We start from the raw sequence: 65,844 nt of genomic DNA on the forward strand, positions 1-65,844 counted from the left end.
AAGCCAAAAATTGAAGAATTAGGGCTTGGAAACTTAGACCTTTGATTGAGGATTTGAAGGAACATCTGAGGTCGGATTTCAGAACTTTTGATATGTATGAACTCATGGGGAGATGAGAAATCTATTGATGTAAAAATTATCGAATTCCGAGACATGGGCCCGGGGTCGGGTTTTGGTAATTTCGGGATTTATGTTGTAAATTGATTATTTTCGCTTGGGCTTTGTTCCTTTAACATATTTTGACGTGCTCGTTCTGATTTTGGATAGATTCGACGCGAGTAGAGGCCGATTCCAGGGGCAAAGGTGTCGCGAGCTAGATAATTATTGTAAATGATGGTCTAAGGGTATAAAACCCTGGATTGCACATCGTTGTGCTATACTGAAGTGACGCACACGCTAAATGATGAGCGTGGGGTCGTGCACTATTGGGGATGGTGACTTAGTCCATCCTGAATGACTATTTTACCGCGTATTTGGCTGAAACCTATTTGCTATCATCATTATTTGGGCTGAATGCCAACTATTTGAACCTTTTGGGGACTTTTTTATATATATATTTCCTCATTGTTTTGACTTTATACTTTAACTCAGTCATGTATATTTCACTATGTTTCGTACTCAGCCATGTTTACTCTGTTTTAACACTTAAATGATCTTTTAAATGATATTTTGGACAAAGAATCATGTTTTACTATTGCCCGAGTGGCTTGTGAGGATTTTGACTGAGTAAGGCCGAGGGCCTATGTTGTGAGGAAACATTTGATATTGATTATGAGGCCGAGGGCCTGAGGTATGTACGCCATGAGGTGGGTTGATTGATATAAGGCCGAGAGCCTAGTGATGATGCCACGAGATGGCTTGATATTGCGCTTGGGCTATAAGGGGCCCCTCCAGGAGTCTGCACACCCCCAGTGAGCACGGGTACCCATTGTGATGTGAGATTGAGCCCGAGAGACTGGTATTATTCTGAGATGTTGCCCGAGGGGCGGATTTGTTGATACAGTGCCCGAGGGGCGAACCTTTATGTGTTTATCTTTTCTTAATTGCCTGCCAAATTACCTGCTTAATTGTTGAAAAAGGCTTTTCATGAAGTTAAATTTGAGTTAAAGGATTTTTACCTATCTTTCACTGGTTTACTGTTTTTTAGGGTTTTACTGCTTCATTATAGCATGTTGTGTGTCTTACGTGATTTCCTGCTTTCAGTCTTTATTTATGATTATTACTCACTGAGTTGGAGTACTCACTTTACTCCCTGCACCTTGTGTGCAGATTCAGGCATATCTGGTCCCGCTCCCAAGTACTGATCATTTCCAGCTCAGGCGGATCCGAGGAGTCTCTAGGTAGCTGTCGGCGTTCACAGCCCGGAGCACTTCCCTATATTATTTCTTCATGTTCTTAGTTTTTGTATTAAACTCTGTAATTTGATTTGGAGTATTCCGGATTGTTTAGATGCTCATGACTAGTGACACTCTGGTATCGGGCTGTGTTGAGTTATTTTTCGCGAATTATGTTATTAACAGCTTAAACCTTGGTTTATTTGATCATGCTTAGACTATTTCTTAATCCTTAACTGTTAAATACTAAAATGGGTAGTGTCAGCTGGCCTTGTCTTCACGAGAGGTGTCATCACGACCGAGTCCGGGTTTAGGGTCGTGACATAAATACTTCACCCCTTTTCTGTTATCGTTCACCTTTCCCTTAGAATATATTTGACCCTTCTTTTTATTAGGGTTTCCTATTCGCGGTGTAAGTGCCGATACAATCGTGGCTTCCAGGGTTTCTTTGGCAAGAGCTCAAGATATAATTTGAGTTCTTCATCGAAAAGGAAGGCTGATGTGACCCATGGTTCTGAAGAGGAAGAAGAACAGGATGGAAGCTCTTTGATTAGAAGGCCGCAGGCCAGAAGACGTGTCTTTTCAAATGACAAGGCTACTCCTCCTCATTATGTTCCCATAACCGAGCCTGTTGAAGCCACCTTAGTAAGCTCTGACGATGATACACATGTGGCATCTCGTAGCTCTGATGAACAACTCTTTTCTCGTGGGTTTGATAGTGAAAATTTGGATTTGGTGTCTGATGAAGTACCTCTTGCCTCTTATACCGTGTCTGCCCCTGTGGAACGTTTTTTGCCAGTTTTTACTACTATCGTTTCTGCTCTGCCCCAAGTTTTTATGACTTCCTCTACAATCCCCACTACTACTATTTCTCATACTGAGATTGGCTCTTCAAGTGGGAGTAGAGCGATGAAGCAGATTACCATTGAGGTCCCTGCTGACGGTAATCTTTTGAAAAAGTCAGGTCGGGCTGATGTATGGTTGAAACCTTTGATTGGACCGGTTGAAAAGTCCAAGCTAGAAAGTCATAGCTCTTTGACCTGGATGAATGATATAGTACAATCGTCTTTGAAGGTATTGATTTCTTTTTACATTTTATTTCATTCTTCTTTTATTAAAACTCTTACCCTTTTCTTTTTATTTAGATTAATCTTATTGGTACAGAGATGATGAAAAGGGTTTTCCATACGGAGCAGTTGATGCATGATTACCAAGTTGAAGCAGACAATTGGAAAGAACAATATGAAAGTCTTCAGCTTGATATGGAAGTTTTAGAAGAAAATAAGTGTACCTTAGAGCAATAGTTGAAGGTCTTGATTTCAGAGTTAGCAGTTGAAAAAGATTCTTCCAATCAAGCAGGCAAGGATAAAAATCTCCTTGAATCATCATTTTTCGAACAACTCTCCAAAGCCAGTGAAGAGATCAGAAGATTGAAGGTCTTACTGGATGAGAAAGAAGTTTATGCAGGTAAACTTGTTCAGACTCTCACCCAGACCCAAGAAGATCTTCGTGTGTCTTCTGATAAGGACAGATTTTTAGAGAGTTTACTCGCCACTTTGCAATCTTCTTATGATGCTGCTTTGGCTGGGAGCGAGGAGCTCAAGAATGAAATTGATCAATGGGAAAGAGATTACGAGGTCCTTGAGGACAAAGCTACTGTTGAAGTGAGTTGGGCTATTTTGAACACACGCCATGATACCCTTGTAGAGGCTAGCCAAGAGGGTTTTAACTTGGATGTTGAGTTAGCTAAAATAAAAGAAACCATTGAAAAAACTCAGCAAGGCCAAAGTTTTCCTTTTCCCATGGTTGATATTCCCGAGTACGTTGAAGCTAATCCAAGTGCGGTGGATGCCCCAGCTCCTTCAGACCAAATCGAGCCTTCTGTTGCTAATGATTCCATTTTAGACTCTTCTTCTGTTCCTCAATGAAAGTTTATGAAGTTTGACTCCCTTTTTTCTGTTTGGTGGAATTGGTGTATTACCCCTGGTCCCATTTGGGGATTATGTTTTTGGTGATAACAAATCCCCAGGTCTTTTCGGGGCACTTTGTAAAAATGATAACCAGTTTAAGACTAAGTTCATACTTAGTTTAAACTTAATATTATAAAGTTTTTGTTTCAACTCAACTCTCTTGAGTTTCTGTTTTACTCTTTTTGCCTTGTTTTTTTTATAAGTCCAAGGTCTTAATTCGTGGGTTTCTGTCTTACCCTTTTTGCATTTTCTTTTTAAAAGAGAAAAAAAAATACTTTATTACCTTCATGGATCTTTGAATCAAACATGAATTTATAAAAGAGGGTCATTTTATATAGGACACTTAATGAAGAAGATGTCTCAACTTCATAATGGTGTAAACATACGGAAGGAGAAATAGGAACACACATGTTTCTTGAAATAACTTTGATAAAGTTTTCATTCGAACTTTGTCAAGTTTAGATAACATCTTACATGTATTTGACTATGTTTTATTACTCTTCCGTAACTGTTTTCTTTACAATAGATTTACAAAAAATAAAAATCCAAGGGTTTCTTTATGACCCATGGCTAAATACTGTCTTTAACCTAAACATTGGTAAGATTTTGAAATCTGTATCCACGAGTGTTTTCTTCAAAGGTTTTGGATTAGACTCGTGTTTTAGGCTCGTGATTTTGCTCTGAACTTGAATAAACTTTAGGCTTGACTTGAAATTTAATCGTTTCAGCCTTCTTTGCCTTCCTTGTGCATACATCATATGCATATTATATAGTCCTCCAAGTGTTTGAGCTTTGAAGTATGAAATCTCGAGCACTTGATTATTCCTTCCATGTGGTCCTTTTCCTGAAAAGGAAAAACATACGGGACTCGAAGGTACAATTTTAGATGAAAACTGCTTAACCCATTAAATTTTCATCAGAATAATTGTAACCCTAGATCGGGAATTATGTCATTTTCACGTGTCTTTCAAGTCGTAATTCATCATTTAGTATGAGTTAGCTTTCTGCCTATCATCTAAAATCGTTAGTAAAATTTTAATAATTCAAAAATAATAATCGTTAATGAGGATACCTACCCGGTGGTGTTTTCTTTCCTTAGAAGTAGTATCTCTTCATGTGAACAACATTCCAGTTTGAAGGTAGAATCTTGCCATCCAACGTTTCGAGCTCGTATGCTCCTTTTCCTGCGATACCATGAACCTTATAAGGCCCTTCCCAAGTTGGACTTAACTTTCCTGCATTGGCAGCCCTTGCGGATTGGAAAACTTTTTTTGAGTACGTAGTCCCCAATCTTGAAGTATCGGAGACGAGCTTTACGATTGTAATACCGCTCAATGACTTGTTTTTGTGTTGTCATCCTTATTAGTGCATTTTCCCTTCTTTTTTCAAGTAAATGCAGGTTTACCCGCATCTCTTCTTCGTTCAATTCTTCAGTAGCTTGAGTATATCTCGTACTTGGTTCCCCTATCTTGCCTGGAATTAAGGCTTCAGCTCCGTACACAAGTGAAAACGATGTTTCCCCCGTACTCATTTTTGTTGTTGTTCGGTAAGCCCATAATACTCCAGGTAGTACCTCCGGCCAATTGCCTCTAGATTCTTCCAATCTTTTCTTCAAGTTATTGATAATGACTTTATTTGTTGATTCAGCTTGTCCCTTACCCACCGGATGGTAAGGAGTTGAAGTAATCCTTTTAATTCACCAACTTTGAAAAATTATGTGATTTGTGCACCTATAAATTGCGGGCCGTTATCGCATACGATTTCCTTTGATACCCCAAATCGGCATATGATGTTCCGCCATATGAAGTCTCTGACCTCTTTTTCTTGTACCTGTTTGAAAGCTCCCGCTTCTACCCACTTAGTAAAATAGTCAGCGAGAACTAATAAAAATCTTACCTTGCCTTTAGCTTGTAGTAATGGACCTACAATATCCATCCCCCACTTCATAAAATCCCATGGTGCAACGACCGGATGTAATAATTCAGCTGGTCGATGCATGTTGTTACCATATCTTTGACACTTGTTGCATTTTGCCACAAAATTTTCCGCGTCTTCTTCCATTTTTGGCCAATAATATCCGGCTCTAATCATGGTTTTTACCAAAGATCTTCCTCCAGCATGATTTTCACAATGTCCCTCGTGTATTTCTCTCATCACGTACTCTGTTTGAGAAGGCCCGAGGCATCTTGCTAGAGGACCGCCGAATAATTTTCGATAGAGATTTCCTTGCTTTAAACAGTAGCGGACAGCTATTTTTGTGAAGTGCTTGAGCTTTTTTCTTATCCTCAGGTAAAATCCCATGCTGCAAAAACTTGACAATTTCGTTCCTCCAATCCCAAGATAGATTATTGTAATTTACCTCATTTTTGTCTTGATCGAGTACTGAATGAAACAAATGAATTACAGAAGCATTCTATTCATTTGTTACATCCACGGCAGATGCAAGATTTGCTAGGGCGTCTGCCTTGGCATTTTCTTCCCTTGGTATTTGCATGACTTTCCAAGTTTGAAATTGTCTGACCAAATCTCGTGCCTTTTCCAGGTATTGCTGCATCCTCACCTCTCTAGTTGTATAAGTCCCCTGCATTTGGTTAACAACAAGCTGCGAGTCACTTTTGATTATTACCTGCTCTATTCCAAGCTCTCGTGCCAACTCTAAACCTGCAATCACAACTTCATATTTTGCATCATTATTAGTAATTGATTGGCACTTTATTTCTTATCTTATGGTTTCACCCGTAGGTGGAACCAGGACAATGCCCAGACCTGCTCCTTTTACATTTGATGAACCGTTAGTAAATAAGGTCCAGGTACCTGGATTAGATTCGTTAAATACCTGCAATTCTTTTTCTGCTTCTAACTGTATCCCTTGGCTAAAGTCTGCCACAAAATCTGCTAAAACTTGTGATTTTATTGCAGTTCTAGGTTGATATAAAATGTCAAATTCACTTAATTCTATAGCCCACTTGGCTAATCTACCAGATAACTCTTGTTTATGCAATATATTACGTAAGGGGTAGGCGGTTACCACAGAAATAAGATGACATTGGAAGTAAGGTCTTAATTTCCTAGATGCCATAATTAAAGCTAATGCAAGTTTCTCTAAATGAGGATATCGAGTCTCAGCATCTAGCAGAGATTTGCCAACATAATAAATTGGTGATTGTTTACCTTGATCTTCTTGAACTAATACTGCACTTCCCGCCACTTCTGAAACTACAAGGTAGACAAGCAATTTCTCCCTATCTTTTGGTTTGGCTAACAGTGGTGGATTTGACAGGTATGACTTTAAATTCTTAAGTGCTTGTTGACATTCTTCAGACCATTCAAATTGGTTCTGCTTTTTTAAAGCTGAAAAGAATTTGAAGCATTTTTTTGATGAATTGGAAATAAACCTGCCCAAGGTTGCTATTCTTCCTATCAGCCTTTGAACTTCTTTTTTGCTCGTGAGTATGTCCGAAATTTCTTCGATGACTTTAATCTGCGCAGGATTTACTTCAATGCTATGGTTAGAAATAAGAAATCCCAAGAACTTACCTGATGAGACGTCAAATGCACATTTCTCAGGATTTAATTTCATGTTGAATTTGCGAAAAATCTGAAATGTATCAGTCAAGTGTTGAATATGGTCTCCTGTTTGTTGTGGTTTGACCAACATATCATCTATATACACCTCCATGGTTTTTCCTAAATTCTCTTGAAACATTTTGGTCGTTAGCCTTTGGTATGTGGCCCCAACATTTTTTAAACCGAATGACATGACTTTGTAATAGTAAGTCTCCCTGTTTGTGATGAAAGAAGTTTTCTCTTCATCTAGAGGATTCATTTTAATCTGATTATACCCTGAATAGGCATCTAAAAAACTTAACAATTTGTGCCCTGCAGTAGCATCAATTAATTGATCTATATGTGGTAATGGAAAAGAATCTTTAGGGCAAGCTTTATTCAGATCAGTATAATCTACACAAACTCGCCACTTACCGTTCTTTTTAGGTACTACCACAATATTTAGCTAACCAATCTGGATACTTTACCTCGCGGATAGACCTAATTTTTAAAAGTTTCTGCACTGCATCTTGAATCACATGGTTTTTGAAGGAGCTTTGCTTCCTTTTCTTTTGCTTGACAGGTGGGTACGATGGGTCTTCATTTAATTTGCGAGTTATCACCTCCGTTAGTACACCTGTCATGTCTGAATGGGACCAAGCAAAACAATCTGCATTGGTTTTAAAAATTCAATTATCTTACGTTTCATTTCCGGGCGGAGGTTGGTTCTAATATAGACTTTTCTGTCTGACCAATGTACAAACAGTACCACAGCTTCCAGTTCCTTGATCGTTGTTTTGATATTTTCATTTTCTTCTGGTTCCTAAATAGTGTCGAGCCTCAAATCTACATCTGTTTGCCCCTCTCCAATTGAGGTTGGTCTCACCTGTATTCTGTGATTGCTATTTTTCATCACTCTTTGTGCTTGAATCTGCCACGGAATTAATACTTCGCGAAGCTTGTTGGTCACCACGAATTTGACGTATCCCCCATTGTGATGGAAACTTGATAACTTGATGTATGGTAGATGGAACAACATCCATTTCGTGAATCCATGGTCTACCAAGAATCATATTGTAAGTCATATCCATCTCTACCACCTGAAATTTCGTGTCTTTGACAACTCCTTCTGCGAATGTGGTGAGTATTATCTCCCCTTTTGTTACGACGCTCGAGTTGTCAAAACCAAATAAGGTGTGTGTCTTGGGTATCAGCTTATTATTAGCTTGCATTTCGTTTACCACTCTTAACAGAATGATATTCACGGAGCTACATGGATCAATCAAAACTCATTTTACATTAGTGTCATATACAAGTAAAGATATTACCAATGCATCATTGTGTGGGGTTAGCACGCCATCTGCATCTGCATCATCAAATGTAATACTTTCTTCTTCCAAAACCTGTCGAACTCGCTTTTCGTGTGTGACTGTATTTTTGAAACCTTCTTGGCTGCCGTATATGTTACGTCATTAATTTCTTCTCCTCCACTTATGACATTAACCGTCCTTTTTGGTGAAGGGGGTTTAGGGGACTCCTGCATGTTCTTCATATACGTTTGCTTACCTTTTTCACTAAACAATTCGATTAGATATCCTTGCTTTAATAAATGTTCAACTTCGTCTTGCAGCAATCTACAATCCGCCGTTTTGTGACCGTGATCGTTATGAAACTCGCACCAAAAATCAGGATTTCGCCTACTCGGGTTTGATCTCATTTCCTTTGGCCATCGTACCTTATCTCCCATGCTTCTTAATATTGCTACTAACTCTAATGTGCTAACATTAAAGTTGTAACCGCCGATCTTTGCCTTCGAGCTTCTGTTATCATCTCGCATCTCTCGTGTGTTTCGCTCTTTTCCGAACCTTGATGATGAACCTGACTCTCGATCTTTTGATCTATGATCATACCATGAGTTATCCTGTTTTGAACGCGAGTCTCTTCCTTCTGGTCCCATATAGGGCTCGTACCTATTTTTACTGGAACTTTTTTCAGTTTCAGCGCATCTTGAACTTACCCTTTCCTCTTTTCGAGACTGAGTGATGGTATCATCTTCTATCCGCAGCTTCGTGTTGTATCTGTTGTAAACATCATTCAAAGTTGTTGCTGGAAACTCTCATAGACTTTACTTAAGTCATCTCATGGCTTATGAACTTTTCTCATTTAGATTACTAGCAAACGCCATAGCCGCCCAGTTATCAGGTACACGTGGCAACATTTTCCTCTCACGCTGGAATCTGTCTACGAATTCTCTGAGCAGCTCCATATCTCCTTGCTTTATTTTGAAAATGTCCTCCATTCTTTTTTCAACCTTTTGAGCTCCCGAGTGTGCTCTGATAAATGAATCTATAGAATTTTTTGGTAAAAGATAGTACCATGTTAATGTTCTCTTAGTGAGTATTTCTCCAAATTTTTTGACCAATACTGATTCAATTTCTTGCTTGGTCAAGTCGTTTCCCTTTACACTGGTTGTGAATGCAACTACGTGATCTCGCGGATCAGTTGTTCCATCGTATTTTGGAATATCGGGCATCTTGAATTTCTTCGAAATTGGTAGAGGAGCGGCACTTGGCTTCCAAGATTGTTGTGAATATTTGTCCATATCTATCATCTCATTACAGGTGGCACTCCAAGTATTTGATCTATGCGGTCGCTCTACTCCTTGAGATGTTTCTGCAAAGTTAATATAAATTTTATAAATCAAAATTAACTGTGTTACCTGGTTCTCCATCTCGAGATTCGTTGGGAGTCCCGCCACAGCCTGAATTAACGAGTCCGGAGTGAGGATTTTCCAGGGTGTTGTTTTTTGTAGTTGGTGTTAGCGGTGCAACCGGCAACTGGTTGGTAAAAGCCTGAAGAGCATTGCTTACCTGTTGAGCAATTAATTTTTTAAGAGCTTCATCGATAGCTTGATCATTTGCAAGTCTGTCATTTTCATTCGATTCAGATCTGTTAGGAGTCCCCTCTCGTGATTGTCGCTGAGAATATTGTGGCGAAGGAGGTGGAGTTCTGTCATCTTGTTTGTTCAACTGATGTTGTGGGTCTTCTTGGAGTGGTCAATTTTGTTGATTATTGTCGTTGACATTCAACATGATTGTTTTTGATAAAAGAATCGATTTAGAAAGCAGATGATTATCAGATTTCCGGTAATGGAACCAATTTATTTAACCAAAAATAGAAATTTCGGTCAAAGCTTATTTGTAGAAGAACTCGGGTTACTGATAATCGAAATATAAAATAAATAAGAGAAATTGACTTTAACAATAGTAGAATAAGTAAAAGAAAGCAGAGTAAATCGTTGTATTCCAATAATATTCTATGTCCTTACAAATGTTATTTCTCTACTTTTATAGCTATTTCTAAGTAATACGTTTCTTTCCTCTCATAAAAGAGTCATTATGAGCAATTAATGACATTTACTATAACATTATAATTGGCAATTGTAACTATTTCGTGAAGATTCTATAACAGTTTCCATCGTTGATGCTCATTAATTATGGATAATACGTATCTATACTTTTTGCTATCTAGGTTCATTCTTACAATGTCTCTTCAAATCACCAAAAGGCCCGAGTAACCACTCCTTCATGTTTTCTTGAATCTTTGCCTATGCCTGTTAAGGTTCATGCCTCTTCGACTATTCTTTTGTCAGCTGCCTTTCTGTTATTGATCTGCATGCCTTGACATATCAGCACTTATTTAATTCCAAATTTTAACTTAATTTTTCCCAATACAAGTATTGGAACTATTCTTGTATTTTCATATTTCTAGTTGTTACACGCCGTGGCATTTGTTTCTGTTGTCCTATTACCTTGTTGTTGCTATTGTTTGTTTATTGCTTCCTTTTCACCTATTCTTGAATAGAAGGTCTATCGGAAACAACCTTTCTAATTTATAATATAAGGTAGATCTGCGTACACATCACCCTTCAGATTCCACTCGTGGATTTTTACTGAATTTATTATTGTTGATGTTAATATTCTGCATTTAGAATATTTACCTTAACAGAAATAAGACATGCGAGGAGATAAAAGCATAATATGCATATTACCTTGCTTACAATGATAAACTATTCAATATGATTTTGAATAATTTTATAAGTGCTTTCTTTAGAAAAAGAAAAAAAATGTTAAGTCAAATTTCAAGTCAGGGTAGCAAAAGGAAGTACATCATACCAAAAAATACGATTTGGAAAGTAGATGATTATCAGATTCTCGGTAACGGAACCAATTTGTTTAACTAAAAAATAGGAATTTCGGTCAACGCTTATTTGTAGAAGAACTCGGGTTACTGATAATCAAAATATAAAATAAATAAGAGAAATTGACTTTACAATAGTAGAATAAGTAAAAGAAAGCAGTGTAAATCATTGTATTTCAATAATATTTTGTATCCTTACAAATGTTATTTCTCTCTTTTTATAGCTATTTCTAAGTAATACGTTTCTTTCCTCTCATAACAGAGCCATTATGAGCAATTAATGACATTTACTGTAATGTTATAATTAGCAATCGTAACTGTTTCGTGACGATTCTATAACGGTTTCCATCATTGATGCTCATTAATTATGGATAATATGTATCTATACTTTTTGCTATCTGAGTTCATTCTTCCAATGTCTCTTCAAATCACCAAAAGGCCCGAGTTTCCTTTCTGTTTTCTTGAATCTTTGCCCGTGCATGTTAAGGTTCGTGCCTCTTCGACTATTCTTTTGCAGCTGCCTTTCTGTTATTGATCCGCGTGCCTTGACATGTCAGCACTTATTTAATTCCAAATGTTAACTTGATTTTTCCCAATACAAGTATTGGACCTATTCTTGTATTTTCATATTTCTAGATCTTTGTTGTTACATGTCGTGGCATTTGTTTCTGTTGTCCTATTACCTTGTTGTTGCTATTGTTTGTTTATTGCTTAATTTTCACCTATTCTTGAACAGAAGGTCTATCGGAAACAATCTTTCTAATTTATAATATAGGGTAGATCTGCGTACACATCACCCTTTATATTCCACTCGTTGATTTTTATTGAATTTATTATTGTTGATGTTAATATTCCGCATTTATAATATTTACCTTATCAGAAAGAAGACATGCGAGGAGATAAAAGCATAGTATGCATATTACCTTGCTTACAATGATAAACCATTCAATATGATTTTGAATAATTTTATAAGTGCTTTCTTTAGAAAAAGAAGAAAAAACGTTAAGTCAAATTTCAAGTTAGGGTAGCAAAGGGAAGTACATCATACCAAAAAAATATATATTTTTCTATGTCAAATTCTTCATCCTCGTTTGTGTTCATGCCCCCCACCCCCCACCCCTTTCTCATGTTGGCTCTTTTATAAATACTAGTAGGAATAGCCCCGGCTTTGCCCGGGCCCAACGTGAATAAAGCTATATTGGTTTTGACAAGGAATGAGTTTGTATCTAGAAGAGAAATAGAAGATTACACATCTGCTACAAAAATGTTACTCATTCTCAATTCATATGTTACTAAAAGAGTATGGCCTTCCCGTAGCACTGTGAAATGGAGTTGTGTAAGATGACACCAATTAGAATTATTATCAACAAAGATGATAAATTATTATATCAAATAAACTTTAGCAACACTGAATAAATTTGGCAATTAAATAATTAGGAAATATATCTTTACGGATAAGTTTCAAGCCTAAGCATTTGTGTATCATGTCGATAATTTAGAACCAGTAAAAAATGTAACACGGTTGGTGTAGACATGCTTGTCAAGAAGGCATCAGCAGGAAATAACTGTCAGTGATATAGATACTTGATATCATACAAATGATTTTACTATTAACCACTTGCGAAAGAAATATGCGTGTCAGTCATGTCAATGTTTAATTTAAAATTACAAAATGAACTAAAGCTTTCTTCTAAACATTCAAATCAGTAGGAGTTCCGAAAAGCACCGTTACTCAAAATAACAAAACGCTACAAATTAAAATAATTAGTCGTGTAATCATATTAGCTATGAATAGTCAAACAGAATGCAATAAGTTAACACATGCTTCATAACAAACTATTCATCATCTACTATCTAATGTATAATATGGAAGAATTAACATTCAGGTCTCAAGTTCTCATGAACAAAAAGTTTATTATTTAGCGTTTATGATTCCCAACATAGGATCAAACTACAACCAAGGAAAAGTAAGCAGATAATAACAGACGACCAAAGCGTACAAGTTAAAAAAGAACACCAGAGATGAAGAAACTAAAATAGGTATGCACAACACTCACCAAAAATTAAAATCATATTAATTTCTTGAAATGCTCCATGATTTTCAACAACAATGTGGTAGGTCATTTGCTGCCGAAATTGAAAAAAATTAAAGAATGCTTATAAAGCAGTATACATATTCATCGCGTGATAAAATTAAAATTAAGTCCTTTAATAAAGAACCGTGCTTGATTTTTCTACTTCTCTATAATTTCAGTCTGCACGAAAAATTCAAAAGTGAAAGTTACAACAAACAATACTTATCAATAACATTTTGTGATTCTCGACCATTTGAAACATACCTGTTTCTTTTGCAACTCTTCATTGGTTTCTTTAGGCTTTGCCATTTCAACTTCCAACTCTAATTATAGCCTATCAAATCCCAAGTAGAGGTACATTAATAAATTTATTCACAGTACAAACATTTAACAAATTCAAGTTGTTATTCATAGGATACCAAAACTTACAAACGTAATACAACAAACTACTCCCTCTTTCACTCTCAAATTTTCCCACTTGTAATAAAGATCCAAATATCTAAAGTTGCAATTGAGTGTCTAAAAGCTAACAACACTTAATATATTATTTCCTTGATCAAGTAATTTATTAATCCATGAGTACTCCCTATCTTTTTTTCAGGGGTGGTTATTAAGATTATCAGCTTGATAAAACATAAGAAACCTTTTTTTTTCTATGAGTAAATAAAACATAACTTGAAGAAGTATCAGACATTGTTAGGTATAAAGAAATTATAGAAGATTGTCATAAGGAGTTCTAAAGATGTTAATGCTACCAAAAGCTTCAATTCTGTAATACCATAGTAAAAGATTCAACAAGATAGATCAGTAAACTAATTTTTTGAACCATGATGTGACGACCCGGCCAGTCATCTCATGAGTTACCGCTCCGTTTTCCCCATTTCAGCTTCTTTATGATTCGTTATTTGTGTTTTTGTGGTATCGGGTTGGTCGAATCGAGTCCAGAATGAGTTTGGTGAAGTTTGAGATACTTAGTCTCTTTTAAGAAGGCATAAGTTGAAAAAGTCAACCGGATGTTGAATTATGTATTATAAGGCTTGGAAGTGAGTTCTGATGGTTTGGTTAGCTTCGGGAGGTGATTTGTGACTTAGGAGCGCGATCGGAATGGGTTTTGGAGTTGTAGAGAAGATTTAGGCTTAAATTGGCGAAGTTGATATTTTAGCAGTTCCGGTTGATAGGCGAGATTTTGATATAGGGGTTGGAATGGAATTCCAAGAGTGGCAGTAGTTTTGTTGTGTCATTTGGGATGTGTGTGCAAAATTTTAGGTTATTCGGACGAGATTTGATAGACTTTTTGATCGAAAGCATAATTTAAAAGTTCTTGGAGTTCTTAGGCTTGAATCCTATCTTAAATTGGTGATTGATGCTGTTGTGAGCGTTCCGAAGTTTTGAACAAGTTTGAACAATGTCGTGGGATGTGTTGGTACAATTGGTTTGATGTTCCGGGAGTTTCGGGTAGGTTCCGGGATGTTTTAGGCCGAAAATCATACTTGTAGCAGGTCCAGAAGGGTTGCAGGCCTCGGAACCCACCCGTGCGGTCCGCACAAAAAGAAGTGCAGCCGCGGTATGTGCTGTGCAGACCGCACAAAATGAAGTGCGGCCGCGGTAGATGTTGTGCGGACCGCACAAAATGCAATGCGGCCGCGGTGGGGAACATTTCACCGGTCCTACTTCATAAGCTCATATCTTTTGATCTACGAGGAATTTTGAGATGATTCTAAAAAAAAGTTGTAGACGTTTGTGTTTAGTTTTCAGAAAGGTAAGGATATTGCAATTTGGACATATGTAGCGAAAGTTATTTCCAAAATACTAAAGTCTGTCACTGTAGAGGAAAGCCTGTGCGGTCGCGGTCGTTTTTGTGCGGACTGCGGTCGATTTTGTGCGGTCCGCGGAGGTGAAAATCTGTGGGGTACTCTATAAATACAAAGTTTTGGATTTTATTTGATATTTTGACCTAGAGAGCTCGGATTTTGGCAATTTTTCGAAGCTTTTTCAAGAAATTCATCGGGGTAAGTGATTCTAACTCAGATTTGGCTAGAGTACATGAATCTATCATTGAATTCATAATTTAATTAGTAATTTGGGATGGAATTTGGGAAGAAAATTGTGAAATCTTTCAAAAATGTAAAATGATAATTTGAAGGACCAAATGGTATCGGAATTGGATAATTTTTGTATGGTTAGACTCGTGAGAGTATAAGGATTCTAGTTTTGTGAATTTTGTCAAATTCCGAGATGTGGGCTCGGGGGTCAGGTTTGACCAATTTCTGAAATTTTGTGGTAATTCAATTATTTTCGCTTGGGCTTTGTTCCCTTAGCATATTGTGAAGTATTCGTTCTGATTTTGGATAGATTCGACGCGCGTGGAGGCCGATTCACGGGGAAAAGGCGTCGTGAGTTAGAAATTTAGTCAGTTCGAGGTGAGTAATGATTGTAAATGATGCTCTGAGGGTTTGAAACCTCGGATCGCACATCGTAGTGCTATATTGAGGTGAGGCACACGCTTGATGATGAGCGTGAGGTCGTACACTATTAGGGATCGTGACTTGGTCCGTTTCGATTAATGATTTTACCGCGTATTTGACTGAAACTTAATTGCTATCATCATGATTTAGGCTGATTGCCATATTTGGGCTTTGTGCCAACCATTTGAATCCTTCGGGAATTTTTATTACTATTTTCTCACTGTTTTGACTTACTACTTAAACTTAGTCATGTTATTTTCCACTGTTTTACTACTCAGTCATCTTTACTCAGTTTTGAGACTTAAATGATATTTTTAAATGATGTTTTGGGCTGGGAAATACTGTTTTACTATTGCCCGAGGGGCTTGTGATAATTTTTGGACTGAGTAAGGCCGAGGGCCTAGTTGTGAGGATACATTGATACTGATATGAGACCGAGGGCCTGAGATACATAAATATACCACGAGATGGCTTGATTGATATGAGGCCGAGGGCCTAGATTTGATGTCACGAGATGGCTTGATATTGCGCTTGGGCCATAAGGGACCCCTCCCAGAGTCTGCACACCCCCAGTGAGCGCGGGTACCCATTGTGATGTGAGATTGAGCCCGAGGGGTGGAAATTGTTGATGTTGTGCCTGAGGGGAGAACTTCTATGTGTTTGCTTTATCATAATTGTCTATCAATTACCTGTTTATTTGTTGTAGAAGTACTTTATTTTGCTTTTCATTGGTTTACTGCTTACAAATTACCTATTTAATTGCTTCATTATAGAATACCCAGTGTATACGTATTTTCTTACTTTCAGTCATTATTTATCTTTTTTACTCACTGAGTTGGAGTACTCATTTTATTCCCTGCACCCTGTGTGCAGATTCATGCATAGCTGGTACCGCTCCTGAGTGTTGATTCCTCCAGTTCCAAGCGGTTTTTCGGAGACTACGAGGTAGCTATTGACGTCCGCAGCCCCGTGGCTCTACTTCTCTATCATTTCTGTTTCCTTTCAAACACTTGTAGTAGTTCATGACTTTAGCAGACTAGTATTATGGTTTAGAGATGCTCATGACATGTGACACTCCGGTTAGGGCTGTGTCGGGTTGGACTTTCTTCATTGTTATCGATATTTCCGCTATTTAGTATTGTTTAAATCATGTTTAGACTATTTTTATGTTGATTAACTGCTTTAAAAGTTGAGTTGGGTTGAACTGGCTAGCCTTGTCTTCACGAGAGGCGTTATCACGACCGAGTTCGGGGTTAGGATCGTGACACCTAGGCTTCGCTGACGAAGATCAACAAATCTTTCTGATTTTAATGCTCTAAACTTCAGAGAAATCCAGCGATAAAATATAATAGTTCAATCTTATTCGTAAGTAGATATCTCTATCTACCTTTTTCCACTTTTGCCTAATGGCATTACCAGAGAAGTATATATGAGCAATTTCATTTGACATGTAATTCAGATTCCATCCTGCCAGAGGTAGAGTTTAAGTAAATGGTGGAATGCCACTAAAAGAACTATAACAGTGAAAAGATTTGACCTGATATAAATTGTGTCTATGTAAAATGGTATTTTTTAATTTGGGAACATACAAGAAAAAAGTATTCGGAAAAAGACTATCTTCAGAACTGACATTAAGCAATCCAAGTATCTACTGTGCCTAAATGAACCCTACAGGTATTACCAGATAGCAAAGACACTTATATGCTAAATTGGAACAAGGAATAATCAAGCAACATATATTATTGCAACCATAGGATGATAAGAAGGGAAGAAAAATACAGCCATCTGATGTAACAGTCATAGACAGGTTTTTTGTAGTTTAAAGCACATTCAGTTGTCATTAAATACAAGTGAATCTAGCACATAGGACATGTGGTTAACGATCAACATGTCATAATAACCAAAAATCACATAACAACAAGGCTGTAGGAAACAATAACACAACAAAAGTGTAGCAGAGAGAATAATAGTAGGATTCTACAAAGTTGAGAACTTCAAGTATTGAAATATAAACAGGTTATAGAAGTTCACAAATTGTAACATATTTAGTGTACATAAAAATAAAATAGGTAGATATGCTGACCAAGGTGGTACCAAGGAACAAGTTCGAGCTATGCAAAGAACTTGTCGGCATGCATTCAAACTAGAAGACAGTGCTACCTCCTCTGGATGAATGAGACTGGAGGGGGAGATTGATGATGTCCATCTCATTGAAGAAGTATTAGGCATGTGCCTAATAAGAGTTTTCTTTGGTTTGGTAGCCAACCTTGTTGACTTGGTTTGGTTGGTAGCCAACCTTGTTGAATTTCTTTGGTTTGGTAGCCAACTTTGTTGAATTGTGAAAAGTGTGTGTAAATTGTCAAATATTGTAGGCTTTAGAGGGTGAAGCTTTGGCTATAAAAGGAGAGCTTCAACTCTCATTTCTACACACCAACAAAGAGAGAAAGAAAGAGTAAGGTTTCACAGACAAGGTATAAGAAAATAGTCTGTGAGGAAAATAGAGAGAGAGCGATATTGTAGTGAGGTGGGAATATCAAAAGAGGGTTATTTCTTTTGAGTGTTGTAGTGGTCTTTGGAGTATTTACCTCCGACCTACAAAGTTGTAAAATTCCTTACTATAGTGATATCAGTTGCTCCTCTCGGGGTCGTGGTTTTTTCCCTTATTCAGAAGGGTTTTCCACGTAAAAATTTTGGTGTCATTGTTACTCTTTTATTCTTGTTAATTACCGTATCTCGGTGCTACATTATTATTCCGCTTTATTACCGTGAATATTATTTTGGTAAGGGGTTTATTCCCAACAACTGGTATCAGAGCACGGGTTCTGCTCGTTCACTGAAATACTATTCACTGTCGGTAGTACTATACTTGGTGAAAAAATAAAAATGTCCGGAGTAAAGTACGAGGTAGCAAAATTCAACGGAGATAACGGTTTCTCAACATGGCAAAGAAGGATGAGAGATCTGCTCATCCAACAAGGATTACACAAGGTTCTAGATGTTGATTCCAAAAAGCCTGATACCATGAAAGCTGAGGATTGGGCTGACTTGGATGAAAGAGCTGCTAGTGCAATTAGGTTGCACTTATCAGATGATGTGGTAAATAACATCATTGATGAAGACACTGCACGAGGAATTTGGACAAGGTTGGAAAGCCTATACATGTCCAAAACGCTGACAAATAAATTGTACCTGAAGAAGCAGTTATACGCCCTACACATGAGTGAAGGTACGAATTTTTTGTCACATTTAAATGTGTTTAACGGACTAATCACACAGCTTGCCAACCTCGGAGTGAAAATCGAGGAAGAAGATAAAGCCATCTTGCTATTGAACTCGTTGCCATCTTCGTACGATAACTTGGCAACAACCATCCTGCACGGTAAGACTACTATTGAGTTGAAAGATGTCACATCGGCTCTTCTACTCAATGAGAAGATGAGAAAGAAGCCTGAAAATCAAGGACAGGCTCTCATCACAGAAGGTAGAGGCAGGAGTTATCAAAGGAGTTCGAACAACTATGGTAGATCCGGAGCTCGTGGGAAGTCAAAGAACCGATCCAAATCAAGAGTCAGAAATTGCTACAACTGTAATCAACCAGGTCACTTCAAAAGAGATTGCCCAAATCCAAGGAAGGGCAAAGGTGAAACCAGTGGCCAGAAGAATGACGACAACACAGCCGCCATGGTGCAAAATAATGATAATGTTGTCCTCTTTATAAATGAGGAAGAGGAATGCATGCACCTGTCAGGTTCAGAGTCGGAATGGGTGGTTGACACAGCGGCATCTCACCATGCCACACCGGTAAGAGATCTTTTTTGCAGATATGTAGCAGGTGATTTCGGCACAGTGAAAATGGGTAACACAAGTTACTCAAAGATTGCGGGGATTGGTGACATTTGTATCAAGACAAATGTCGGATGCACATTGGTTCTAAAGGATGTGCGGCATGTACCTGATTTACGGATGAACTTGATCTCGGGAATTGCTTTAGACCGAGATGGATACGAGAGCTATTTTGCAAATCAAAAGTGGAGACTCACTAAGGGATCATTGGTGATTGCAAAGGGAGTTGCTCGTGGCACGTTGTACAGGACAAATGCAGAAATATGCCAAGGTGAATTGAACGCGACACAAGATGAGATTTCTGTAGATTTGTGGCACAAAAGAATGGGTCATATGAGCGAGAAGGGATTGCAGATTCTTGCCAAGAAATCACTCATTTCTTATGCCAAAGGTACAACGGTAAAACCTTGTGACTACTGTTTATTTGGTAAGCAGCATAGAGTCTCATTTCAGACATCGTCTGAAAGAAAATTGAATATACTTGATTTAGTATATTCTGATGTTTGCGGCCCAATGGAAATTGAATCAATGGGCGGTAACAAATATTTTGTTACTTTTATTGATGATGCTTCACGAAAATTATGGGTTTATATTTTGAAAACCAAAGATCAGGTGTTTCAAGTTTTCCAGAAGTTTCATGCTCTAGTAGAAAGGGAGACGGGTCGAAAGCTAAAGCGTCTCCGAAGTGACAATGGAGGTGAGTACACTTCAAGGGAATTTGAAGAGTATTGTTCAAGTCATGGGATCAGACATGAAAAGACAGTTCCTGGAACCCCACAGCACAATGGCGTAGCCGAGAGGATGAACCGCACCATTGTGGAGAAGGTGAGAAGCATGCTCAGAATGGCTAAACTGCCTAAGTCATTCTGGGGTGAAGCAGTTCAGACAGCCTGTTACCTGATCAATAGGAGTCCATCAGTTCCGTTGGCGTTTGAAATCCCAGAGAGAGTCTGGACCAACAAGGAGGTGTCCTACTCGCATCTGAAGGTGTTCGGTTGCAGAGCTTTTGCACATGTACCAAAAGAGCAGAGAACAAAGCTGGATGATAAATCTATTCCCTGCATATTTATCGGATATGGAGATGAAGAGTTCGGGTACAGACTGTGGGATCCTGTAAAGAAGAAGGTCATCAGAAGTAGAGATGTAGTCTTCCGAGAAAGTGAAGTTGGAACTGCTGCTGATATGTCAGAAAAGGCGAAGAATGGTATAATTCCTAACTTTGTTACTATTCCTTCTACTTCTAACAATCCCACAAGTGCAGAAAGTACGACCGACGAGGTTGCCGAGCAGGGGGAGCAACCTGGTGAGGTTATTGAGCAGGGGGAGCAACTTGATGAAGGTGTCGAGGAAGTGGAGCACCCCACTCAGGGAGAAGAACAACCTCAACCTCTGAGGAGATCAGAGAGGCCAAGGGTAGAGTCACGCAGGTACCCTTCCACAGAGTATGTCCTCATCAGTGATGAGGGGGAGCCAGAAAGTCTTAAGGAGGTGTTGTCCCATCCAGAAAAGAACCAGTGGATGAAAGCTATGCAAGAAGAGATGGAATCTCTCCAGAAAAATGGCACATACAAGCTGGTTGAACTTCCAAAGGGTAAAAGACCACTCAAATGCAAATGGGTCTTTAAACTCAAGAAAGATGGAGATGGCAAGCTGGTCAGATACAAAGCTCGATTGGTGGTTAAAGGCTTCGAACAGAAGAAAGGTATTGATTTTGACGAAATTTTCTCCCCCGTTGTTAAAATGACTTCTATTCGAACAATTTTGAGCTTAGCAGCTAGCCTAGATCTTGAAGTGGAGCAGTTGGATGTGAAAACTGCATTTCTTCATGGAGATTTGGAAGAGGAGATTTATATGGAGCAACCAGAAGGATTTGAAGTAGCTGGAAAGAAACACATGGTGTGCAAATTGAATAAGAGTCTTTATGGATTGAAGCAGGCACCAAGGCAGTGGTACATGAAGTTTGATTCATTCATGAAAAGTCAAACATACCTAAAGACCTATTCTGATCCATGTGTATACTTCAAAAGATTTTCTGAGAATAACTTTATTATATTGTTGTTGTATGTGGATGACATGTTAATTGTAGGAAAAGACAAGGGGTTGATAGCAAAGTTGAAAGGAGATCTGTCCAAGTCATTTGATATGAAGGACTTGGGCCCAGCACAACAAATTCTAGGGATGAAGATAGTTCGAGAGAGAACAAGTAGAAAGTTGTGGCTATCTCAGGAGAAGTACATTGAACGTGTACTAGAACGCTTCAACATGAAGAATGCTAAGCCAGTCAGCACACCTCTTGCTGGTCATCTAAAGTTGAGTAAGAAGATGTGTCCTACAACAGTGGAGGAGAAAGGGAACATGGCTAAAGTTCCTTATGCTTCAGCAGTCGGAAGCTTGATGTATGCAATGGTATGTACTAGACCTGATATTGCTCACGCAGTTGGTGTTGTCAGCAGGTTTCTTGAAAATCCTGGAAAGGAACATTGGGAAGCAGTCAAGTGGATACTCAGGTACCTGAGAGGTACCACGGGAGATTGTTTGTGCTTTGGAGGATCTGATCCAATCTTGAAGGGCTATACAGATGCTGATATGGCAGGTGACATTGACAACAGAAAATCTACTACTGGATATTTATTTACATTTTCAGGGGGAGCTATATCATGGCAGTCTAAGTTGCAGAAGTGCGTTGCACTTTCAACAACTGAAGCAGAGTACATTGCCGCTACAGAAACTGGCAAGGAGATGATATGGCTCAAGCGATTCCTTCAAGAGCTTGGATTGCATCAGAAGGAGTATGTCGTCTATTGTGACAGTCAAAGTGCAATAGACCTTAGCAAGAACTCTATGTACCATGCAAGGACCAAACACATTGATGTGAGATATCATTGGATTCGAGAAATGGTAGATGATGAATCTCTAAAAGTCTTGAAGATTTCTACAAGTGAGAATCCCGCAGATATGCTGACCAAGGTGGTACCAAGGAACAAGTTCGAGCTATGCAAAGAACTTGTCGGCATGCACTCAAACTAGAAGACAGTGCTACCTCCTCTAGATGAATGAGACTGGAGGGGGAGATTGATGATGTCCATCTCATTGAAGAAGTATTAGGCATGTGCCTAATAAGAGTTTTCTTTGGTTTGGTAGCCAACCTTGTTGACTTGGTTTGGTTGGTAGCCAACCTTGTTGAATTTCTTTGGTTTGGTAGCCAACTTTGTTGAATTGTGAAAAGTGTGTGTAAATTGTCAAATATTGTAGGCTTTAGAGGGTGAAGCTTTGGCTATAAAAGGAGAGCTTCAACTCTCATTTCTACACACCAACAAAGAGAGAAAGAAAGAGTAAGGTTTCACAGACAAGGTATAAGAAAATAGTCTGTGAGGAAAATAGAGAGAGAGCGATATTGTAGTGAGGTGGGAATATCAAAAGAGGGTTATTTCTTTTGAGTGTTGTAGTGGTCTTTGGAGTATTTACCTCCGACCTACAAAGTTGTAAAATTCCTTACTATAGTGATATCAGTTGCTCCTCTCGGGGTCGTGGTTTTTTCCCTTATTCAGAAGGGTTTTCCACGTAAAAATTTTGGTGTCATTGTTACTCTTTTATTCTTGTTAATTACCGTATCTCGGTGCTACATTATTATTCCGCTTTATTACCGTGAATATTATTTTGGTAAGAGGTTTATTCCCAACAGAAAGAAGATACACCTAACGCGAGAAAACAGTTCGTAGTTGCCTATAGACTTCCAGAGGCTAAAGTTTGCCATTCTAGTGACCTCATAATCAGATAGAAAGATTTTTGATTAGTAAGTTTCTCATTTGACTGTACAATAACATAATAGATAGATGCTTACAAAAAACAAGTTTACATCTAAGCCATTAGATTATTTAAGCACGCTTATTTTTTCTACTTTTGCTTTGGGGACAGGAGTTCATGGTCACGCAATCATCTGGTATTTTATCATCACCTTGGATGAAGCTACATATAGAGAACTATTATGTACTCTATCATATGCAATTCAATATGCCTTAAATTCTTGATCGTATTAGGGGGTTATACCCTCAAAATTCCAGGATACAATAGCAGTACAACACAAATGCAAAATGAAAGATGTGAGCTAATGTGCATTGCTCTAAGAGAAATCACTTGTGGTAATTCATCTTGTTACTCATACCATACCAATCAAGAGAATAAATGAGAAAATCTAAACAAACAGAAATGGCTAAAGAAAAGTTTTGCTACTTCACAAAAGAGAATCACATCTTATATCATATGTGCATAAAGTAGAGTTTCATTATGGTAACCCGTAATTTATTTCAAAAAATATGGATTGAAGAGCCAATTTTTCACTATTTTCATAGCCTTTGGATAATCGAAATGTTGGGTAATTCATCAAGAACATCTTTGCTGTCAAACCTGCCAAGATTTTGAAATTATAATATAACTATTTTACTTCCCTTTGAACTTTTCTTTTGTATTCAAACAAACACGTACAATAAAAATCGTTATTTTTCTTGTGTTTCCTTTATTTTATCTTTCTTAAAACTCAACTGCTCATTGCTCTGTTGGTATTCAAAAGGATATATAAGAAGATATGGCAGTAAAGGGTGAGCGAGTCACTGAGCAATTGCTTGTATGGTAGGAATAAAAAAGGAAAATACACTGATTCGATTACATTTTTTCCCTTTTTTGTGTGACAAAGTTCATTTTTGCTTTCTTGTATACTAATCAAGCAATCAACTATTCAATTCTGAACTGATTGGATCAGAAATTATTTCATTCTAATAGTGAGTTCATATAAATACCTCTTTGAATATGATTATCCCAAGCCCAGAGGAAATATAATCTGTTAACATGCTTCTAGGTTAACATCCTACCGATTGTACTATAGACAATTCCCAGCACAATGCATAGCTAAGTTTTTTTTTCGCGAAGGTTCTTAAGTTGATTTTTCAGTGTCAATAAATCCGAAAGTTGGTTTTAATTAACCACCAAGTTGATAGTTTACGAAGGCAAAAATCAGTTATAAAAATATGAGTCTATGAATTATGGGAATGGCAGAAGAATCCGTCTCAAATATACATAGGCTATCAGCCTCAGAAAAATATGTCAAAGCCCCAAATACCCCAGTTATCGCCAAATAAACTGACAGAAAACAATTGAAATGTCACGACCCTAAACTCAACCCGGTCATGATGGCGCCTCTCATGAAGACAAGGCCAACCGACACATTCTCATTCCAATCTTAAGCAATAAAATAATAAGTATTAAGTCGTAAACATGATAAAATCTCAAAAATAAGCAGTTAATAGTATAGTTTGCGGAAAAATAAATCCAACACAGCCTGATACCGGGGTGTAATTAGTCATGAGCATCTATTAAGGTCCGAATACAACTAAAGTCAAAAATGTACTAAATACAGTCTAATGAAATCGAGAGGGAGAAAAGCAGTGCTGCGAACGCCGGGCAACTACCTTGCTAAACTCCGATGACTCTGCCTCTAAGCAACCAATACCTGCTACCGGGTTCAAAAATACTTGAATCTGCACACAAGGTGCAGGGAGTAAAGTGAGTACTTCCAACTGAGTGAGTAATAAAAATAAATAAAGACTGAGTGATAGGAAATCACGAAGAGTACATCAACATGTTGTATAGAAGCAGTACAAAACCAGTAAGAAAGCAATGAAGCTGTGAAATCTCTTAAGCACCTTAACTCAGTTTAAACTTCTTAAAAATGGTCTTTCAATAGTTAAGCAATTGAATGCAAGCAATTAGAACAGATAAGCGTAGAAGATCCACCCCTCGGGCACAATTACACAATTAAACAGGTACAGGATAGGTAAATAAGAAAGATAAGTACATAAAGGTTCGCCCCTCGGGCACAATATCAACAAATCCGCCCCTCGGGCAATATCTCAAAAAATACCAGCCCCTCGGGCTATATGCCACATTACAATGGGTACCCGCGCTCACTGGGGGTGTGCAGACTCCTGGAGGGGCCCCTTACGGCCCAAGCGCAATATCAAGCCATCTCGTGACATCATAAACAGGCTCTCGGCCTCATATCAATATCAAGTCACCTCGTGGCGCACAATCTCAAGCCCTAGGCTTTATTATCATAATCAGTATATCACTGTTGTGGCGTGCAACCCGACCCAAAAGTATCCTCACAATACAGGCCCTCGGCCTTACTCAGTCAGAATCTCATAAGCCCCTCGAGCATCAGTAAAATATGAAGCTCAACTCAAATATTTTTGAAAATATCAATTAATGTGTTTAAAACAGAATAACACAACTGAGTTTTTAAAATAGTGAAAATATAGCATGACTGAACAACAACAACAACAACAACAACAACATACCCAGTAAAATCCCACTAGTGGGGTCTGGCGAGGGTAGGATGTACACAGACCTTACCCCTACCTCGGAAGGGTAGAGAGGCTATTTTCGGGAGACCCTCGGCTCAACAGGAGATATAATAATTTCAAAAAGACACGAAAGGAGAGATAGGTAACAACAAAAAAGCAAGAGAAGTGATAATAATATCTTAAAATAGACCAAATAGGTGAAAGAGAGTGCAATAATATAATCATATGAAAAATAACAAAATATTGTGAACATAACATATACCGCTAGCAGACCTAGGCATAACTATATCAGACTACCTAGTATAAAGAGGGAACAACTATGAACTACCCCTAGCCTACAACCTTAATGCTCGACCTCCACGCTTTCATACTGAGCATAAGTATGAAATCAAGCTATGAGAAAAATATCATTAACAATCTCCTAAGGGTTCAAACAGTTGGCACGAACCCCAAATATGGCATTTAGCCCAAAGTATAATAATATTAAACAATTAGTTACCCATTATACAGAAAAATAGTCATTCGGGATGAACTAAGTCACAATTCCCAATGGTGCACAGCCCCACGCTCGTTATCTAGCTTGTGTTTCACCTCAATATAGCACGACGTTGTGCAATCCGGGGTTTCATACCCTCAGAACAACATTTAAAATCATTACTCACCTCGAACTAGCCCGAAAAGCTATTCTGCAACACGCTTGCCTCTCGACCCAACTTCCGAGTTCTCTAAATCTACCAAGTTCAGATTTTTATCATCAAATTATGCTAAACGAATGAATTCCAATTGAAAAATATCAATTTTAAGTACAAAGCCCGAAATCAGTCAAAACCCGACCCTCAGGCTCACGTCTCGGAACGGGAAAAATTTTATAACAAAATATTTTTCATCATCTCACGAGTTCGTACATATAAAGAACTCAAAAATCAGAGTTCGTTTGACCCTTCAAATCATCCCTAGAAGGTCTAGTAATCTCAAGCCCTAACTTCACCTTTTTCTACTGATTTTCATGTCTAAATCCATGTAAGATCACATATTTAACTCAAAAATAGGATGAATTCACTTACCTAGTGTTGCTTGGTGAAAATCCCTCCTTGAGCTCTCCAAAATCGTCTAAGCCAAATGAAAGAAATGGGCTAAAACTTGTGTTTAAAACAATCTGCCCAGGCTTCATCGAGTTGCACCTTGCGATGTGCACGTTGTACATCCTATTACCATTTTCTCCTGTTGTACACCTTCTGTTAAAACACCTATAACTCCTTGTGGAAATATCCAAATGACAAACGGTTTGAATATTTAGAAACTAGACTCGAAGATCTTTCATTTGATAGGTTGTACACCGTATACCTATCTATATATTCCGAGATATGAGCTTCTAAAGTCGGCTCCATGCATCAAAAAATTCTGTCGAAACTGCTCCACCAGCCATCTTCAATCGATCATAACATCCTGATAAAATGTCCAAATCATGAATGATTTAACTTTATGGAAATTAGAATGCAAGGGTTACAACTTTTCTGTTTTGCAAATTTTCTGATCCTTATAGATTGCAAGATATGAGCTTCCAAACTTGACTCTTCGCATCAGAAATTTTCTGGTGAACAGCTGAAGCTCAAAAATCTGCAACTTTTCCAAAGCATGAAATAGTCCGTTTAACCACCCGAAACTCACCCGAGGTCACCGGGGCCTCAACCAAACATGCCAATATATCCCATAACATCATTCAAACTTGTTCCAACCTTCGGAACGCTCAAAACAACATCACAACACCAAATTCGCATCGGATTCAAGCCTAAGAATTTCAAAATCTTCTAAATTATGTTTTTATCAAAAACCCAACCAAACCACGTCCGAATGACATGAAAGTTTTCACACATATCCCAAATGACGCAACAAAACTACTGCAACTCTTGGAATTCCATTTCGACCCCTATATCAAAATCTCACCTATCAACCGGAAAACGCCAAAAACTCAATTTCGCCAATTCAGGCCTAAAATCTACTCCGGACCTCCAAAACACACTCCTATCATGCTCCTAAGTCCCAAATCACCTAATGGAGCTAATCAAATCATAAAAATTCTAATTTGAGATCATAGTTTAACAAGTCAAATCTTGGTTAAACCTTTCAAATTTCAAGCTTCAAACTAAGAACTGTTCTTCCAAATTCATTATGATCACCCTGAAAACCAAAACCAACGATTTACATAAGTCATAATACACTAAACGGGGCAAATCATGCTCGAGAAATGGCGAGCAAAGTGCAAAAACTCAAAACGACCGATCGGGTCATTACATCCTCCCCTACTTAAACATACGTTCGTCCTCGAACGTGCCCAAAGTTGTTCCAAAAGCCAACCAATCGCCGAATAACCTTACCACGCATATACCCGGGGGTGATCCCATGTCACCCTATCTCATATAGGTCCAATAACACATTGTAACTGAAATTTCACAATCCAATCTAGCCCATAAACCATAGAATCGCATTTCCACTTTTGAAATCATCAATACGATCAGAATCTCACATTTATACTGTGAATAAGTCCGAACAAGTTGTAACAAACCATATCTATAACCTCAGGTGCAATTACATGATATACCACATAACTCAAACACTGATAGCGATAACTTCTAATCATATCAGTTGCACACAACAACGGAATATCGATAGAAAACCTCTTATCAACTAAAGTCTCATTCCGTCACTTTCATATACTGCCAATGATAAATGAAACACGCAATAAGCCATAACCATTTCTCATATCAACCATTCATGAAGCCACTTCTCCGTTGGCAAAAACCATAGCAAATTTTTGAGCCAAAACTCAACATTATCCTTCCAACATGCTGAAATCGAATCAGTTTGTACTCATTTCAGATCCCGACGAACTCATCTAATCCAACACCACTACTCTGGTGACATGACACATCAATACAATCTAAAGCCACAACTCGTGCAATCCGTGCACCAATAAATAACAATCTGAATGTACTCCAATCATGAAGACGACTCGAACGAAAGGGTTGTACCACCAACTCACTAGTACCACCACAAAAAAATGCTGAGAACTCATCACACGTCGTAGAAACAGAATCGCGAATCTAATCTGAAGGGTCATACTCCACATAACTTCTCTGCAATGCACGATCCTATCCAAACACTGGTCCACATGAAACACCTCAAGTCACTATGCTCGAAATTGACAACCACATGCAATTTGATGTCTGGAACCAAAGCAAATCATCATACCCACGGTGAAGCAAATAACATACATCACACAAACTCGAAAGGACATAACTGATACGTCATTCACCGAGCAACACCCAATAGAACCGCAATAGAACCGTACTATATGTGCCTATAACCAACAAATCATAACGCCTCGCAACACATAAAGGTAACTCATAGATCTCCCAAGATTACTGATAAGCTCAATAACAATCGAATCAACACATCCCTCAACATTACAACTCGGAGACAACCAAGCTGACTCATGTTAGAACACACATACACATTGGCCTGCCCACGAACCCCTTATCAAGGAAACCCTGAAGCTGATCCTTCAACTCCTTTAACTCTGCTAGTGCCATACGATACGATGCTCGGAACCAAATCAATACCAAAATCAACAACCCGGTCCGGCGACATGCCCGGCAGCAGGAAACACATCCGGAAGAATCCCTCATCACTAAAACTGAATCAATGGTAGGAGTCTCTACACTAACATCCATCCTGAAAACCCAAGTAAGAAAAATAGTCCTTCCTAGCCATCCACTGAATCTTCGAAATATAAAACCACCATACTAGACCATAATCCGTCGAACTTCGCCACTCAGTCCGTGGCATTCTCGGCATAGCCAATATCGTCGCCTTAGCGCAATAGTCTTGAATAATACGACACGGAGACAACCAGTCTATACCCAATCTTCCTCAAATCCTAACTTACCAAGCAGCAAAAGATCCACGCGGGTCTCCAAACCCCGATAGTCACTACATAGTGCCAATACACGCGACCCACAACCGCAACATAACCTATTTATGAGAACTCCCAGTCTCCAACTCCATATAGCACACGAAAAGCCATATCCAATCCCATCTATCCGAGTTCCTCTGATTTCACCTTCAACTTGATACTCCTTCTTGCTATAGCATCACAATTCCTCAACCCAGACTCACCACATGAGACCCAAGCATAATACCATACAGTCTAAGGCCTACAACCCGTTGAATACTCTTTTAAATGTTCCCAAAAGCACCACATTCAAAATACCTACCCTGAAAAGACTTCCTGCGAATCTGAAGCTATTACCTTCCTAATACTGATGTATAGAATCCCATAATTGATATAGAAATGACACAAGTCTTGACACCCTCCAACGCAAACCTCAATTCCTAGCCAAATCATACACTTGAAAATTTTCTAATTATTACATATACGATTGAACACATTAGAACCATTCTCGAGAGTCATTCACTTTACTCAAACTGCAATTATCCTGATCAAACGGACCGAACAATCCTCATTAGCACTCCGACACCGCAGAATGTAACCTCATTCCAAAACAACCAAGAAACTTCATGCTCTATGCACCAAACATCCTTTACCAACAACAACTCAAGACATTCCGTGATTCTGACACACCTATGAAGCATACTATAACCTTTGTCAAGAATTTTCCTTTACTCGAGCCATCCTCGGTCTCAATCTCCGTAGGCTATAACTGATTCACCCGTACACCTCAACTGGAACCAATATAGCACATAACCATGCAGTCAACTAATCAATAGCAGACTCCCCCACTTGGCTCGAAGCCATAGATCAAAACACACACAATAACTCATAATGCTTATATTCTACTACTGTCATAATACCATAGTGAGATTAAACTAGATCCTTCATAAACTTGTGAAACACCGACCATCTAGTACTTTAAATCTTCTTTAAATCTTGCATCCACCCTCATAATAGTTAAATCCACTCTCTTGAGCAACCCAAAATTTAAATTTCAACACGTATATTTCACTTGTAAATGAGATCTCCTCACAGACAACATAAGGATCACACAACTTCAGAACACTTCGCATAAGATAACCCACCTGTTTTTCCTCAAACTAACATTTCTGTATACCTTCCACCGTCATAAACATTATGCAGTCGTTTGATCTTCCTGAGTCTGAACTCATGCCGCAACATGAAATTTACTTCACTCCCAACTAGGAAACATGAAAAGGTTCTTCACACACCCATAACTCGGGGCTATACCTCGAATCAAGATAGAAATCAAGCACCTAATAGTTCTTCTATCCTCCAGCAGACCCTTCTCGTCGCTTTTAAATCATATGAATACATCTCGTAGTCACATCACATTCATCACATAACTATCCAGCCAACACTTCTACTAATAGGGGCACCACCGAATATATAAGTTCAAAAACACGGCTCACATAATCAACACCTCGGTACTCAAGATATAAGTAAAAATCCGGCCTCAAGTCCTCTAGGCTGGCTCAACGTCAAACACGCAGAGATCACATCTCGCCCCTAGATCAGGGAATCACAAGCCAACGATGCACATCTGATACTGAGCGCTCATGCGCGCATACGAACACGTGGAAGGAATTTCAAGAGTTACTTTTCAAGCTGGATCAAGGACGCACAATAAGAATTCAAGAATGTAAAGTTTTTCCTAAAGGTTCTGCAGCCTCTCGAGGATAAATATAGACGTCCCTCTACCGATCCGCAAGACTCTACTAAACTTGCTCATGGCTCGTGAGACTTATGTAACCTAGGCTCTAATACCAACTTGTCACGACCTTAAACCCAACCTGATCGTGATGGCGTCTCTCCTGAAGACAAGGCCAACCAACACATTATCATTCCAATCTTAAGCAATAAAATAATAAGTATTAAGTCGTAAACATGATAAAATCCCAAAAACAAGCAGTTAACAATATAATTTGCGGAAAAACAAACCCAACACAGACCGATACCGGGGTGTCACTAGTCATGAGTATCTACTAAGGTCCGAATACAACTAGAGTCAAAAATGTACTAAATATAGTCTAATGAAATTTAGAGGGAGAAAAGCAGTGCTGCGAATGTCGGGTAGCTACCTTGCTAAACTCCGATGACTCTGCCTCTGAGCAACCAATACCCGCTACCGGGTTCAGAAATACCTGAATCTGCACACAAGGTGCAGGAAGTAAAGTGAGTACTTCCAACTCAGTGAGTAATAAAAATAAATGAAGACTAAGTGATAGGAAATCACGAAGAGTATAACAACATGTTGTATAGAAGCAGTACAAAACCAGTAAGAAAGCAATGAAGTTGTGAAATCTCTTAAGCACCTTAGCTCAGTTTAAACTTCTTCAAAAATGGCCTTTCAACAGTTAAGCAATTGAATGCAAGCAATTAGAAAAGATAAGCATAGAAGATCCGCCCCTCGGGCACAATTACACAATTAAACAGGTACATGATAGGTAAATAAGAAAGATAAGTACATAAAGGTTCGCCCCTCGGGCACAATGTCAACAAATCCACCCCTCGGGCAATATCTCAAAACAATACCAGTCCCTCGGGCTATATCTCACAGCACAATAGGTACCCGCGCTCACTGGGGGTGTGCAGACTCCTAGAGGGGCCTCTTACAGCCCAAGCGCAATATCAAGCCATCTCATGGCATCATAAACAGGCTTTCGGCCTCATATCAATATCAAGCCGCCTTATGGCGCACAATCTCAGGCCCTCGACCTCATTATCATAATCAGTATATCACTACTGCAGAGGGCAGCCCGACCCAAAAGAGTATCCTCACAACAGAGGCCCTCGGCTTTACTCAGTCAGAATCTCATAAGCTCCTCGGGCATCAGTAAATAATGAAGCTCAGCTCAAATATCTTTGAAAATATCAATTAATGTGTTTAAAACAGAATAACATAGATGAGTTTTTAAAATAGTGAAAATATAACATGATTGAACATAAGTATGAAATCAAACTGTGAGAAAAATATCATTAACAATCCCCTAAGGGTTCAAACAGTTGGCACGAAGCCCAAATATGGCATTTAGCCCAAAGTATAATAATATTAAGGAATTTTTACCTCCTGTAGCAAAGGTTAACACCTTATTTATTTTAAATAAATACTATTTAAAAAAATTATATTCTATAGATACCTTTTAATATTTATAGCAAAATATCTAATTTTGGTTACCTCCTACCCCTAAGCCACTAAATACGCTATTCAGTTACACTATTTTCTTTCTCTCTCTACTTTGATACATGCCATTATCTTCCCTCATCCTATTAAAATTTCCGCTCTCCTCCTTCTAACGGCATCTTCTCTTGGATTCACTCTAATCAATGCTTCAAAATCCAACGACCCAATTCCTACACCATGGCCAAAACAATTCCACTCGATTCTCTTCATGAATAACACCAAAGGAAATCTTCAGGTTGTTGATTTGTGGTACGATTATCTCAATGGCAGGAACTTCAACATTATCCAAAACCAATTGGGAAAGCTTCTTTACGATTTGGAATGGGATAATGCCACTTCTTATTACTACACTTTGGACGCTAACAAGGAATGTAGGGTTATGCATTTTCCAGTGGGAATTCTTCGGCCTAATTGGCTACAAGGCAGAAATTAGGGTTTGTTCTTGAACAAAGACGACGGAGTTTGGGGCTGAGCAACTTGATTTTCTATTAATATATTTCAATGTATTCTTAACGTATCACGCTGTATTTTCATATATTTCATTGTATTCATTGTCTCTTTTTTTCATTGTAATTCAATGTATCCCGCTGTATTTCATGTAGTTCATTGTATTCACTGTCTTTTTTTAATTGCATTTCAATGTATCCCGCTGTATTCTATGTATTTCATTGTATTCACTGTCTCGCTATATGCCATATGAATGTATTCATATGTTTTTTAATTAATATAATTTATGTATTCATATGTATTATGTAATTTCTCTGAAGATTGCTATTTTTGGGGGTATTTTTCGGTTGAGAATCTTTTTTATAACCGGAAATACAAATTTTGTGTGTTATAATCGAGTTTGTTGAGTTATATTAGGAGTCTATTATGTTAATTGATACACTTTCCGTTTAAAAATAATGTAATCCCATGTTTCACGCCATGAATACAGTCGAATACACTCGAATACAATAACTGATTAGCTGGACTTCCCTGATTCACGCCTATTTTTGCTATTGTATTCATGAATACAATAGCTTAAATACATCTAATACATCTTATAACAACAGAAAACATATCTACAATCCGTAATATAGCAAATGGTATCTATAAATAGCTAATTACCACTAAAAGATAGTGTTTTATGAAAATTTCTCTAATATCAAACAATTAGCTGCCCATTGTACGTTACGAATTCAGATTAGCTACTGCCAAAGAGGCCAGGAACGAGCTTCCGCTTTATCTAAAGAAAAAACCTCTTCCTTTCTCTCTTCCTGATCAGCGGATTCAGAGTGATCAGGTGAAGCCCCCCTTCTCGTTGGACGTGACAGTCAGTTACAGTGGGTAAACTAACGAAGGGAAGAATTTGATTTAATCACCTCAATATAGCACGACATTATGCAATCCGGGGTTTCATACCCTCAGAATAACATTTAAAATCATTACTCACCTCGAACTAGCCCGAAAAGCTATTCTGCAACACGCTTGCCTCTCGACCCAACTTCCGAGTGCTCCAAATCTACCAAGTTCAGATTTTTATCATCAAATTATTCTAAACGAATGAATTCCAATTGAAAAATATCGATTTTAAGCACAAAACCCGAAATCAGTCAAAACCCGACCGCCCGGGCCCGCATCCCGGAACTGGACAAACTTTATACCAAAATATTCTTCATCATATCACGAGCCCGTACATATAAAGAACTCGAAAATCAGAGTTCATTTGACCCCTCAAATCATCCCTAGAAAGTCTCATAATCTCAAGCCCTAACTTCACCTTTTTCTACTGATTTTCATGCCTAAATCCATGTAAGATCACATATTTAACTCAAAAATAGGAAGAAATCACTTACCTAGTGTTGCTTGGTGAAAATCCTTCCTTGAGCTCTCCAAAATCGTCCAAGTCAAATGAAAGAAATGAAAGAAAACTCGTGTTTAAAACAATCTGCCCAGGCTTCATCGAGTTGTACTTTACGCTGTGCAGGTTGTACATCCTATTACCATTTTTCTCTGTTGTACACCTTCTGTTAAAACGCCCATAACTCCTTGTGAAATATCCAAATGACAAACGGTTTGAAGATTTAGAAACTAGACTTAAAGATCTTTCATTTGAAAGGTTGTACACCATATAACTTCCTATATATTCCGAGATATGAGCTTCTAAAGTCGGCTCCATGCATCAGAAAATTCTATCGAAACTGCTCCACCAGCCTTCTTCAATCGATCATAACATTTTGATAAAATGTCCAAATCATGAATGGTTTAACTTTATGGAAACTAGAATGCAAGAGCTACAACTTTTATGTTTTGCAAATTTTCTGATTCCTTATAGATTGCAAGATATGAGCTTCCAAACTCGACTCCTCGCATCAGAAATTTTCTGGTGAACAGCAGAGCCTAAAAAATGTGCAACTTTTCCAAAGCATGAAATAGTCCGTTTTGTCACACCTCCTTTTTCCGCCCCCGCGAGGGTACAAGGAGTTTTTTCCAATTAAAGGACAGTCGAAACGGGATTTGTTTATTTATTTCAGAGTCGCCACTTGGGAGATTTAGGGTGTCCCAAGTCACCAGTTTAATCCCGAATCGAGGAAAAGAATGACTCCATATTACAGTCCGCGAACCAGAAATCCGGATAAGGAATTCTGTTAACCCGGGAGAAGGTGTTAGGCATTCCCGAGTTCCGTGGTTCTAGCACGGTCGCTCAACTGTTATATTTGGCTTGATTATCTGATTTTATACAAATATGGACTCATGTGCAAGTTTTATCTTTTTACCGCTTTCATTATTATATTTTTTAAAGAATGTGAACATCGTTAAAAAAAACATGTCTTTGGATTGGGTCACATAAAATGCATCCACGATCCGGAACGTATTTTTATTCAATGTTTTGGGATTTGGATTTGGGTCGCATAAATACATACCCGTGTTTAAGAATGTATTATTATTATATCGCGCCTAAAGCAATTAGCGATTTATTACTTTGGGGTAGGGCCGTGAAATTTGCTAAAACGACTCCTCCTTAATTCTAAGCAATTAAATGTACATTTATTGAGGGCCCCGCAATCTATACATTTTATTAAGCGAGGCTCATCTCATTTATTTTCCTAAATGAATAAATCTTAAAGCGACTACATTTTGCTATTTAAAATTAGTCTCTAAAATGAATAAAGAAAATCCTAATTAATTAGATTTTTTATTATTATTATTTAAGAAAACATGACACGCTAATTGCTTGATTCATACAAATATTGATGAAAAAGGGATTTTATTTTTAATTTCGAAAATTATAAATTAAATAAAAATTCAACAACTAATATTCAAAATAAACAAATATAGCTAGATTAAAACTTAGCATTGTTATTTTTTTTAAAAAAAATATTATTGAGATTAATTATTCACAATCATTTGAAACTAAATTTAACCAAAATTACTAAAGCTTATTAGAAAGTTTATTAGACTTAAACGTTCTTCTAATCTTGCTTAAGCTCAAGTCATGCCTTAATGCCTAATTTACGATGTTTAATTTAAATTCGTGTCTTAGCTAAATTTAGCTACTTGTTCATGATCAACCTATAATCTTGAAGCCTTCATAACTAGTGAATTAACCTATTTTGCCGAACTGATTTATTACAGAATAACTTATGATATTATTTTCTTATTCCAGTTATTATTTAGTAATTCATGAAATAGCTTAAATACAGTCAACAAAAGGAACAAATAAATAAAAAACGAAATTAAAACTTCAAATTTTCATTCTTCATATGTATTCACGCTTCATATTTCGGATTACAATAAACAGCTTTTCAGTTGTGTACCTGATATTGGAAGCAAAAGAAAATGAATATGAGAATCAGCAACAGCAGTAAAATCAGTACAACACAGCAACAATAGCCCAGCAACAATAACAACCCAGTAACAGACCGGTGGAGTAGTAATCCAAAAAAAACAAAAGCTTCAGCTTTTATGAAACAACAATCAATTCTGATTTCAAACAACAAAAGAAAACAGAATTTTTTTTTAGTTTTTTTTTATTTGAAAACTTAAATATTTTTCGGAATTTTCTATCTCTTAAATGTTCAGCCCTTTTCTCTCTCTTATTTTCAGATTTGTTTCTCTCTCCCGTTTTTTTTTTTTTTGTCCGTGTATTTCTTTTTCTTCTTATGTTCAAGACTTCACATATATATATCCCATCCCATAAATCAATTCAAATCAATCCCTTTCTCTACCAAACCCATTATCTTCCCACTCATCCCCATTACATTAAATAAATATATCACACCACCCCATTATATTTTGTCCCCCATGCTTTATTTAAAATAATGCAAGATTCCCCTTTAATTTAAATCTTGTCCCCCCTTTATATTAAATAATCATATCACAACCCACCCCATTTCATTTTGTCCCCCATGCTTCAAATAAACAATTTCAAAATGTACAATTCCTAAACTACCCCTTCCAACCTTACTGAAATTACCAAACTACCCCTGATCGTATTACAAATTTACCAAACTACCCATCAGCTATAACACATCATTTAATCAAACATAACCAAAATATAGTCAATATGATCAATTTCTAACAATGTTCAAACAACAATATGAACATGGATGAACATCATAACAACAATATCACATGAACATGATTTTAACAACATTTCAACAACAAATCATATGAACATAAATTGAACAACCAAGAACAACCAAAATTTGATTGAACAATATTTTTGGCAACAACAAACCTATTTTTCGGATTTAAACAACAACAACAAACAAAGTATGAAGATTTCTAAATTCAATCATATTGAACTTAAAATCAACTCTAACAACACTACAACAAACAATTCTTATATTAAACTTTAAACAAGATTATGAGAACAATTCAAGCAATAATCATAAATGGTAAACAAGAAATCAAACTATCCAAAAATTCGGATTCAAGATCCTTCAAACAAAGTATGAACATGAATGAATCTATTTTAAGACAACAAACATGACGGATTAAACGATTAAAACAATATATTCCTTTAATACAACTAAATTCTTTAAACAAATAACAAGATCGACGAAGAAACAATTATGAACTTAAACTTGAACTTAACAATATTAACAATTTCTAACAATACATAAACACATGAAACAAATTGAAGAAATAGTTAATTAAATTTCAATTTGAATCTAACAAACATCAAACTAACAAATATTCATTTAAACAATAATACAAACATGAAATGAATATGAAAACAACTAATTAAACTTCTATTTAAAAATCTGAAAATTAATTTAACAAATAACACATGAACATGAACTAAAAATTAATTCAAACGATAAACAAAACAAACATTGAATCATTTATCGATTTTGAATCCGAAAAACAACGAACAACAAAAAAAATATGGACGAAATTTGAAAACATAAACCAACTAACCGATTCGAAACAACGACGAATAAACGAAGAAGATGGAGAGGAAGGAGCAGCAGTCCGCAGCTGGCCATGGCAGCATCAAAGCTTGCTCGTCCATGGCGGAAACGTGAGCAGCAACAGTTGGGGTGCGTTTGGGAGGGTTTTCGCGAAGAATATGAAGTGACGATGCAGCCACAGCTGAGTGAACAGTAGAAGCCATGGCTAGACGCGAGAAGGAAGGCAGCAGCGATGGAATAGCAGCAACACAGTAACAAAAACGTGAACAGCAGTGCTGGTCATGGCGAAGAGGCAGCAGCGCACGTCGAGCAGCAGAAATGGTTGCGTCAATGGCGGACACGGGCAGCAGCTGCGACGAAGAAGCAGCAACGTGGTCTTCTTGGTTGACGACAAAACAGTGGCGACGGAGTGGCTTCGAACCAACTGCTCGACGTGCAGCAGCAGCAGAAGAAGCAGACGATGCAACAGAAACGACAATGGAGGAATCGAACATGGATGGTCGTTCATGTTGGTGAAGCCGCGGATTGTGTGTGTGCTACGTCGTCGTGGTTGTGTGTGAGTGTGTGTTGTCGACGTGGTTGTGTGTGTGGTGTGGGGAGGAACAGCCATGGCTGCTTGAGGTTGGGGGTTGGAGGTTGGAGAAGATGAAGCAAAGGGAGGGGAGGGGCGGATGTGTTTCTTAGGTTTTTTAGGGTTTTTGGTTTTTTCTTTTGTTTTGTTTTGTAAAAAATGAAAAATGAAAATGAAGAGGGGGAGTTGGGTTATGGACTGGGTCGACCCAGTTCGCAATGGACTGGGTCGTAGGGAAGATTGGGCCATTTTTTGGGCCTATGTCTTGAAATTGAAGAAGAGGCCTAATTCCGACTTTCTTTATATTTTCGCTCTCTTTTCTTCTTTTATTTTTTCTAAAACTAAATTATAAAAATACTTAAACTATTATTAAGAACTAAATTAAGTTATAAAAGCGCAAATTAACTCCCAATAACAATTAACGCACAATTAAGTATTAATTAAGCATAAAATTGTATATTTGGACATTAAATGCTAAAAATGCAAACGATGCCTATTTTTGTAATTTTTAATTTTTGTAAAACAATTTTAATTACTAACAATTGTAGAATTAAATACTACATGCAAAATGCGACATATTTTTGTATTTTTTATTAATTTAGCGAATAAACACGCACAGACAAATACAAATAATTCTTCAAAATATCACAAAATATCACAAAATTATACACCAAAGAAAAAATCATTTTATTTTTGAATTTTTTGGGAGTAATTCTCATATAGGGCAAAAATCACGTGCTTACAGCTGCCCCTCTTTGCCCGAAGACACGAAGGGTTTTCGTGCAAAGATAAAGCGAGCGATTTTTTGCCCATTCGAGTACTCCGTTGAAGCATTTTTTGAAAAAGATTTGACCGAACCTTTGCTTCAAAGGTTTCCTACATATCCTGGGCTAAACAGGAATCAGGTCAATGTAGTTCGGAAAACTTTGGTAGCTGGGACTACCGTTGGACTGCACTGTTACTGTTGTTGCATGCTATTACTACTGCTTACCGATATCCTTGTTACACCGTGCTTAAAAGAAAACAAGAAGCTAGGCTAGACTAAAATTTGTTCTTGTTGCCTTGCTTTCTTGTCGGCTTGTGTTTCCTCCGGTGCTTTTCTTCCGATGCTTTTCTTCCTTTTGACACATGGACTTGAGTTTATGCTGGGACCTCTTGTTGCAACCTTCTGCTTCCCGGTGCTGGGGATTTTATTGTTTACTGCTGGGGATTCTTGTTGTAACCTTCCGCCTTCTGGTGGGGTTACTGATTCCAAACTCTGTAATACAAGACTAAAAAGTTGCTTCAATGCAAAATTATGAAATGTATGCCCGCATTATACTGGTAGGCGACCTAGAGCTGAAAGTATTCCCGCATTTTACTGGTGGGCGACCTAGAACATGATGTATTCCCGCATTATACTGGTGGGCAACTTAGAACTTAAAAGTATTCCCGCATTCTACTGGTGGGCGACCTAGAACTGAAATGTATTCCCGCATTTTACTGGTGGGCGACCTAGAACAGAAAGTATTCCCGCATTTTACTGGTGGGCGACCTAGAACAGAAAGTATTCCCGCATTTTACTGGTGGGCGACCTAGAACTGAAATGTATTCCCGCATTTTACTGGTGGGCGACCTAGAACAGAAAGTATTCCCGCATTATACTGGTGGGCGACCTAGAACTTAAAAGTATTCCCGCATTTTACTGGTGGGCGACCTAGAACTGAAATGTATTCCCGCATTTTACTGGTGGGCGACCTAGAACAGAAAGTATTCCCGCATTATACTGGTGGGCGACCTAGAACTTAAAAGTATTCCCGCATTCTACTGGTGGGCGACCTAGAACTGAAATGTATTCCCGCATTTTACTGGTGGGCGACCTAGAACAGAAAGTATTCCCGCATTTTACTGGTGGGCGACCTAGAACTGAAATGTATTCCCGCATTTTACTGGTGGGCGACCTAGAACTGAAATGTATTCCCGCATTTTACTGGTGGGCGACCTAGAACTGAAATGTATTCCCGCATTCTACTGGTGGGCGACCTAGAACTTAAATGTATTCCCGCATTATACTGGTGGGCGACCTAGAACATGAAATGAAAACATAAATGCATACCCGCATTATACTGGTGGGTGACCTAGAACTTAAATGTATTCCCGCATTATACTGGTGGGCGACCTAGAACTTAAATGTATTCCCGCATTTTACTGGTGGGCGACCTAGAACTGAAATGTATTCCCGCATTCTACTGGTGGGCGACCTAGAACTGAAATGTATTCCCGCATTTTACTGGTGGGCGACCTAGAACTGAAATGTATTCCCGCATTTTACTGGTGGGCGACCTAGAACTGAAATGTATTCCCGCATTCTACTGGTGGGCGACCTAGAACTGAAATGTATTCCCGCATCTTACTGGTGGGCGACCTAGAACAGAAAGTATTCCCGCATTTTACTGGTGGGCGACCTAGAACTGAAATGTATTCCCGCATTTTACTGGTGGGCGACCTAGAACAGAAAGTATTCCCGCATTATACTGGTGGGCAACCTAGAACTTAAAAGTATTCCCGCATTCTACTGGTGGGCGACCTAGAACTGAAATGTATTCCCGCATTTTACTGGTGGGCGACCTAGAACAGAAAGTATTCCCGCATTTTACTGGTGGGCGACCTAGAACTGAAATGTATTCCCGCATTCTACTGGTGGGCGACCTAGAACTTAAAGTATTCCCGCATTTTACTGGTGGGCGACCTAGAACTGAAATGTATTCCCGCATTCTACTGGTGGGCGACCTAGAACTGAAATGTATTCCCGCATTTTACTGGTGGGCGACCTAGAACATAAATGTATTCCCGCATTTTACTGGTGGGCGACCTAGAACATGAAATGAAAACATAAATGCATACCCGCATTATACTGGTGGGTGACCTAGAACTTAAATGTATTCCCGCATTATACTGGTGGGCGACCTAGAACTGAAATGTATTCCCGCATTCTACTGGTGGGCGACCTAGAACTGAAATGTATTCCCGCATTTTACTGGTGGGCGACCTAGAACAGAAAGTATTCCCGCATTTTACTGGTGGGCGACCTAGAACTGAAATGTATTCCCGCATTTTACTGGTGGGCGACCTAGAACTGAAAGTAAAAGGACAGAAATGTATGCCTCTATTATATGGGCGGGCTCCCAACTTCAATGCTAACTTAGGAGGAAATGCGTCTCCTATGGGTAAACTAAACTTAGGAGGAAATGCGTCTCCTATCGGTAAAAGTAAATTTAGGAGGAAATACGTCTCCTATGGGTAAACTAAACTTAGGAAGTGCATCTCCTATTGGTAGAACTAGACTTAGGAAGTGCGTCTCCTATTGGCAAAGGCGTGGAATGTATTCCCTTGTTATACAGGTGGGCACCTAAAATATGCAATGGACAGACAAGAAAAGTATTCCTTTCGTTATTCAGGTGGGCGCCTGGCTTCAACAACAACTTTGAAAATAAAATCCTATTCGAGGGCGGATGAACCCAAAATATCCTATTCGAGGGCGGATGAACCCAAAATATCCTATTCGAGGGCGGATGAACCCAAAATATCCTATTCGAGGGCGGATGAACCCAAAATATCCTGTTCGAGGGCGAATGAACCCAAAATATCCTGTTCGAGGGCGGATGAACCCAAAATATCCTGTTCGAGGGCGGATGAACCCAAAATATCCTATTCGAGGGCGGATGAACCCAAAATATCCTGTTCGAGGGCGGATGAACCCAAAATATCCTGTTCGAGGGCGGATGAACCCAAAATATCCTTATGACTTGAAAATGTCTTACCTCGAATACTTGCTGGGGATAACACTGTTGGGGAATTATTTACTTACCTGTTGGGGGGTAAAATGTTATCAGTTGGGGATAACGCTGTCGAGGATAACACTGTTGGGGGATTCTGATTCTTTCAGAACTAGTGCTTCACTGAGCTCAAGTTTCATCCCTTTGCTGGGGAACAACTTCCTCCATAGAACTTATTATGTTGGGGGCAACACTGGTTCTAAGACCACTTCCCTTGAGACTGGCGTTATCTTTATTCTTTCCCGCATGGGTACCTGACTTCCAGAAAATTTTCTAAGCAGAAGGAAAATTTTCTGCCCCAGTTTGATAATATCCCTTGCGGCATGCATTTCTGGCATCAATGCCATTTCCTTTACCTGTTTCAAATTAAACAAAATTTGTTAGTTTAAAACATAGTGGTTGGTTGTGATACCCCTACTGGGATGGCTTTTCCCTTTCTCCTTCCTTGCTCTGCGTTCCACAGCTTGTTGGGGATGATATTATGTGCTGGGGATAGTCCCTTCCTACTGGGGATATCCGTCTTCTTTTGTGACATAGCTCGGAAGCTGGCATTTCCCCGACCTTTTAGTCCTAGTATGAATTTCCCAAATCATGCTCATTGCTCTCCTTGATTTGCCCACGGGCTTTGGCCTTGAGGTTTATAACTTTGGTTTTGGCAAGGATATCCCTTTTGACACTCGTCAATCCTTTTGTCTATTCCCTTTTGCTGGGGATATTTTCTTGACACTGGCCTCGCGCTTGTTCCTCGCTGACTACACCATTTGGATGCACTAGTCAGATCTCATTTTGTATAATTGGGAAGCTGATGACATATTTTGAAGTCAATTCACACTTATTATGACCAGACAGACTCTATTGGGGAGTTTTTCTATGAAAGGAGAAAGACAAAAGAAACAAAATAAAAGACAAAGGAAACGATGACTCTTTTACAAAAGAAACTATAAATAAAAACCTATCAAACGAAAACACCGACTCTAATGGTCATGACATGCACATGTGGCCTATCCTTTGTTGTCAATCATCTTTCAAGACCTTCAATTGGCAATTCCCCATATGGTTCCTAATCTTATTCGACTTGTAGTGCCCGAAGGGTTTTCACTATCAAGCCTCTCTCATTTTGGTTTTTCTCTCAGCTTTCATCGCCTTATGGTGTCCGTGAAGATTTTCACCGATAAGACTCTCTCATTTGTATCACTTTTCCGCTGGGGATTTGGAGTGTTTCCGGTATGACTCTCTCTGCTGGAGATTAGAGTCCTTTCTGTTGTGGAACAGAGTGTTATGTTCGCCGGTAAGACTCTCATTTGTCTGACTTGGCATCTTTTGCAGACTGATCAGAAGGTCTTTCTTTGGACCGTAATGTGGTTTTTTTTGGATAAGCTTAGAAAGAAAGGGTATTAAAGGCTCAAACAAAATAAATTGGAGGTTTAAAATTACAACATTCGGAACCAATTTTGCTTACCACAAGCGCAACCCTTGCCCCAGTTTCTTGCTTGGGGATTATTTATTAATTTTTTTTTAATTTATTACACCATGCATACCATGCACATTATGCACACTATGCACCATATGACCGAGCTGTGAAGCGCCTACGTATCCTCTTTGAGGAATCAGGTCAAACGTAGTTCCCAATTCCTCTTTTTTCATTTGACTTTATTTTTTTTTTTTTTTTTTTGGTTACCATTTTTCTTTTCTTTTCTTTTTCGTTTTGTTGTTTTTTTTTTTTTTTTTTCATGTTTTCATGCCATGCTCGCGTTTTCTAGTCGTTTTTACTGATTCCGAATGAGGGGTATGAAAGAAAAATAAGTAAGGCTCAAAAAGGGGTAACGAAGGATAAAGTGTTTAGGTAGCAGAACAAAATGCCTTCGTCATTCCAGTCTTCAAAACATGCCAAATGCAAACAACACAACAAACAATAGATTTATAGTCTCTTCCGACGGTGCTGGGCTTGACAATTATGTTAAACATATGTTTGTTCATTTGTCACTTCTAAAGCACCGTTGGGCGACACTCTCATTCTCTTTTATTATGAACGACCCTCATGCCAATTTAGGCGAATCTTTATTTAACGGTTTTCTTTGTGTTTGCCCCAGTTCCACATGACTCGGGCTCCAAATAATCTCAAACCGTTCTTATTTCCTTTAAATGCTTTGATCACCTTCTCAGGGTTTTATGATTAACTTTTAAGACTAGGCCCAAACTGGGTGCGCATGTCATGTCCCTAGAATCGGCATTGAACAAAAATGATAAAAGGACTAAACAAAAAGATGACTGGAAATAATAAAAGACCGGATTTTGTATTAGACTACCGGTGAAATGGTTTAAATAACAAAACAAACAAAACAATTCCAGAACAAAATCCTAAAACAAACTGGACAAGACAACATCCGACTTATAACCCTAATAATCCGAACAACAGAAATGACAACAAAATGAGCCACCACAAGCTTCTCTCTTGCTGACCAAGGAACGAAACGTCCTCCCACTTTATCAAAATTGGCATTTTAGCCACTGAGCTTTGCATCAATACTGCCGAGACCATTACCAGCTTCAATCTCATCAACCTCCGTCGGCAAGTTCTCGAGGGGGTTCGAGTGCTCCATGTCACTGTTATTAATCACAACCCGCCCTTCTCGGATCATTTTCTCTACTTCCCTTCTCCAACTATGACAGCTCTCAATGTTGTGCCCTATGACATTGGAGTGGTAGGCGCATCGCGCTGCCGGATCAAAGCTCCTTGCAAGTGGATTTGGAGTACATGCGGGGAGTGGTTCAATCGAGCCAGCATGCCTTAGCCTTTCAAACAGACTGGCATAAGATACCCCGATAGGGGTGAGAGCCTTTTCTCGTTTCAGCAACCTCTTCATTCTTGCATGTTGACAGGGCCGGAAACCTGATCCAGATGGCTTTTGGTAGGCTTGTATGGGTGGGTAAGCATTTCGTGGAGTCGGGTACCTGGGAAGTGAGGTATGGCTTTTGAGGTCACGGGGAAAGAAGTGGTGTTGGGGAGCGGAGAAACATTGAAGAGTGATGGAGCTACTCGGATAGCTGGGAAAGCTGCCATAAATGGGTTGGGATGGAGAGTATGGAGAATCTTCCATTATGGTGTTGGGTGCTTGGGAAATGACCGAGTTCAAGAGGCTTGGAGGTGGAGGGGGTGGTGCTTTTCCCGTTATCCATGCCTGATACATGTCTGCCACATGCTGTCTCAGCATTTTCACTTCTTCTACCAACCTGTTGTTCTGTTCGACCAATTGTTGTCGGTCATCAGTACCGATCCACTCGGTTCTGCGGTTCTGAGCCATTGTCCTTTGATTTTGCTTTGCAGGGAGGAGTTACCACAACCAACCACTTTCTATATATGGACACATCAAAGGGAAGCCATAACGTTAGTGTTAGGGCATTGGACAGACAATCATGTATCAGAGATACAATGTACCTAAGCAGTTAGACAATTGTGCCCCCTGAAAATCTTCCACACTCTCTTTTATTTATTTATTATTATATTTTTTTATATTTTTTTTTATTTTGGTGGTGGTCGAATCTTATGGAGATTGCCTACGTATCATGACCCCGCATGAATCAGACCGAGCGTAGTTCGGACCCAATAAAAGATAAACAATGCTAAACATTTTTTTTTCAATTTTCATGTTAAAACAAACTGAGTTTCAAAGGTTTGAAGATGACCTACAAGCTGGAAAATCAAACAACCCACATATTCTAATTAAAAGATTTACAAACGGCCAATTTCTTTCCCCGTTTGACAAATGCAACCAAACGGTTATTTTTGCAAATGTGGCCCCTCCAACTTTCACATGAATTTGAGGCCGGGGAGGATTATTTTAGGACACTTTACACACTTGTCCATTCTTTTACGAAAATAACCTTTCGACAACTGACAGATACTCTAAGGTTATTTCGGCAAGAACGGTTTAAGACGCGGCCGAAGTTGGCTCGGGTTATTTTGACGAAAAAAAAATCCAAACGGTATTCACCTGACCGCTGACTCTTTTTTTTTCTTTTCAAATTATACTAAAAACCTGATGTTGCAAACATGGCCCTTCAGCGCCTCGGGGACGAAGATTTATAGGGCTGTGTGGGTCAACTAGACCAAAATCCTAAACAGGACCCAAAAAAAGTGGCTGTTTATGCAAAGTCAGCCTTCCGGCGTCCCTCTCGGGAACATTCGGCTATTTTTGATAAAACAGCATCACCCGACTTATTTATGACTCCTTTTATCATTTTTCGAATTAGAAAAGTCAATATTGCAAACACGGACTTTCAACGCCTCGGGGACGAAGATTTTTAAGGCTGTGTGGGCCAACTGGTCAAAATCTTAAAAATGACCCAAAGGTGGCTGTTTATGCAAAGTCAGCCTCCCGGCGTCCCTTTCGGGAACATTCGGCTATGTCTTCATAAAACAGCGTCACCCGACTTCTCTATGACAAAATTAAAATTTTGACATGTTTTTTTTTTGGCTATTTTAGCAAAAGGGAAGGTTGGACACCACTAGACTTATTTATGACAAAATAAAAAATTTTGACACGTTTTTTATTTATTTTTTGGTTTTTGACTATTTTAGCAAAAAGGGGGTTGGACCCGATGAGGGTTGCCTACGTATCTCACATCCGGTGAGAATCAAACCCGCGTAGTTCGGGCCTCGCGAATAAGTAAATGAACTAATATATTTTTTTTTAATTGGAACTGTGAAAGAACTGCTTCAAAAGAAGAAAGGAAGTATATATATATATTTTTTTTGATTGATTTCTTTTTGAAAGAAAGACTTGTAAAAATTCTTTTTCTTTTGATTTGAACTTTGAGAATTTCAAAAGTAAAAGGAAGTTTTTTTTTTTTTTTTTTTTGAATTTCCATTTGTTTTTTTTTCTTATTCTAAAGAAAAAAAAATATTTTTGGAATTTTACTTTTGATAAAAGAAATGCTTCTAAAAAATATTTTTTGAATTTTGAATTTTCTTTTCAATTTTGAAAGAAGTATCAAAATATTTTCGGATTTTTTTTTTTTAAAAAAAACATTTTTATTATTTTTGTTTTATCAACAATGGAAAATAAAGATATTTATATTATTTTTGCAAGACATATCTTTTTTGGAATTTTACTTTGAATTTTCTTGGCAAGACAAATACTCTTTGCAACAAATAAAGATATATATATTTTTTGGAAAGAAAAAAAACTTTTCGGATTTATATATATATATATATATTTGCAACAAATAATGAAAGACTTTTTTTTTATTTTTTTATTTTTTTATTTTTGCATTTTCATAAGCAAATAAATAATATAAAAAAAATTATTTTAAAAATAAGACTCTTTTTCATTTTCATTTTCATGGCAAGACAAACTATATATTTTTTCTATTTTTATTTTTGAAAAATAAAACACAACAACGACTCTTTTTTTTCTTAGCTTTTAATAAAACAAACTAATAAGACATTTTTTTTATTTTCTCAAAATTTCGGCAGAGTTTTGACAGTATTTGGGCATTTATTTTCTTTTCAAAATAAACAATCAATTCCCTAACCGCTATTTCTTTTTTTTTCAATTTCAAAATATTATTCTTGATATTTACAAGTCAGTCAACACACAAGTCCGAATCAAATTAATGCGCAAGTAGTAACAAGTAAGATGCATCAAGATGGTCATTTTCATTTTTGGTGCACCTGTCCTAGACAGACTCAACCCCTTTGTTGAGCCTCCAAAGTCAGATGCACGTGATGCAAACAAACGTTCCTACTAGGGATCCGGCATGTGGCTTTGTTATACTAGGTTCAGAACCTGGGTGTTTGTTTTAGACCTGGCTTACCCGAGCGGACAGCTCGAGCCGAGGGGGGTAGCGTACCGGGAATACAGAAGCTTCACCGGCTTAGCAACTTGTCCGAACCTCGTTCTAAATTGGGATTTGACACTATACAGAAAAGAAGTCGTACGAAGTACACCCTTCTTCATGATTTAGAAGACTGAGAGAGGAGATGGGTTTCGGCACAGTTTATACACAGTTCACGTAATATCAAAGCGGTAAAAGCAACATTTAGCACATTAGGCTTAATCATGTAAAAATCAGATAAAACCAAATATAACAATTTATATGAGCTCGAATTTCTAACCCTGAACCACTGGTTCTGGGTTAAGTCCCCAGCAGAGTCGCCAGAGCTGTCACACCTCCTTTTTCCGCCCCCGCGAGGGTACAAGGAGTTTTTTCCAATTAAAGGACAGTCGAAACGGGATTTGTTTATTTATTTCAGAGTCGCCACTTGGGAGATTTAGGGTGTCCCAAGTCACCAGTTTAATCCCGAATCGAGGAAAAGAATGACTCCATATTACAGTCCGCGAACCAGAAATCCGGATAAGGAATTCTGTTAACCCGGGAGAAGGTGTTAGGCATTCCCGAGTTCCGTGGTTCTAGCACGGTCGCTCAACTGTTATATTTGGCTTGATTATCTGATTTTATACAAATATGGACTCATGTGCAAGTTTTATCTTTTTACCGCTTTCATTATTATATTTTTTAAAGAATGTGAACATCGTTAAAAAAAACATGTCTTTGGATTGGGTCACATAAAATGCATCCACGATCCGGAACGTATTTTTATTCAATGTTTTGGGATTTGGATTTGGGTCGCATAAATACATACCCGTGTTTAAGAATGTATTATTATTATATCGCGCCTAAAGCAATTAGCGATTTATTACTTTGGGGTAGGGCCGTGAAATTTGCTAAAACGACTCCTCCTTAATTCTAAGCAATTAAATGTACATTTATTGAGGGCCCCGCAATCTATACATTTTATTAAGCGAGGCTCATCTCATTTATTTTCCTAAATGAATAAATCTTAAAGCGACTACATTTTGCTATTTAAAATTAGTCTCTAAAATGAATAAAGAAAATCCTAATTAATTAGATTTTTTATTATTATTATTTAAGAAAACATGACACGCTAATTGCTTGATTCATACAAATATTGATGAAAAAGGGATTTTATTTTTAATTTCGAAAATTATAAATTAAATAAAAATTCAACAACTAATATTCAAAATAAACAAATATAGCTAGATTAAAACTTAGCATTGTTATTTTTTTTAAAAAAAATATTATTGAGATTAATTATTCACAATCATTTGAAACTAAATTTAACCAAAATTACTAAAGCTTATTAGAAAGTTTATTAGACTTAAACGTTCTTCTAATCTTGCTTAAGCTCAAGTCATGCCTTAATGCCTAATTTACGATGTTTAATTTAAATTCGTGTCTTAGCTAAATTTAGCTACTTGTTCATGATCAACCTATAATCTTGAAGCCTTCATAACTAGTGAATTAACCTATTTTGCCGAACTGATTTATTACAGAATAACTTATGATATTATTTTCTTATTCCAGTTATTATTTAGTAATTCATGAAATAGCTTAAATACAGTCAACAAAAGGAACAAATAAATAAAAAACGAAATTAAAACTTCAAATTTTCATTCTTCATATGTATTCACGCTTCATATTTCGGATTACAATAAACAGCTTTTCAGTTGTGTACCTGATATTGGAAGCAAAAGAAAATGAATATGAGAATCAGCAACAGCAGTAAAATCAGTACAACACAGCAACAATAGCCCAGCAACAATAACAACCCAGTAACAGACCGGTGGAGTAGTAATCCAAAAAAAACAAAAGCTTCAGCTTTTATGAAACAACAATCAATTCTGATTTCAAACAACAAAAGAAAACAGAATTTTTTTTTAGTTTTTTTTTATTTGAAAACTTAAATATTTTTCGGAATTTTCTATCTCTTAAATGTTCAGCCCTTTTCTCTCTCTTATTTTCAGATTTGTTTCTCTCTCCCGTTTTTTTTTTTTTTTGTCCGTGTATTTATTTCTTCTTATGTTCAAGACTTCACATATATATATCCCATCCCATAAATCAATTCAAATCAATCCCTTTCTCTACCAAACCCATTATCTTCCCACTCATCCCCATTACATTAAATAAATATATCACACCACCCCATTATATTTTGTCCCCCATGCTTTATTTAAAATAATGCAAGATTCCCCTTTAATTTAAATCTTGTCCCCCCTTTATATTAAATAATCATATCACAACCCACCCCATTTCATTTTGTCCCCCATGCTTCAAATAAACAATTTCAAAATGTACAATTCCTAAACTACCCCTTCCAACCTTACTGAAATTACCAAACTACCCCTGATCGTATTACAAATTTACCAAACTACCCATCAGCTATAACACATCATTTAATCAAACATAACCAAAATATAGTCAATATGATCAATTTCTAACAATGTTCAAACAACAATATGAACATGGATGAACATCATAACAACAATATCACATGAACATGATTTTAACAACATTTCAACAACAAATCATATGAACATAAATTGAACAACCAAGAACAACCAAAATTTGATTGAACAATATTTTTGGCAACAACAAACCTATTTTTCGGATTTAAACAACAACAACAAACAAAGTATGAAGATTTCTAAATTCAATCATATTGAACTTAAAATCAACTCTAACAACACTACAACAAACAATTCTTATATTAAACTTTAAACAAGATTATGAGAACAATTCAAGCAATAATCATAAATGGTAAACAAGAAATCAAACTATCCAAAAATTCGGATTCAAGATCCTTCAAACAAAGTATGAACATGAATGAATCTATTTTAAGACAACAAACATGACGGATTAAACGATTAAAACAATATATTCCTTTAATACAACTAAATTCTTTAAACAAATAACAAGATCGACGAAGAAACAATTATGAACTTAAACTTGAACTTAACAATATTAACAATTTCTAACAATACATAAACACATGAAACAAATTGAAGAAATAGTTAATTAAATTTCAATTTGAATCTAACAAACATCAAACTAACAAATATTCATTTAAACAATAATACAAACATGAAATGAATATGAAAACAACTAATTAAACTTCTATTTAAAAATCTGAAAATTAATTTAACAAATAACACATGAACATGAACTAAAAATTAATTCAAACGATAAACAAAACAAACATTGAATCATTTATCGATTTTGAATCCGAAAAACAACGAACAACAAAAAAAATATGGACGAAATTTGAAAACATAAACCAACTAACCGATTCGAAACAACGACGAATAAACGAAGAAGATGGAGAGGAAGGAGCAGCAGTCCGCAGCTGGCCATGGCAGCATCAAAGCTTGCTCGTCCATGGCGGAAACGTGAGCAGCAACAGTTGGGGTGCGTTTGGGAGGGTTTTCGCGAAGAATATGAAGTGACGATGCAGCCACAGCTGAGTGAACAGTAGAAGCCATGGCTAGACGCGAGAAGGAAGGCAGCAGCGATGGAATAGCAGCAACACAGTAACAAAAACGTGAACAGCAGTGCTGGTCATGGCGAAGAGGCAGCAGCGCACGTCGAGCAGCAGAAATGGTTGCGTCAATGGCGGACACGGGCAGCAGCTGCGACGAAGAAGCAGCAACGTGGTCTTCTTGGTTGACGACAAAACAGTGGCGACGGAGTGGCTTCGAACCAACTGCTCGACGTGCAGCAGCAGCAGAAGAAGCAGACGATGCAACAGAAACGACAATGGAGGAATCGAACATGGATGGTCGTTCATGTTGGTGAAGCCGCGGATTGTGTGTGTGCTACGTCGTCGTGGTTGTGTGTGAGTGTGTGTTGTCGACGTGGTTGTGTGTGTGGTGTGGGGAGGAACAGCCATGGCTGCTTGAGGTTGGGGGTTGGAGGTTGGAGAAGATGAAGCAAAGGGAGGGGAGGGGCGGATGTGTTTCTTAGGTTTTTTAGGGTTTTTGGTTTTTTCTTTTGTTTTGTTTTGTAAAAAATGAAAAATGAAAATGAAGAGGGGGAGTTGGGTTATGGACTGGGTCGACCCAGTTCGCAATGGACTGGGTCGTAGGGAAGATTGGGCCATTTTTTGGGCCTATGTCTTGAAATTGAAGAAGAGGCCTAATTCCGACTTTCTTTATATTTTCGCTCTCTTTTCTTCTTTTATTTTTTCTAAAACTAAATTATAAAAATACTTAAACTATTATTAAGAACTAAATTAAGTTATAAAAGCGCAAATTAACTCCCAATAACAATTAACGCACAATTAAGTATTAATTAAGCATAAAATTGTATATTTGGACATTAAATGCTAAAAATGCAAACGATGCCTATTTTTGTAATTTTTAATTTTTGTAAAACAATTTTAATTACTAACAATTGTAGAATTAAATACTACATGCAAAATGCGACATATTTTTGTATTTTTTATTAATTTAGCGAATAAACACGCACAGACAAATACAAATAATTCTTCAAAATATCACAAAATATCACAAAATTATACACCAAAGAAAAAATCATTTTATTTTTTGAATTTTTTGGGAGTAATTCTCATATAGGGCAAAAATCACGTGCTTACACGTTTAACCACCCGAAACTCACCCGAGGTTACCGGGACCTCAACCAAATATGCCAACATAACCCATAACATCATTCAAACTTGTTCCAACCTTTGAAACGCTCAAAACAACATCACAACACCAAATTCGCATCGGATTCAAGCCTAAGAATTTCAAGATCTTCTAAATTACGCTTTTGGTCAAAAACCCAACCAAACCACGTCCGAATGACATGAAATTTTGCACACACATCCCAAATGACACAACAGAACTACTGCAACTCTTGGAATTCCATTCTGGTTCCTATATCAAAATCTCACTTATCAACCGAAAAACGCCAAAAACTCAATTTCGCCAATTCAGGCCTAAATCTACTCGGGACCTCCAAAACACATTCCTATCACGCTCCTAAGTCCCAAATCACCTAACGGAGCTAACCAAATCATAAAAATTCTAATTTGAGATCATATACTAACAAGTCAAATCTTGGTCAAACCTTTCAAATTTCAAGCTTCAAACTGAGAACTGTTCTTCCAAATTCATTCTGATCACCCTGAAAACTAAAACCAACGATTTACATAAGTCATAATACACTACACGGAGTAAGTCATGATCGAGAACTGGCGAGCAAAGTGCAAAAGCTCAAAACGACCGGTTGGGACGTTACATGAAACAACCTCAACGCACAACTGAGAAAACAAGAAGCGTATAAGCTAATAATTAGAAAACTAATTGACAGAGAACAAAAATAACAAATTCAACATTCACCTAAGATGAACAGGTTAGATATCGAATAAAGAAACAAAGGTATTTAATGGTATATATGCGATCAGCAAAGAGCATAGTAGAAGCAAGGAGAAAAACATAACAAACAGTTAGAAATTGAAGCGGTCACCTCGTTCTTCCTAACTCAACTGATAAGGTTGGCCGTTGAAGTATTTTTTTCGCACACATAAACAATAGAGAAGACAGACACATGCATAAGAAATTTAACAGATATGGTAATTCATTGAAGAATTTTCTCAAACACCTAGAGAACTTTAATAGAAATGGTACTCATTCAAGAATTTTCTCAAATATTCCTTAAGACAAATACAGATAAAGATGAATCAAGAGATGGTAGAACGGATACCGACCATAAAATACGACTGACGGAAGAAAACACATTGTATTACAAACTTGAAAGCAAGAGCAGATGTTCTGGAGCGTTACTTCTGGAGATGGCGTTAGTTCTCCACGTTCGTTCGAGATTTAGCTGAGAAACCAGGGGTGGTTCCACATGTTAAAACTGGAACTACACGTGTTAAGCACTTAAGCTATATAAGCGATATACTGAATAGCTTTGAAATGACAGAATTATCCTCATATCAAATTTTATTTCCATGGAAGCACACATATTGACCTTGAGGTGCCTGCTATTCCCTCTTATTAGTAAGTGTAGTGAGGTTATGTCCAGGCTAAGCTCGGGCCCAATGGCTATCATGTTTAAATGTATATCTTGGTTTAATTGTTTCTGTCCATTCTTAATGGTAACTCCATATTTATACAATTTAGAAAATTTTTAAGTGTTTTCAAAAGCCGATAGTTGACTATATTCATCAAATAGTATGAGGCAACTTAAGTGATGGAATATATTTAGTCCTCTATATTTAGCTGATTTCTAAATTTATGTACTAAAATAATTTCATATATATACTTTTATTTGTGTCCGTGGGGCTTGTCGTTAATGTAAAGATATTTATCAAATAAAAATTATAATTAAATTAAGCTTACAATAAAATTGAAAGCATATCTCTTGAACTTGATATTTTGTTTTTACATAGGGCAGAAGTCATGTGTAATATACATTGAGAATCTTTTGAGCATGTCTTTTAACTTAGAGTGTGTCTATGACATGCATCTCTCTTAGATTGTTTTCAAACAATAACTTTATCTTTTTTCAATTGTGTATGATCAGAAAGTCGAGCTTGTGATAACTTTGGCAATTCAAAAATATCTTTTTAACATCCTCTTTGTACTGTTTTGCCAAACATAGTATATTTTTGTCGGGGGTATTATCACTTTTAGCCCCCGCCAGAAATTAATCGCCGAAAAAGTGTATACTTTTTGTATATAACATACAAAATGTATATATATACCAAAAATATATAAATTTTATATTTTTTTGACTATTATTTTTACAGCGGCTATACAATATTATTTTTTCTTTTTTGTCTATCCAATGTCTTGTAGTTTCTAGAGCGCCCATTGAGCTTCTTTTAAATCTATTTAATCGACCCCGTTCGTTATTTATTATCAAATTTTCTATTTCTTTAAACAATATAAAATATATACACATTCAAGTATAATAATTCAACTTTTATATTGCATATAACATTTTAATAAATGAATAACTTTTTTGTTTCCAAATTTACTTGTTGCTGCAAAGGTGAGCAATATAATGTTGAAGTTAAAAAATGGAAAATTGTGAAATATAAAGAACAATTATGTGTAACATATATACTATTATGAAGTAATTCTTTTGGCACTTTCACGAATATATCATTCAGCTCATCTTTTATCCTCACAGTAAGCATAATCTTTTTCTCATCTTAGTTTTTTTATTTTTTTGTAAATAAAGATTTTTATTATCAGAGAAATGTATGTATAGCACAAAAACCCCTAGATCTGTTCACAAGCCCATACCTATAGTAAAAGAAAACAAATTAATTTTTCTCGTCTTATTTAAAAAAATAATACTCGCATTCTTTACATTTTAGATGTGTCTCGACTTGATTGAAATTTTTTCAATATCACATCATTAAAAAACACTATATTCTTAATTAACATATTAATTTGATTATTTTACCTAATTTTATTTACATAAATATTAGTAGTACCTTTTTGTATAGAAAATGATCTCCCTTTTCCTTTATAAGATTTCGACACCAACCTGTATTCTAACAATGTAGGTTTTGTAGTAATTATTTTGTGCTTTTTTAACTCTATAGTGCTAAGATGAGTATTCTTATTTTATATTTTATCCCATCTAAAATGATATTCTTCTATCTATGTGATTTTTTTTTCTTTTTAGTTAGTTTAAAAAAGAATTTTTTTATATTCAATAATAATTTAACTTTAAAATGCTCATTGTACACTTAATAAGATGATTTATAACCAATACAAATATTTATGGCTCATTTAGAATATTATTATCAAAAGTCTTCCTTTTCTTCTTAAACTCTATGGCCATTGACCAGTCAAATATCATCACGAAAACTAAGACGGAAAAAGTACATAATACAAATACTAATTAAAATCGCAAACTAATTGAATTTTGCATTAGTTTATGCAGTGATATTTTTTTTCTTATACAGTCAAATAAAAGTGTTGTTACTTATACAAAAATTATTTTTTTAATCTTTCTAATAAAACTTTGTGCTATTTTTAGAGGAACTTTATTCTGAAAGATTTCTTCTAATCCTTCTAAACGGACGATCCCTTAAAAATACTGCTAAAAAGAATGGCATTCGAGTTGTGATGTTGCACTAATCATTTCAAGTGATTATTAGTAAAATTGTCAATGGTTTGAGGCAGCTGAAATAGTGATGTTGCACTGATTATTTCAAGTGGTTATTAGTAAATTTCTCAATGGTTTTGAGGCTGCTAAAATAATTTTTCTTTGCCCAAGTGTAGTCTTATTATTAAGACTTCTCAAAAAAAAATTGATTTGTTTTTCCATCCTTTAGAATTTTTACTCCAAAAAGATTACTATTTGGTCGGATGGATGTATCATAATGTACAATGATAAAGACTACTATTTGACAAAATAGCCTTCAAAAACATAACTAGTCGGGTGAGACGACAAATTAAGCGAGCCCACTAATTCAACAAGTTGTTCACACGTATTCATGGTACGTGCAACAAAGTGTGGCTGCTTTGTCCAGAAAGAAATATGTACACGCTCAAGGCAATCATGTACAAATTATTTAAAGCACATAATTCATAAAATACCGAAACTACCCTCCACTCTTTTAAGATAGCAGCTCAAGCACACGTGTTGACCCTTAGCTCCTCCAACTCTGTCTTATTAATAAGAGGAAAGTAACGCAAGTTTACTTTTCCAAATACGAAAATTTATTAATTACAGCATGTTTTATTAATGACCATATTGTTATAAAATAAAGATTGTAAAGTAAAGACAAGTATAGAAAGAAACTGATATATTATTCGAATTCAAACTGATGTACATAATGAACTGAAATCTCATCTATTTATAGAAGAAATGAAGCTGCTGTGTAAGCTGCTACTGTAAGCTGTTGTGTAAGCTGCTACTATACCAGATAGGGATAATCTTCTACTGAGAGCAATGTTTATCCATAACGGAGTACTGAATGGATAAGCTCATTATACCCGGTATGGATAATCTTCTACTTAGGGTAATGTTTATCCATAACCGGGTACCGAAGTGATAAGCTTCTTTAGGAAGCTTATTTCCAATAGAGTACTAAATAGATAAACATATTTACGGTGGAGTCCCATATGGATAAGCTTCTTCAGGAAGATTATTTACAACGGAGTACTAAATGAACATCCATAATATAATATATTTATAACACTCCCCTTTGGATGTTCATTAAAAGATAATGTGTCTCATTAAAACCTTACTAGGAAAAACCACGTGGGAAAAAATCCTAGTGAAGGAAAAAGAGTACACATATTTAGTAATATGCATTACTAGGTACCTCATTAAAAACCTTATAAGGAAAACCCCATGGGAAAAAACCTTAGTAAGGGAAAAAGAGTGCATCGCGTATTTTACTCCCCCTGATGAAAACCTTGTTTCAAATATTTGAGTCTCCGCATTCCAATCTTGTATACCATCTTCTCAAAAGTTGAAGTTGGCAAAGATTTAGTGAATAAATCTGCTGGATTATCACTTGAACGGATTTGTTGCACATCAATGTCACCACTTTTCTGAAGATCGTGTGTGTAGAATAATTTTGGTGAAATGTGCTTCGTTCTATCTCCTTTTATAAATCCTCCCTTCAATTGGGCTATGCATGCAACATTGTCTTCGTATAAAATTGTGGGTCTTTTCTCACATTTCAAACCACATTTTTCTCGAATAAAATGAATTATTGATCTCAACCATACGCATTCCCTACTTGCTTCATGAATAGCTATTATCTCAGCGTGATTTGAAGAAGTAGCAACAATAGATTGCTTTGTGGAGCGTCATGATATGATAGTACCTCCATATGTAAATACGTAGCCGGTTTGAGATCGAGCTTTATGGGGATCAGATAAATAACCTGCATCTGCATAACCAACAAGGTCTGCACTATCTTTGTTAGCATAAAACAAACCCATATCAAGAGTTCCCTTTAAATATCGCAATATATGCTTAATCCCGTTCCAATGTCTCCGTGTAGGAGAAGAACTATATCTTGCTAGTAAATTAACAGAAAATGCTATGTCAGGTCTTGTAGCATTAACAAGATACATTAGTGCACCAATTGCACTGAGATAGGGTACTTCGGGACCAAGGAGTTCCTCGTCCTCTTCTGGAGGTCGGAATAAATCCTTATTCACTTCAAGTGATCGAACAACCATTGGTGTACTCAATGGGTGCGCTTTGTCCATGTAAAAGCGTTTTAAGACCCTTTCTGTATAGGCAGATTGATGGATAAAGATCCCGTCTGCTAAATGTTCAATTTGCAGACCAAGACAAAGTTTTGTCTTTCCAAGATCTTTCATCTCAAATTCTTTCTTAAGATATTCAATTGCCTTTTGGAGCTCTTCTGGAGTTCCAACAAGATTTATGTCATCAACATAAACAACAAGTATAACAAATTCTGATGCCATTTTCTTTATAAAAATACATGGACAAATAACATCATTTATGTAACCTTCTTTCAGCAAATATTCACTAAGGCGATTATACCACATGCGCCCAGATTGCTTTAAACCGTACAAAGATCTTTGTAATCTGATTGAATACATTTCCTGAGATTTTGCTTCAGGCATTTTAAATCCTTCAGGGATTTTCATATAAATTTCATTATCAAGTGAACCGTACAGATAAGCTGTAACTACATCCATTAGATGTATTTCAAGCTTTTCATGTAGTGCTAAACTGATGAGATATCGAAATGTTATGGCATCCATAACAGGTGAATATGTTTCATCAAAATCGACTCCAGGTCGTTGTGAGAATCCTTGTGCAACAAGGCGAGCTTTGTATCTTTCAACTTCATTTTTATCATTCCTTTTTCGCACAAAAACCCATTTATGACCAACTGGTTTTATACCAGCAGGTGTTTGGACTACTGGTCCAAAGACCTCTCTTTTAGCAAGTGACTTCAATTCCGATTGAATTGCCTCTTGCCATTTTGGCCAATCAGATCTTTGTCGACATTCTTCGACAGATCGAGGTTCAAGATCCTCACTATCTTGCATAATATTAAGTGCAACATTATATGCAAAAATATTATCCACCACTATTTCAAATCGATTTAAATTAATCCCATCACCGTTCGAACTTATTAAAAGTTCCTCACTCACATGAGCTTCAGGTTCATTGATTTCTTCAGGAATCTCATAACTAATCAGATTTTGGGTCTCTTCAGGAGATCCCTTCATAGTATCGTTTTGATCATTTGTTGATTTTCTTTTTCGAGGATTTCGATCCTTAGAACCCAAAGACCTAACACGCTTCAGGCGTGCTTTAGGTTCACTATCTCTCATGCTAGTAGATGGTCCTACTGGGACATCAATTCGGAGTTAGGCACATTCTCTGCTGGGATATGTGACTTAGTTATCTTTTTCAAATCAGTAAATGCGTCTGGCATTTGATTTGCTATATTCTGTAAATGGATGATCTTCTGGACCTCCTGATTACATATAGGGGTACAGGGATCAAAGTGAGATAATGATGAAATTTTCCACACAATTTCTCTTTTGATTTCCTTTTTCTCTCCCCCTAATTGTGGAAAATTTGTTTCATCAAACCGACAATCTGCAAATCGAGCAGTAAATAAATCTCCTGTTAATGGTTCAAGATAGCGAATAATAGAGGGTGATTCAAACCCAACATATATTCCTATCCTTCTTTGTGGTCCCATCTTACTACATTGTGGTGGTGCTACTGGCACATATACAGCACATCCGTAAATTCGTAGATGGGCAATATTTGGTTCATGACCAAAAACTAATTGTGACGGAGAATATTTATTATAATGTGTCGGTCTGAGACGGATAAGTGATGCTGCATGCAAGATAGCATGACCCCAAGCAGTAGTGGGCAATTTTATTTTCATAAGTAGTGGTCTTGCTATCAATTGCAGGCGTTTAATAAATGACTCTGCAAGGCCATTTTGAGTATGAACATAAGCTACAAGATGTTCAACGTTTATCCCAACGGATAGACAATAATCATCAAAAGCTTGAGATGAGAATTCTCCAGCATTATCAAGGCGAATAACCTTTATAGGATAATCTGGGAATTGTGCCCTTAATCGAATTATTTGGGCTAATAGCTTTGCAAACGCCAGGTTGCGAGATGATAGTAGGCACACATGAGACCATTTTGAAGATGCATCTATTAGGACCACAAAATATCTAAACAACCCACTTGGTGGGTGAATAGGTCCACATATATCCCCATGTATACGCTCTAAAAAGGCAGGGGATTCAATACCAACTTTCATTGGTGATGGTCTAGTGACCATTTTTCCTTGATAACAAGCATCACAAGAAAATTCGTCATTTGTAAGAATCTTCAAGTTCTTTAATGGATGCCCACTCGAATTTTCAGTAATTCGTCTCATCATTATTGATCCGGGATGGCCCAAACGGCCATGCCAAAGCACAAAAGTATTTGAATCCGTAAACTTCTGGTTTACGATAGAGTGTGCTTCAATTGTACTAATTTTTGAATAGTATAAGCCAGAAGATAAAGTTGGTAACTTTTCTACAATGCATTTCTGGCCAGAAATATTCTTTGTAATACAAAGATATTCCCTGTTCATTTCATCTATTGTCTCAACATGATACCCATTTCGGCGGATATCTATAAAACTCAACAAGTTTCTTCGGGACTTGGAGGAGAACAATGCATTGTCTATAATAAGTTTTGTTCCCTTAGACAGAAATATTATGGCTCTTCCGGAGCCTTCAATCAAACTTATATTACCAGAAATTGTTGAAACATTTGCTTTTTCCTTATGCAAATAAGAAAAGTATTTCTGATCGTTGAATATGGCATGAGTTGTTCCACTATCAATAACACAAATATCTTCATGATTTGTCTTTGATCCAAACATAATTTGAGGGTTATCCATATTCTTCAAAATAACATAAATAAAATATATTATAGTAAACATCATTATCAAAACATAACTTTTATTTATGTACAACAATTACATAACCATACTATCTATTACAAACAACAAAAATTAAAATATTTACATTTCTACAGATTCACTACCGATTACATGACTTGTTTCTCCTTCTGGGAGTGCAAAGTAATCAGCTACATCCAAATGCATGAAGTCTAAATTATCTTCAGAAATAAAATTTGCTTCAACATTTTTCTGTCTTCTTCAGGGAGGCTTGATAAAGCTCAACCAGGTGCTTTGGCGTACGGCAGGTACGTGACCAGTGCCCTTTTCCTCCACATCTATAACGTGCATTTTCTGCATTTGGCGCTTGCACCGCTTCATGCTTTTGTTCCTTCCTTTTCCACTGCTGGTGGTGAGGAGGCTTCTTTGGTGCATTATTATTACCATGATTGAGGTTTCTTCTCCGACCACGGCCATGACCACGACTGGGGCCACGACCTCTTCCACGTTTAGCTTGGTGGAAGTTCGTCTCATTCACTTCAGGGAATGGACAAGAACCAATAGGTCGACTTTCATGATTTTTCATTAATAGCCCATTATGTTGCTCTGCTATAAGAAGATGTGAGATAAGTTCAGAATACTTTTTAAATCCCATCTCTCGATATTGCTGCTGCAGGAGCATATTCGAGGCATGAAAAGTGGTGAAAGTTTTCTCCAACATATCATGATCAGTAATATTATCACCACATAATTTTAATTGGGAAATAATTCTGAACATAGCAGAATTATACTCACTGATAGATTTAAAATCTTGTAGCCTTAGATGAGTCCAATCATAACGTGCCTGTGGAAGAACGACCATCTTCAGGTGGTCATATCTATCTTTCAAATTATTCCACAGTATGACTGGATCTTTAATAGTGAGATATTCCATTTTCAGGCCCTCATCAAGGTGATGGCGTAGGAATATCATTGCTTTGACACGGTCTTGGTTTGATGCATGATTTTTATCCTTGATGGTGTTTGCCAGACCCATCGCATCAAGATGAATTTCAGCATCAAGCACCCAAGACATGTAGCTTTTGCCCGATATATCCAGGGCTACAAATTCAAGTTTAGAAAGATTTGACATTATTTAGGAAAAGAAAGTTCTTACCTCAGATACTTTCAAAATATTTGCTCGAGATGGCAGAGTCTCGTGCTGATAACGTGTTATAAAATAAAGACTATAAAGTAAAGACAAGTATAGAGAGAAACTGATATATTATTCGAATTCAAACTGATGTACATAATGAACTGAAATCTCTTCTATTTATAGAAGAAAGGAAGCTGTTGTGTAAGCTGCTACTACAAGTTGTTGTGTAAACTGCTATTACAAGCTGTTGTGTAAGCTGCTACGTAAGCTGCTGTGTAAGCTGATACTGCAAGCTGCTGTGTAAGCTGCTACTGCAAGCTGCTGTGTAAGCTGCTACTGCAAGCTGCTGTGTAAGCTGCTACTGCAAGTTGTTGTGTAAGCTGCTACTATACCAGATATGAATAATCTTCTACTGAGAGCAATGTTTATCCATAACAGAGTACTGAATGGATAAGCTCATTATACCCGATATGGATAATCATCTACTTAGGGTAATGTTTATCCATAACCGGGTACCGAAGTGATAAGCTTCTTCAGGAAGCTTATTTCCAATAGAGTACTAAATAGATAAACATATTTACGGTGGAGTCTCATATGGTAAGCTTCTTCAGGAAGATTATTTACAACGGAGCACTAAATGAACATCCATAATATAATATATTTATAACACATACCACAATTAGCACTACTTTTATGACTATATCTCATTTGGGATGATACCACAGTCATATAACTATAATTTTTTTCACCAAAGTCATATAACATATTTTCTATGACTTTTTTTTATCAAAGTCACATAATTATGTTTTCTCATACAAAAATCATTAAACTTGTACTAACTCACACAAAAATCATAAGTATCAAAAATATAATTTTTAATAGTATTTTCTTATTTTGTGATTTTTTATTTTTTACTTTCAGTCTAATAAATGATAATTCAATTAAAATATGAATGACTCAATCCGACCTGGTCCACCCCACCTGATATTCATATATATAAATTAAAATAATACTAAAATTGAATAGTAAATCCTTCAAAACATGATACTTCTATCTTTTAATTTTCTTTTCAAGATTTTTATACAAATTGATAGCATTTTTATTTCAAATGCTCTCTAATTATGCCTTTTATTTCTTTATTTTTCTGTCAGAATCTCATGCATTCCGAATTAATTTTTTTTTATGGGGGAAGAATTCACTTTTAGTTTTATTTTAATTTAAGTATATGGGTATTGAGTGAGGGTGGATTGGGTCATTCCTATTTTAAAGAAAAAAAATATAAAATTAACCGGACGGCCAAAACTAATTGCAGTTGCTAACTAATATATATATAGATTGTGTATGTTATATGTGTACAATACACACATATATAATATTTTATCGGCTATTATTTTTAGGAGCGGCTAAAAATATACTCCTATTTCTTCTATTTTAATTTGGTAATTATTTATTAGACCAAAAATTTAAAAGAAATAAGAAAATACTACCGAAAAATTTATTTTTCGATCACTATGATTTTTGTGTGAGTTAGTGAAAGCTTTATGATTTTTGTGTGAGAAAATAAAATTAAATGACTTTGGTGAAAAAAGTCAAAATTATATAATTTTTGTGTGAGAAAATAAAGTGATATGACTTCGGTGAAAAAAACTCATAGTTATATGAAATCTACCCCTAATTGTGCACATCTAATATGGAACGATATTTAGTGCCACAGCTAATTTCAATTTTGTAGATGTCAACCAATCATCAACATGGTGACTTTTGTTTCAAAAAATTTAAAATTCGCTTTAATATATTTTTTTTGCAAAATTGTTTCAACCAGATATTAAGAATGTAAAGTTACTTAGTTTTTAAAAAATTTCTTACTTGGTGTTTGGTTGAAAAACAATTTTCACAGAAAATAAAATAAAAAATTAATTGAAACTTTTCTGATAATGGTAAGGCAAACGCCAAAGTCATTCAGGGACGATCGTAATTAGGATTAAGAGCCCGTTTGGATTGGTTTAAAAAAATTGGTTTTAAGCAACTTTCAAGTATTGAAGCTTATTTTATAAATAAGCAGTTATCTGTTTGGATAAAAGTGCTGAAATTTAAAAAAAGTTGCTGAAGTATCTATTAAAAAGACAAAAATATCCTTAAAGCTGTTAACATTATAAAGGAGATGATTACTACAATATATTTAATTATGAATTAATGCAAATAAAAAATAATTTATATTTTAATTTAATTGATTACTTTAGATAATTTTTATAAATATAATTCTTGAATGTTCATTTTTCACCACTTTCAATCAAGTAAACTTTCATAAAAATCTTAACCTATTTGAAATACCAGCTAATGTTTTTACTCTACAATTACAAATATCAAGTTTTACAAATTTCATTAGCAATCAAATCATGAATTCCATTTCTCCATTACCACCCGACAATACATAACAATTACAAGCTAGAAAACATACACATAATGTAAGCCACGTCAATCCTCAATGTATATATTAAAACCAATACAAAGATAAGAAATTAGTATTGTTCTATAATGCATATAATAATAAAATCATAATAACTGAAGCTTACACACAATGAGCAATTCGACGAAACAATAACTGAAGCTTACACATAATATTTTGTGTCATGTTTGTTCTTTTGTCCTAAGAGATTTAGGAAACACATTATGCATTTAAAATTGACATTGAGTGAATATAATTGGGTGTGATGCTTGAGGAAAGTGCAGAAAATGAAAGATGAAACAGAGAGCAAGAGAAACGAAGAGGAACAACTGAAGTGAAGGAAATAAGAGAAGTAGATGTTTTAGGGTTTGTTTGACTGAGAGTAATTTTGGTATTATAAAAACTTATAATGGACAAGAAAATAATTTTATTGGTCAAACTAAAATGGCTTTTAAGCCAAAATCAAAAAAGTTGAGGTTAGCCAACTTGTTGCTTTTGGCTTTTTTAAACATATTTTAACTTTTTTAAAGCAGTTTTTTTTGCCAAACACTCCATAAAATAAAAAAGTGTTTAAAAACTAGTTTGATCAACTTTTAAACCCATCCAAACACCCTCTAAACCATGACATGACTTAGCTTCCGTTTGGCTATAGATTTTTGGTTATTTTTTTTAAAAATAATTTATTCATGAAATTTGATCGTTTTTTTTT

The 65,844-nt window shown here is 36.8% G+C and overlaps 1 protein-coding gene across 1 annotated transcript; it reads right to left on the reverse strand.

The window, feature by feature from the left end:
- Nucleotides 1-5,717: 5,717 nt before the first annotated feature.
- On the reverse strand, nt 5,718-38,902 carry LOC138888639 (uncharacterized). Its single transcript, XM_070170539.1, has 9 exons — nt 38,441-38,902; nt 9,570-9,720; nt 9,031-9,523; nt 8,254-8,928; nt 7,800-8,119; nt 7,305-7,520; nt 6,842-7,183; nt 6,071-6,655; nt 5,718-5,965 (listed from the first exon to the last, which is right to left on the reverse strand). Exons 1-9 carry the CDS (start codon nt 38,900-38,902, stop codon nt 5,718-5,720), a joined length of 3,492 nt encoding a protein of 1,163 aa, XP_070026640.1.
- Nucleotides 38,903-65,844: the final 26,942 nt, after the last annotated feature.

Source organism: Nicotiana sylvestris, chromosome 3 (genome assembly GCF_000393655.2).
Source record: "Nicotiana sylvestris chromosome 3, ASM39365v2, whole genome shotgun sequence".
Classification (NCBI taxonomy): domain Eukaryota; kingdom Viridiplantae; phylum Streptophyta; class Magnoliopsida; order Solanales; family Solanaceae; genus Nicotiana; species Nicotiana sylvestris.

What these genes read in the sequence shown, in the direction of transcription:
- LOC138888639 (XM_070170539.1), bottom strand. Translation starts at nt 38,902, where the DNA reads ATGTTCGATTCCTCCATTGTCGTTTCTGTTGCATCGTCTGCTTCTTCT. An exon ending in GATAACTGGGCGGCTATGGC is followed by an intron (nt 8,929 to 9,030) that starts GTTTGCTAGTAA and finishes TGTTTACAACAG; the next exon opens with ATACAACACGAAGCTGCGGA. An exon ending in TGACCAACAAGCTTCGCGAA is followed by an intron (nt 7,521 to 7,799) that starts GTATTAATTCCG and finishes AAACCAATGCAG; the next exon opens with ATTGTTTTGCTTGGTCCCAT.